The sequence below is a fragment of the Pristiophorus japonicus genome, unplaced genomic scaffold (genome assembly GCF_044704955.1).
Source record: "Pristiophorus japonicus isolate sPriJap1 unplaced genomic scaffold, sPriJap1.hap1 HAP1_SCAFFOLD_372, whole genome shotgun sequence".
Classification (NCBI taxonomy): Eukaryota; Metazoa; Chordata; class Chondrichthyes; family Pristiophoridae; genus Pristiophorus; species Pristiophorus japonicus.
Genome location: NW_027253566.1, coordinates 23,087 through 95,175, shown reverse-complemented (window position 1 = coordinate 95,175; position 72,089 = coordinate 23,087).

The window sequence follows — 72,089 nt, the reverse complement described above, 5'->3', positions numbered from 1 at the left end:
TCAGTGTTACAGTGAAGGGAGTGAGATATATCACTGTTGCAGTGAGTGGTGTGGGGTATATCAGTGTTACAGAGAGAGGTGTGGGGTATATCAGTGTTACAGTGAGGTTTATGGAGTATATCAGTGTTGCACTGAGGGGTGTGGGTTATATCAGTGTTACAGTGAGGTGTGTGGGGTATATCAGTGTTACAGTGAGAGGTGTGGGGTATTTCAGTGTTACAGTAAGAGGTGTGGGGTCGATCAGTGTCAGAGTGAGGGGTGTGGAGTATAGCAGTGTTACTGTGAGTGGTATGGGGTATATCAGTGTTACAGTCAGGGATGTGGGGTATATCAGTGTTACAGTGAGCGGTGTGGTGTATATTAGAGTGTGGCAGTGAGGAGTGCGGGGTATATCAGTGCTGCAGTGAAGGGTGTGGGGTATATCAGTGTTACAGTGAGGGGTGTGGAGTATATCAGTGTTTCGGTGAGGGGTGTGGAGTATATCAGACTTATAGTGTGCTGGTGTGGGGAATATCAGTGTTACAGTGAAGGGTGTGGGGTAGATCAGTGTCAGAGTGAGGGGTGTGGAGTATATCAGTGTTACTGTGAATGGTGTGGGGTATACCAGTGTTAGAGTGAGGGGTGTGAGGTATATCAGTGTTACAGTGAGGGCTGCGGAGTATATCAGTGTTACAGTGAGAGGTATGGGTTACATCAGTGTTACAGTGAGGGATGTGGAGTATATCAGTGTTGCACTGAGGGGTGTGGGCAATATCAGTGTTACAGTGAGGTGTGTGGGGTATATCAGTGTTACAGTGAGGGATGTGAGGTATATCAGTGTTACAGTGAGGGGTGTGGGGTATATCAGTGATACAGTGAGAGATGTGGGATATATCAGTGTTACAGTGAGGGATGTGGAGTATATCAGTGTTGCACTGAGGGGTGTGGGGTATATCAGTGTTACAGTGAGGGGTGTGGGATATATCAGTGTTAGAGTGAGGGGTGTGAGGTATATCAGTGTCACAGTGAGGGGTGTGGAGTATATCAGTGTTACAGTGAGAGGTGTGGGGTACATCAGTGCTACAGTGAGGGGTGTGGCGTATATCAGTGTTACAGTGAGGGGTGCGGAGTATATCAGTGTTACAGTGAGGGGGTGTAAGGTATATCAGTATTACAATAAGTGGCGTGGATTATATCAGTGTTACAGTGAAGGGTGTGAAGTACATCAGTGTTACAGTGAGTTGTGTGGAGTATATCAGTGTTACACTGAGGGGTGTGGGTTATATCAGTGTTACAGTGAGGGGTGTGAGGCATATCAGTGTTCTAGCGAGGGGTGTGGGCTATATCAGTGTTACAATGATGGGTATGGAGAATATCAGTGTTACAGTGAAGGGTGTGGGGTAGATCAGTGTCAGAGTGAGGGGTGTGGAGTATATCAGTGTTACTGTGAATGGTGTGGGGTATACCAGTGTTAGAGTGAGGGGTGTGAGGTATATCAGTGTTACAGTGAGGGGTGCGGAGTATATCACTGTTACAGTGAGAGGTATGGGTTACATCAGTGTTACAGTGAGAGGTGTGGGGTAGATCAGTGTTAGAGTGAGGGGTGTGGAGTATATCAGTGTTACTGTGAGTAGTATGGGGTATATCAGTGTTACAGTCAGGGATGTGGGGTATAACAGTGTTACAGTCAGGAATGTGGAGTATATCAGTGTCAGTGTGAGGGGTGTGGGGTATATCATTGCTACAGTGAGGGATGTGAGGTATATCAGTGTTACAGTGAGGGGTGTGGGGTATATCAGTGTTACAGTGAGGGGTGTGGGTTATATCAGTGATACAGTGAGAGATGTGGGGTATATCAGTGTTACAGTGAGAGGTGTAGGGTATATCAGTGTTACAGTGAGGGGTGTGGGGTATATCAGTGTTACAATGAGGGCTGTGGGGTATATCAGTGTTACAGTGAGGTGTGTGGGCTATATCAGTGTTAAAGTGAGAGGTGTGGGGTATATCAGTGTTACAATGAGGGCTGTGGGGTATATCAGTGTTACAGTGAGGGGTGTGGGCTATATCAGTGTTAAAGTGAGAGGTGTGGGGTATATCAGTGTTACAGTGAGGGGTGTGGGCTATATCAGTGTTAAAGTGAGAGGTGTGAGTTATCTTAGTGTTACAGTGAGTGGTGTGGGGTATTTCAGTGTTACAGTGAGAGGTGTGGGTTAGATCAGTGTCAGAGTGAGGGTGCGGAGTATATCAGTGTTACAGGGAGGGGTGTGGAGTATATCAGTGTTACATTGAGGGGAGTGGGGTATAACAGTGTTACAGTGATGGGTATGGGGTTTCTCATTGTGCATTAAAGGGTGTGGGGAATATCAGTGTTACAGTGGGGGGTGTGGGGTATATCAGTATTACAGTGAGGGGTGTGGGGAATATCGGTGTTACAGTGAGGGTGTGTGTTGTATATCAGTGATGCAGTGAGGGATGTGGGGTATATCAGTGTTTCGGTGAGGGTTGTGCGGTATATCAGAGAGTTTCGGTGAGGGGTATGGAGTATATCAGTGTCAGTGTGAGGGGTGTGGGGTATATCATTGTTACAGCGAGGGATGTGAGGTGTATCAGTGTTACAGTGAGGGGTGTGGGGTATATCAGTGTTACAGTGAGGGATGTGAGGTATATCAGTGTTACAGTGAGGGGTGTGGGGTATATCAGTGATACAGTGAGAGATGTGGGGTATATCAGTGTTACAGTGAGGGATGTGGAGTATATCAGTGTAGCACTGAGGGGTGTGGGCAATATCAGTGTTACAGTGAGGGGTGAAGGGTGTGGGTTATATCAGTGTTACAGTGAGGGATGTGAGGTATATCAGTGTTACAGTGAGGGGTGTGGGGTATATCAGTGATACAGTGAGAGATGTGGGGAATATCAGTGTTACAGTGAGGGATGTGGAGTATATCAGTGTTGCACTGAGGGGTGTGGGGTATATCAGTGTTACAGTGAGGGGTGTGGGATATATCAGTGTTAGAGTGAGGGGTGTGAGGTATATCAGTGTCACAGTGAGGGGTGCGGAGTATGTCAGTGTTACAGTGAGAGGTGTGGGGTACATCAGTGCTACAGTGAGGGGTGTGGGGTATATCAGTATTACATTGAGGGGTGCGGAGTATATCAGTGTTACAGTGAGGGGGTGTAAGGTATATCAGTATTACAATAAGTGGCGTGGATTATATCAGTGTTACAGTGAAGGGTGTGAAGTACATCAGTGTTACAGTGAGTTGTGTGGGGTATATCAGTGTTACACTGAGGGGTGTGGGTTATATCAGTGTTACAGTGAGGGGTGTGAGGCATATCAGTGTTCTAGTGAGGGGTGTGGTCTATATCAGTGTTACAATGATGGGTATGGAGAATATCAGTGTTACAGTGAAGGGTGTGGGGTATATCAGTGTTACAGTGAGGAGTAAGGAGTACATCAGTCTTACAGTAAGGGGTGTGGGATATATCAATGTTACAGTTAGGGGTGTGGCGTATATCAGTGTTACAGTAAAGTGTGGGTTATCTCAGTGTTACAGTGAGAGGTGTGGGGTATTTCACTGTTACAGTGAGAGGTGTGGGGTAGATCAGTGTTAGAGTGAGGGGTGTGGAGTATATCAGTGTTACTGTGAGTAGTATGGGGTATAACAGTGTTACAGTCAGGAATGTGGAGTATATCAGTGTCAGTGTGAGGGGTGTGGGGTATATCATTGCTACAGTGAGGGGTGTGGGTTATATCAGTGATACAGTGAGAGATGTGGGGTATATCAGTGTTACAGTGAGAGGTGTAGGGTATATCAGTGTTACAGTGAGAGTTGTAGGGTATATCAGTGTTACAGTGAGGGGTGTGGGGTATATCAGTGTTACAATGAGGGTTGTGGGGTATATCAGTGTTACAGTGAGGTGTGTGGGGTATATCAGTGTTAAAGTGAGAGGTGTGGGGTATATCAGTGTTACAATGAGGGCTGTGGGGTATATCAGTGTTACAGTGAGGGGTGTGGGCTATATCAGTGTTAAAGTGAGAGGTGTGGGTTAGATCAGTGTTAGAGTGAGGGTGCGGAGTATATCAGTGTTACAGGGAGGGGTGTGGAGTATATCAGTGTTACATTGAGGGGAGTGGGGTATAACAGTGTTACAGTGATGGGTATGGGGTTTCTCATTGTGCATTAAAGGGTGTGGGGAATATCAGAGTTACAGTGGGGGGTGTGGGGTATATCAGTATTACAGTGAGGGGTGTGGGGAATATCGGTGTTACAGTGAGGGTGTGTGTTGTATATCAGTGATGCAGTGAGGGATATGGGGTATATCAGTGTTTCGGTGAGGGGTGTGGGGAATATCGGTGTTACAGTGAGGGGTGTGGTGTATATCAGTGTTGCAGTGAGGGTTGTGGGGTATATCAGTGTTTCGGTGAGGGTTGTGCGGTATATCAGAGTGTTTCGGTGAGGGGTATGGAGTACATCAGTGTCAGTGTGAGGGGTGTGGGGTATATCATTGTTACAGTGAGGGATGTGAGGTGTAACAGTGTTACAGTGAGGGGTGTGGGCTTTCTCAGTGATACAGTGAGAGATGTGAGGTATATCAGTGTTGCAGTGAGGGGTGTGGGGTATATCAGTGTTAAAGTGAGAGGTGTGGGTTATCTTAGTGTTACAGTGAGTGGTGTGGGGTATTTCAGTGTTACAGTGAGAGGTGTGGGTTAGATCAGTGTCAGAGTGAGGGTGCGGAGTATATCAGTGTTACAGGGAGGGGTGTGGAGTATATCAGTGTTACATTGAGGGGAGTGGGGTATAACAGTGTTACAGTGATGGGTATGGGGTTTCTCATTGTGCATTAAAGGGTGTGGGGAATATCGGTGTTACAGTGAGGGTGTGTGTTGTATATCAGTGATGCAGTGAGGGATGTGGGGTATATCAGTGTTTCGGTGAGGGGTGTGGGGAATATCGGTGTTACAGTGAGGGGTGTGGTGTATATCAGTGTTGCAGTGAGGGTTGTGGGGTATATCAGTGTTTCGGTGAGGGTTGTGCGGTATATCAGAGTGTTTCGGTGAGGGGTATGGAGTATATCAGTGTCAGTGTGAGGGGTGTGGGGTATATCATTGTTACAGTGAGGGATGTGAGGTGTATCAGTGTTACAGTGAGGGGTGTGGGCTTTCTCAGTGATACAGTGAGAGATGTGAGGTATATCAGTGTTGCAGTGAGGGGTGTGGGGTATATCAGTGTTAAAGTGAGAGGTGTGGGTTATCTTAGTGTTACAGTGAGTGGTGTGGGGTATTTCAGTGTTACAGTGAGAGGTGTGGGTTAGATCAGTGTCAGAGTGAGGGTGCGGAGTATATCAGTGTTACAGGGAGGGGTGTGGAGTATATCAGTGTTACATTGAGGGGAGTGGGGTATAACAGTGTTACAGTGATGGGTATGGGGTTTCTCATTGTGCATTAAAGGGTGTGGGGAATATCAGTGTTACAGTGGGGGGTGTGGGGTATATCAGTATTACAGTGAGGGGTGTGGGGAATATCGGTGTTACAGTGAGGGTGTGTGTTGTATATCAGTGATGCAGTGAGGGATGTGGGGTATATCAGTGTTTCAGTGAGGGTTGTGCGGTATATCAGAGTGTTTTGGTGAGGGGTATGGAGTATATCAGTGTCAGTGTGAGGGGTGTGGGGTATATCATTGTTACAGTGAGGGATGTGAGGTGTATCAGTGTTACAGTGAGGGGTGTGGGGTATATCAGTGTTACAGTGAGGGATGTGAGGTATATCAGTGTTACAGTGAGGGGTGTGGGGTATATCAGTGATACAGTGAGAGATGTGGGGTATATCAGTGTTACAGTGAGGGATGTGGAGTATATCAGTGTTGCACTGAGGGGTGTGGGCAATATCAGTGTTACAGTGAGGGGTGAGGGGTGTGGGGTATATCAGTGTTACAGTGAGGGATGTGAGGTATATCAGTGTTACAGTGAGGGGTGTGGGGTATATCAGTGATACAGTGAGAGATGTGGGGTATATCAGTGTTACAGTGAGGGATGTGGAGTATATCAGTGTTGCACTGAGGGGTGTGGGGTATATCAGTGTTACAGTGAGGGGTGTGGGATATATCAGTGTTAGAGTGAGGGGTGTGAGGTATATCAGTGTCACAGTGAGAGGTGTGGGGTACATCAGTGCTACAGTGAGGGGTGTGGGGTATATCAGTATTACAGTGAGGGGTGCGGAGTATATCAGTGTTACAGTGAGGGGGTGTAAGGTATATCAGTATTACAATAAGTGGCGTGGATTATATCAGTGTTACAGTGAAGGGTGTGAAGTACATCAGTGTTACAGTGAGTTGTGTGGGGTATATCAGTGTTACACTGAGGGGTGTGGGTTATATCAGTGTTACAGTGAGGGGTGTGAGGCATATCAGTGTTCTAGTGAGGGGTGTGGGCTATATCAGTGTTACAATGATGGGTATGGAGAATATCAGTGTTACAGTGAAGGGTGTGGGGTATATCAGTGTTACAGTGAGGAGTATGGAGTACATCAGTCTTACAGTAAGGGGTGTGGGATATATCAATGTTACAGTTAGGGGTGTGGCGTATATCAGTGTTACAGTAAAGTGTGGGTTATCTCAGTGTTACAGTGAGAGGTGTGGGGTATTTCAGTGTTACAGTGAGAGGTGTGGGGTAGATCAGTGTTAGAGTGAGGGGTGTGTTGTATATCAGCGTTACTGTGAGTTGTATGGGGTATATCAGTGTTACAGTGAGGGATGTGGGGTATAACAGTGTTACAGTCAGGAATGTGGAGTATATCAGTGTCAGTGTGAGGGGTGTGGGGTATATCAGTGTTACAGTGAGGGGTGTGGGTTATATCAGTGATACAGTGAGAGATGTGGGGTATATCAGTGTTACAGTGAGAGGTGTAGGGTATATCAGTGTTACAGTGAGAGTTGTAGGGTATATCAGTGTTACAGTGAGGGGTGTGGGGTATATCAGTGTTACAATGAGGGCTGTGGGGTATATCAGTGTTACAGTGAGGTGTGTGGGGTATATCAGTGTTAAAGTGAGAGGTGTGGGGTATATCAGTGTTACAATGAGGGCTGTGGGGTATATCAGTGTTACAGTGAGAGGTGTGGGCTATATCAGTGTTAAAGTGAGAGGTGTGGGGTATATCAGTGTTACAGTGAGGGGTGTGGGCTATATCAGTGTTAAAGTGAGAGCTGTGGGGTATATCAGTGTTACAGGGAGGGTGTGGAGTATATCAGTGTTACATTGAAGGGTGTGGGGTATATCAGTGTTACAGTGAGGGTTGTGGAGTATATCAGTGTTACACTGAGGGGTGTGGGTTATATCAGTGTTACAGTGAGGGGTGTAGAGTATATCAGTGTTACAGTGAGAGCTGTGGGTTGTATCAGTGTTGCAATGACGGGTATGGAGTAAATCTGTGTCACAGTGAGGGGTGTGGTATATATCAGCATTATAGTGAGGGGTGTGGGCTATATCAGTGTTACAGTGAGAGTTGTGGGGTATATCAGTGTTACAGTGAGGGGTGTGGGGTATATCAGTGTTACAATGAGAGGTGTGGGGTACATCAGTGCTACAGTGAGGGGTGTGGGGTATATCAGTGTTACAGTGAGGGGTGCGGAGTATATCAGTGTTACAGTGAGGGGGTGTAAGGTATATCAGTATTACAATAAGTGGCGTGGATTATATCAGTGTAACAGTGAAGGGTGTGAAGTACATCAGTGTTACAGTGAGTTGTGTGGAGTATATCAGTGTTACACTGAGGGGTGTGGGTTATATCAGTGTTACAGTGAGGGGTGTGAGGCATATCAGTGTTCTAGTGAGGGGTGTGGGCTATATCAGTGTTACAATGATGGGTATGGAGAATATCAGTCTTACAGTAAGGGGTGTGGGATATATCAATGTTACAGTTAGGGGTGTGGCGTATATCAGTGTTAGAGTAAAGTGTGGGTTATCTCAGTGTTACAGTGAGAGGTGTGGGGTATTTCAGTGTTACAGTGAGAGGTGTGGGGTAGATCAGTGTTAGAGTGAGGGGTGTGGAGTATATCAGTGTTACTGTGAGTAGTATGGGGTATATCAGTGTTACAGTCAGGGATGTGGGGTATAACAGTGTTACAGTCAGGAATGTGGAGTATATCAGTGTCAGTGTGAGGGGTGTGGGGTATATCATTGCTACAGTGAGGGATGTGAGGTATATCAGTGTTACAGTGAGGGGTGTGGGGTATATCAGTGTTACAGTGAGGGGTGTGGGTAATATCAGTGATACAGTGAGAGATGTGGGGTATATCAGTGTTGCAGTGAGAGCTGTGGGGTATATCAGTGTTACAGGGAGGGTGTGGAGTATATCAGTGTTACATTGAAGGGTGTGGGGTATATCAGTGTTACAGTGAGGGTTGTGGAGTATATCAGTGTTACACTGAGGGGTGTGGGTTATATCAGTGTTACAGTGAGGGGTGTAGAGTATATCAGTGTTACAGTGAGAGCTGTGGGTTGTATCAGTGTTGCAATGACGGGTATGGAGTAAATCTGTGTCACAGTGAGGGGTGTGGTATATGTCAGCATTATAGTGAGGGGTGTAAGCTATATCAGTGTTACAGTGAGAGATGTAGGGTATATCAGTGTTGCAGTGAGAGGTGTAGGGTATATCAGTGTTACAGTGAGAGTTGTAGGGTATATCAGTGTTACAGTGAGGGGTGTGGGGTATATCAGTGTTACAATGAGGGCTGTGGTGTATATCAGTGTTACAGTGAGGTGTGTGGGCTATATCAGTGTTAAAGTGAGAGGTGTGGGGTATATCAGTGTTACAATGAGGGCTGTGGTGTATATCAGTGTTACAGTGAGGGGTGTGGGCTATATCAGTGTTAAAGTGAGAGGTGTGGGGTATATCAGTGTTACAGTGAGGGGTGTGGGCTATATCAGTGTTAAAGTGAGAGGTGTGAGTTATCTTAGTGTTACAGTGAGTGGTGTGGGGTATTTCAGTGTTACAGTGAGAGGTGTGGGTTAGATCAGTGTCAGAGTGAGGGTGCGGAGTATATCAGTGTTACAGGGAGGGGTTTGGAGTATATCAGTGTTACATTGAGGGGAGTGGGGTATAACAGTGTTACAGTGATGGGTATGGGTTTCTCATTGTGCATTAAAGGGTGTGGGGAATATCAGTGTTACAGTGGGGGGTGTGGGGTATATCAGTATTACAGTGAGGGGTGTGGGGAATATCGGTGTTACAGTGAGGGTGTGTGTTGTATATCAGTGATGCAGTGAGGGATGTGGGGTATATCAGTGTTTCGGTGAGAGTTGTGCGGTATATCATAGTGTTTCGGTGAGGGGTATGGAGTATATCAGTGTCAGTGTGAGGGGTGTGGGGTATATCAGTGTTACAGTGAGGGATGTGAGGTATATCAGTGTTACAGTGAGGGGTGTGGGGTATATCAGTGATACAGTGAGAGATGTGGGGTATATCAGTGTTACAGTGAGGGATGTGGAGTATATCAGTGTTGCACTGAGGGGTGTGGGCAATATCAGTGTTACAGTGAGGGGTGAGGGGTGTGGGGCATATCAGTGTTACAGTGAGGGATGTGAGGTATATCAGTGTTACAGTGAGGGGTGTGGGGTATATCAGTGATACAGTGAGAGATGTGGGGTATATCAGTGTTACAGTGAGGGATGTGGAGTTTATCAGTGTTGCACTGAGGGGTGTGGGGTATATCAGTGTTACAGTGAGGGGTGTGGGATATATCAGTGTTAGAGTGAGGGGTGTGAGGTATATCAGTGTCACAGTGAGGGGTGTGGAGTATATCAGTGTTACAGTGAGAGGTGTGGGGTACATCAGTGCTACAGTGAGGGGTGTGGGGTATATCAGTATTACAGTGAGGGGTGCGGAGTATATCACTGTTACAGTGAGGGGGTGTAAGGTATATCAGTATTACAATAAGTGGCGTGGATTATATCAGTGTTACAGTGAAGGGTGTGAAGTACATCAGTGTTACAGTGAGTTGTGTGGGGTATATCAGTGTTACACTGAGGGGTGTGGGTTATATCAGTGTTACAGTGAGGGGTGTGAGGCATATCAGTGTTCTAGTGAGGGGTGTGGGCTATATCAGTGTTACAATGATGGGTATGTAGAATATCAGTGTTACAGTGAAGGGTGTGGGGTAAATCAGTGTTACAGTGAGGAGTATGGAGTACATCAGTCTTACAGTAAGGGGTGTGGGATATATCAATGTTACAGTTAGGGGTGTGGCGTATATCAGTGTTACAGTAAAGTGTGGTTTATCTCAGTGTTACAGTGAGAGGTGTGGGGTATTTCAGTGTTACAGTGAGAGGTGTGGGGTAGATCAGTGTTAGAGTGAGGGGTGTGGAGTATATCAGTGTTACTGTGAGTAGTATGGGGTATAACAGTGTTACAGTCAGGGATGTGGGGTATAACAGTGTTACAGTCAGGAATGTGGAGTATATCAGTGTCAGTGTGAGGGGTGTGGGGTATATCATTGCTACAGTGAGGGATGTGAGTTTTATCAGTGTTACAGTGAGGGGTGTGGGGTATATCAGTGTTACAGTGAGGGGTGTGGGTTATATCTGTGATACAGTGAGAGATGTGGGGTATATCAGTGTTACAGTGAGAGGTGTAGGGTATATCAGTGTTACAGTGAGAGTTGTAGGGTATATCAGTGTTACAGTGAGGGGTGTGGGGTATATCAGTGTTACAATGAGGGCTGTGGGGTATATCAGTGTTACAGTGAGGTGTGTGGGGTATATCAGTGTTAAAGTGAGAGGTGTGGGGTATATCAGTGTTACAATGAGGGCTGTGGGGTATATCAGTGTTACAGTGAGAGGTGTGGGCTATATCAGTGTTAAAGTGAGAGGTGTGGGGTATATCAGTGTTACAGTGAGGGGTGTGGGCTATATCAGTGTTAAAGTGAGAGCTGTGGGGTATATCAGTGTTACAGGGAGGGTGTGGAGTATATCAGTGTTACATTGAAGGGTGTGGGGTATATCAGTGTTACAGTGAGGGTTGTGGAGTATATCAGTGTTACACTGAGGGGTGTGGGTTATATCAGTGTTACAGTGAGGGGTGTAGAGTATATCAGTGTTACAGTGAGAGCTGTGGGTTGTATCAGTGTTGCAATGACGGGTATGGAGTAAATCTGTGTCACAGTGAGGGGTGTGGTATATATCAGTATTATAGTGAGGGGTGTGGGCTATATCAGTGTTACAGTGAGAGTTGTGGGCTATATCAGTGTTAAAGTGAGAGGTGTGGGGAATATCAGTGTTACAGTGAGGGGTGTGGGTTATATCAGTGTTCGAGTGAGGGGTGTGGTGTATATCAGTGTTACAGTGAGGGATGTGAGGTATATCAGTGTTACAGTGACGGGCGTGGTGTATATCAGTGTTACAGTGAGGGGTGTGGGTTATATCAGTGATACATTGAGAGATGTGGGGTATATCAGTGTTACAGTGAGAGGTGTAGGGTATATCAGTGTTACAGTGAGGGATGTGGTGTATATCAGAGTGTGGCAGTGAGGAGTGTGTGGTATATCAGTGCTACAGTGAAGGGTGTGGGGTATATCAGTTTTACAGTGAGGTGTGTGCGGTAATTCTGTGTTACAGTGAGGGGTGTGGAGTATACAAGTGTTACAGTGAGGGGTGTGAGGTATATCAGTGTTACAGTGAGGGGTGCGGAGCATATCAGTGTTACAGTGAGGGGTGTGGTGTATACCAGTTTTGCAGTGAGGAGTGTGGAGTATATCAGTGTTACAGTGAGAGGTGTGGGGTATATCAGTGTTACAGTGAGGGGTATGGAGTATATCAGTGTTACTGTGAGTGGTGTGGGGTATATCAGTGTTACCGGGAGGGGTGTGGAGTATATCAGTATTACTGTGAGTGGTGTGGGTTATATCAGTGTTAGTGAGGGGTATGGACTATATCAGTATTGCAGTGAGGGGTGGGGGTATATCAGTGTTACAGTGAGAGGTGTGGGGTATTTCAGTGTTACAGTGAGAGGTGTGGGGTAGATCAGTGTCAGAGTGAGGGGTGTGGAGTATATCAGTGTTACTGCGAGTAGTATGGGGTATATCAGTGTTACAGTCAGGGATGTGGGGTATAACAGTGTTACAGTCAGGAATGTGGTGTATATCAGTGTCAGTGTGAGGGGTGTGAGGTATATCAGTGTTACAGTGAGAGGTGTAGGGTATATCAGTGTTGCACTGAGTGGTGTGGGGTATATCAGTGTTACAGTGAGGGATGTGGGATATATCAGTGTTAGAGTGAGGGGTGTGAGGTATATCAGTGTTACAGTGAGGAGTGTGGAGTATATCAGTGTTGCAGTGAGGGGGTGTAAGGTATATCAGTATTACAATAAGTGGTGTGGATTATATCAGTGTTACAGTGAAGGGTGTGAGGTATATCAGTGTTACAGTGAGTGGTGTGGGGTATATCAATGTTACAGTGAGAGGTGTGGAGTATATCAGTGTTACAGTGAGGGATGTGGTGTATATTAGAGTGTGACAGTGAGGAGTGTGAGGTATATCAGTGTTACAGTGAGGGGTGTGGGTTATATCAGTGATACAGTGAGAGATGTGGGGTATATCAGTGTTACAGTGAGAGGTGTAGGATATATCAATGTTACATTGAGAGTTGTAGGGTATATCAGTGTTACAGTGAGGGGTGTGGGGTATATCAGTGTTACAATGAGGGCTGTGGGGTATATCAGTGTTACAGTGAGGGGTGTGGGCTAAATCAGTGTTGAAGTGAGAGGTGTGGGGTATATCAGTGTTACAGGGAGGGGTGTGCGGTATATCAGTGTTACAGTGAGGGGTGTGTGGTATATCAGTATTACAATGAGGGGTGTGAGGTATATCAGTGTTACAGTGAGGGGTGCGGAGTATATCAGTGTTACAGTGAGGGGTGTGGGGTACATCAGTGCTACAGTGAGGGATGTGGGGTATGCCAGTTTTGCAGTGAGGTGTGTGGAGTATATAGAAACATAGAAACATAGAAAATAGGTGCAGGAGTAGGCCATTCGGCCCTTCGAGCCTGCACCGCCATTCAATGAGTTCATGGCTGAACATTCAACTTCAGTACCCCATTCCTGCTTTCTCGCCATACCCCTTGATCCCCCTAGTAGTAAGGACCTCATCTAACTCCTTTTTGAATATATTTAGTGAATTGGCCTCAACAACTTTCTGTGGTAGAGAATTCCACAGGTTCACCACTCTCTGGGTGAAGAAGTTCCTCCGCATCTCGGTCCTAAATGGCTTACCCCTTATCCTTAGACTGTGACCTCTGGTTCTGGACTTCCCCAACATTGGGAACATTCTTCCTGCATCTAACCTGTCGAACCCCGTCAGAATTTTAAATGTTTCTATGAGGTCCCCTCTCATTCTTCTGAACTCCAGTGAAGACAAGCCCAGTTGATCCAGTCAGAGTTACAGTGAGGGGTGTAACGTATATCAGTGTTACAGTGAGGGGGTGTAAAGTATATCAGTATTACAATCAAGTGGCGTGGATTATATCAGTGTTACAGTGAAGGGAGTGAGATATATCACTGTTGCAGTGAGTGGTGTGGGGTATATCAGTGTTACAGAGAGAGGTGTGGGGTATATCAGTGTTACAGTGAGGTTTATGGAGTATATCAGTGTTGCACTGAGGGGTGTGGGTTATATCAGTGTTACAGTGAGGTGTGTGGGGTATATCAGTGTTACAGTGAGAGGTGTGGGGTATTTCAGTGTTACAGTAAGAGGTGTGGGGTCGATCAGTGTCAGAGTGAGGGGTGTGGAGTATACCAGTGTTACTGTGAGTGGTATGGGGTATATCAGTGTTACAGTCAGGGATGTGGGGTATATCAGTGTTACAGTGAGCGGTGTGGTGTATATTAGAGTGTGGCAGTGAGGAGTGCGGGGTATATCAGTGATGCAGTGAAGGGTGTGAAGTACATCAGGTATACAGTGAATTGTGTGGGGTATATCAGTGTTACACTGAGGGGTGTGGGTTATATCAGTGTTACAGTGAGGGGTGTGAGGCATATCAGTGTTCTAGCGAGGGGTGTGGGCTATATCAGTGTTACAATGATGGGTATGGAGAATATCAGTGTTACAGTGAAGGGTGTGGGGTAGATCAGTGTCAGAGTGAGGGGTGTGGAGTATATCAGTGTTACTGTGAATGGTGTGGGGTATACCAGTGTTAGAGTGAGGGGTGTGAGGTATATCAGTGTTACAGTGAGGGGTGCGGAGTATATCAGTGTTACAGTGAGAGGTATGGGTTACATCAGTGTTACAGTGAGGGATGTGGAGTATATCAGTGTTGCACTGAGGGGTGTGGGCAATATCAGTGTTACAGTGAGGGGTGTGGGGTATATCAGTGTTACAGTGAGGGATGTGAGGTATATCAGTGTTACAGTGAGGGGTGTGGGGTATATCAGTGATACAGTGAGAGATGTGGGATATATCAGTGTTACAGTGAGGGATGTGGAGTATATCAGTGTTGCACTGAGGGGTGTGGGGTATATCAGTGTTACAGTGAGGGGTGTGGGATATATCAGTATTACAATAAGTGGCGTGGATTATATCAGTGTTACAGTGAAGGGTGTGAAGTACATCAGTGTTACAGTGAGTTGTGTGGAGTATATCAGTGTTACACTGAGGGGTGTGGGTTATATCAGTGTTACAGTGAGGGGTGTGAGGCATATCAGTGTTCTAGTGAGGGGTGTGGGCTATATCAGTGTTACAATGATGGGTATGGAGAATATCAGTGTTACAGTGAAGGGTGTGGGGTATATCAGTGTTACAGTGAGGAGTACGGAGTACATCAGTCTTACAGTAAGGGGTCTGGGATATATCAATGTTACAGTTAGGGGTGTGGCGTATATCAGTGTTAGAGTAAAGTGTGGGTTATCTCAGTGTTACAGTGAGTGGTGTGGGGTATTTCAGTGTTACAGTGAGAGGTGTGGGTTAGATCAGTGTCAGAGTGAGGGTGCGGAGTATATCAGTGTTACAGGGAGGGGTGTGGAGTATATCAGTGTTACATTGAGGGGAGTGGGGTATAACAGTGTTACAGTGATGGGTATGGGGTTTCTCATTGTGCATTAAAGGGTGTGGGGAATATCGGTGTTACAGTGAGGGTGTGTGTTGTATATCAGTGATGCAGTGAGGGATGTGGGGTATATCAGTGTTTCGGTGAGGGTTGTGCGGTATATCAGAGTGTTTCGGTGAGGGGTATGGAGTATATCAGTGTCAGTGTGAGGGGTGTGGGGTATATCATTGTTACAGTGAGGGATGTGAGGTGTATCAGTGTTACAGTGAGGGGTGTGGGGTATATCAGTGTTACAGTGAGGGATGTGAGGTATATCAGTGTTACAGTGAGGGGTGTGGGGTATATCAGTGATACAGTGAGAGATGTGGGGTATATCAGTGTTACAGTGAGGGATGTGGAGTATATCAGTGTAGCACTGAGGGGTGTGGGCAATATCAGTGTTACAGTGAGGGGTGAGGGGTGTGGGTTATATCAGTGTTACAGTGAGGGATGTGAGGTATATCAGTGTTACAGTGAGGGGTGTGGGGTATATCAGTGATACAGTGAGAGATGTGGGGAATATCAGTGTTACAGTGAGGGATGTGGAGTATATCAGTGTTGCACTGAGGGGTGTGGGGTATATCAGTGTTACAGTGAGGGGTGTGGGATATATCAGTGTTAGAGTGAGGGGTGTGAGGTATATCAGTGTCACAGTGAGGGGTGCGGAGTATATCAGTGTTACAGTGAGAGGTGTGGGGTACATCAGTGCTACAGTGAGGGGTGTGGGGTATATCAGTATTACAGTGAGGGGTGCGGAGTATATCAGTGTTACAGTGAGGGGGTGTAAGGTATATCAGTATTACAATAAGTGGCGTGGATTATATCAGTGTTACAGTGAAGGGTGTGAAGTACATCAGTGTTACAGTGAGTTGTGTGGGGTATATCAGTGTTACACTGAGGGGTGTGGGTTATATCAGTGTTACAGTGAGGGGTGTGAGGCATATCAGTGTTCTAGTGAGGGGTGTGGTCTATATCAGTGTTACAATGATGGGTATGGAGAATATCAGTGTTACAGTGAAGGGTGTGGGGTATATCAGTGTTACAGTGAGGAGTAAGGAGTACATCAGTCTTACAGTAAGGGGTGTGGGATATATCAATGTTACAGTTAGGGGTGTGGCGTATATCAGTGTTACAGTAAAGTGTGGGTTATCTCAGTGTTACAGTGAGAGGTGTGGGGTATTTCAGTGTTACAGTGAGAGGTGTGGGGTAGATCAGTGTTAGAGTGAGGGGTGTGGAGTATATCAGTGTTAGAGTGAGGGGTGTGGAGTATATCAGTGTTACTGTGAGTAGTATGGGGTATATCAGTGTTACAGTCAGGGATGTGGGGTATAACAGTGTTACATTCAGGAATGTGGAGTATATCAGTGTCAGTGTGAGGGGTGTGGGGTATATCATTGCTACAGTGAGGGGTGTGGGTTATATCAGTGTTACAGTGAGAGTTGTAGGGTATATCAGTGTTACAGTGAGGGGTGTGGGGTATATCAGTGTTACAATGAGGGTTGTGGGGTATATCAGTGTTACAGTGAGGTGTGTGGGGTATATCAGTGTTAAAGTGAGAGGTGTGGGGTATATCAGTGTTACAATGAGGGTTGTGGGGTATATCAGTGTTACAGTGAGGGGTGTGGGCTATATCAGTGTTAAAGTGAGAGGTGTGGGTTAGATCAGTGTTAGAGTGAGGGTGCGGAGTATATCAGTGTTACAGGGAGGGGTGTGGAGTATATCAGTGTTACATTGAGGGGAGTGGGGTATAACAGTGTTACAGTGATGGGTATGGGGTTTCTCATTGTGCATTAAAGGGTGTGGGGAATATCAGAGTTACAGTGGGGGGTGTGGGGTATATCAGTATTACAGTGAGGGGTGTGGGGAATATCGGTGTTACAGTGAGGGTGTGTGTTGTATATCAGTGATGCAGTGAGGGATATGGGGTATATCAGTGTTTCGGTGAGGGGTGTGGGGAATATCGGTGTTACAGTGAGGGGTGTGGTGTATATCAGTGTTGCAGTGAGGGTTGTGGGGTATATCAGTGTTTCGGTGAGGGTTGTGCGGTATATCAGAGTGTTTCGGTGAGGGGTATGGAGTATATCAGTGTCAGTGTGAGGGGTGTGGGGTATATCATTGTTACAGTGAGGGATGTGAGGTGTATCAGTGTCACAGTGAGGGGTGTGGGCTTTCTCAGTGATACAGTGAGAGATGTGAGGTATATCAGTGTTGCAGTGAGGGGTGTGGGGTATATCAGTGTTAAAGTGAGAGGTGTGGGTTATCTTAGTGTTACAGTGAGTGGTGTGGGGTATTTCAGTGTTACAGTGAGAGGTGTGGGTTAGATCAGTGTCAGAGTGAGGGTGCGGAGTATATCAGTGTTACAGGGAGGGGTGTGGAGTATATCAGTGTTACATTGAGGGGAGTGGGGTATAACAGTGTTACAGTGATGGGTATGGGGTTTCTCATTGTGCATTAAAGGGTGTGGGGAATATCGGTGTTACAGTGAGGGTGTGTGTTGTATATCAGTGATGCAGTGAGGGATGTGGGGTATATCAGTGTTTCGGTGAGGGGTGTGGGGAATATCGGTGTTACAGTGAGGGGTGTGGTGTATATCAGTGTTGCAGTGAGGGTTGTGGGGTATATCAGTGTTTCGGTGAGGGTTGTGCGGTATATCAGAGTGTTTCGGTGAGGGGTATGGAGTATATCAGTGTCAGTGTGAGGGGTGTGAGGTATATCAGTGTTACAGTGAGAGGTGTAGGGTATATCAGTGTTGCACTGAGTGGTGTGGGGTATATCAGTGTTACAGTGAGGGATGTGGGATATATCAGTGTTAGAGTGAGGGGTGTGAGGTATATCAGTGTTACAGTGAGGAGTGTGGAGTATATCAGTGTTGCAGTGAGGGGGTGTAAGGTATATCAGTATTACAATAAGTGGTGTGGATTATATCAGTGTTACAGTGAAGGGTGTGAGGTATATCAGTGTTACAGTGAGTGGTGTGGGGTATATCAATGTTACAGTGAGAGGTGTGGAGTATATCAGTGTTACAGTGAGGGATGTGGTGTATATTAGAGTGTGACAGTGAGGAGTGTGAGGTTTCTCAGTGTTACAGTGAGGGGTGTGGGTTATATCAGTGATACAGTGAGAGATGTGGGGTATATCAGTGTTACAGTGAGAGGTGTAGGATATATCAATGTTACATTGAGAGTTGTAGGGTATATCAGTGTTACAGTGAGGGGTGTGGGGTATATCAGTGTTACAATGAGGGCTGTGGGGTATATCAGTGTTACAGTGAGGGGTGTGGGCTAAATCAGTGTTGAAGTGAGAGGTGTGGGGTATATCAGTGTTACAGGGAGGGGTGTGCGGTATATCAGTGTTACAGTGAGGGGTGTGTGGTATATCAGTATTACAATGAGGGGTGTGAGGTATATCAGTGTTACAGTGAGGGGTGCGGAGTATATCAGTGTTACAGTGAGGGGTGTGGGGTACATCAGTGCTACAGTGAGGGATGTGGGGTATGCCAGTTTTGCAGTGAGGTGTGTGGAGTATATAGAAACATAGAAACATAGAAAATAGGTGCAGGAGTAGGCCATTCGGCCCTTCGAGCCTGCACCGCCATTCAATGAGTTCATGGCTGAACATTCAACTTCAGTACCCCATTCCTGCTTTCTCGCCATACCCCTTGATCCCCCTAGTAGTAAGGACCTCATCTAACTCCTTTTTGAATATATTTAGTGAATTGGCCTCAACAACTTTCTGTGGTAGAGAATTCCACAGGTTCACCACTCTCTGGGTGAAGAAGTTCCTCCGCATCTCGGTCCTAAATGGCTTACCCCTTATCCTTAGACTGTGACCTCTGGTTCTGGACTTCCCCAACATTGGGAACATTCTTCCTGCATCTAACCTGTCGAACCCCGTCAGAATTTTAAATGTTTCTATGAGGTCCCCTCTCATTCTTCTGAACTCCAGTGAAGACAAGCCCAGTTGATCCAGTCAGAGTTACAGTGAGGGGTGTAACGTATATCAGTGTTACAGTGAGGGGGTGTAAAGTATATCAGTATTACAATCAAGTGGCGTGGATTATATCAGTGTTACAGTGAAGGGAGTGAGATATATCACTGTTGCAGTGAGTGGTGTGGGGTATATCAGTGTTACAGAGAGAGGTGTGGGGTATATCAGTGTTACAGTGAGGTTTATGGAGTATATCAGTGTTGCACTGAGGGGTGTGGGTTATATCAGTGTTACAGTGAGGTGTGTGGGGTATATCAGTGTTACAGTGAGAGGTGTGGGGTATTTCAGTGTTACAGTAAGAGGTGTGGGGTCGATCAGTGTCAGAGTGAGGGGTGTGGAGTATACCAGTGTTACTGTGAGTGGTATGGGGTATATCAGTGTTACAGTCAGGGATGTGGGGTATATCAGTGTTACAGTGAGCGGTGTGGTGTATATTAGAGTGTGGCAGTGAGGAGTGCGGGGTATATCAGTGATGCAGTGAAGGGTGTGAAGTACATCAGGTATACAGTGAATTGTGTGGGGTATATCAGTGTTACACTGAGGGGTGTGGGTTATATCAGTGTTACAGTGAGGGGTGTGAGGCATATCAGTGTTCTAGCGAGGGGTGTGGGCTATATCAGTGTTACAATGATGGGTATGGAGAATATCAGTGTTACAGTGAAGGGTGTGGGGTAGATCAGTGTCAGAGTGAGGGGTGTGGAGTATATCAGTGTTACTGTGAATGGTGTGGGGTATACCAGTGTTAGAGTGAGGGGTGTGAGGTATATCAGTGTTACAGTGAGGGGTGCGGAGTATATCAGTGTTACAGTGAGAGGTATGGGTTACATCAGTGTTACAGTGAGGGATGTGGAGTATATCAGTGTTGCACTGAGGGGTGTGGGCAATATCAGTGTTACAGTGAGGGGTGTGGGGTATATCAGTGTTACAGTGAGGGATGTGAGGTATATCAGTGTTACAGTGAGGGGTGTGGGGTATATCAGTGATACAGTGAGAGATGTGGGATATATCAGTGTTACAGTGAGGGATGTGGAGTATATCAGTGTTGCACTGAGGGGTGTGGGGTATATCAGTGTTACAGTGAGGGGTGTGGGATATATCAGTGTTAGAGTGAGGGGTGTGAGGTATATCAGTGTCACAGTGAGGAGTGTGGAGTATATCAGTGTTACAGTGAGAGGTGTGGGGTACATCAGTGCTACAGTGAGGGGTGTGGGGTATATCAGTGTTACAGTGAGGGGTGCGGAGTATATCAGTGTTACAGTGAGGGGGTGTAAGGTATATCAGTATTACAATAAGTGGCGTGGATTATATCAGTGTTACAGTGAAGGGTGTGAAGTACATCAGTGTTACAGTGAGTTGTGTGGAGTATATCAGTGTTACACTGAGGGGTGTGGGTTATATCAGTGTTACAGTGAGGGGTGTGAGGCATATCAGTGTTCTAGTGAGGGGTGTGGGCTATATCAGTGTTACAATGATGGGTATGGAGAATATCAGTGTTACAGTGAAGGGTGTGGGGTATATCAGTGTTACAGTGAGGAGTACGGAGTACATCAGTCTTACAGTAAGGGGTCTGGGATATATCAATGTTACAGTTAGGGGTGTGGCGTATATCAGTGTTAGAGTAAAGTGTGGGTTATCTCAGTGTTACAGTGAGTGGTGTGGGGTATTTCAGTGTTACAGTGAGAGGTGTGGGTTAGATCAGTGTCAGAGTGAGGGTGCGGAGTATATCAGTGTTACAGGGAGGGGTGTGGAGTATATCAGTGTTACATTGAGGGGAGTGGGGTATAACAGTGTTACAGTGATGGGTATGGGGTTTCTCATTGTGCATTAAAGGGTGTGGGGAATATCGGTGTTACAGTGAGGGTGTGTGTTGTATATCAGTGATGCAGTGAGGGATGTGGGGTATATCAGTGTTTCGGTGAGGGTTGTGCGGTATATCAGAGTGTTTCGGTGAGGGGTATGGAGTATATCAGTGTCAGTGTGAGGGGTGTGGGGTATATCATTGTTACAGTGAGGGATGTGAGGTGTATCAGTGTTACAGTGAGGGGTGTGGGGTATATCAGTGTTACAGTGAGGGATGTGAGGTATATCAGTGTTACAGTGAGGGGTGTGGGGTATATCAGTGATACAGTGAGAGATGTGGGGTATATCAGTGTTACAGTGAGGGATGTGGAGTATATCAGTGTAGCACTGAGGGGTGTGGGCAATATCAGTGTTACAGTGAGGGGTGAGGGGTGTGGGTTATATCAGTGTTACAGTGAGGGATGTGAGGTATATCAGTGTTACAGTGAGGGGTGTGGGGTATATCAGTGATACAGTGAGAGATGTGGGGAATATCAGTGTTACAGTGAGGGATGTGGAGTATATCAGTGTTGCACTGAGGGGTGTGGGGTATATCAGTGTTACAGTGAGGGGTGTGGGATATATCAGTGTTAGAGTGAGGGGTGTGGGGTATATCAGTATTACAGTGAGGGGTGCGGAGTATATCAGTGTTACAGTGAGGGGGTGTAAGGTATATCAGTATTACAATAAGTGGCGTGGATTATATCAGTGTTACAGTGAAGGGTGTGAAGTACATCAGTGTTACAGTGAGTTGTGTGGGGTATATCAGTGTTACACTGAGGGGTGTGGGTTATATCAGTGTTACAGTGAGGGGTGTGAGGCATATCAGTGTTCTAGTGAGGAGTGTGGTCTATATCAGTGTTACAATGATGGGTATGGAGAATATCAGTGTTACAGTGAAGGGTGTGGGGTATATCAGTGTTACAGTGAGGAGTAAGGAGTACATCAGTCTTACAGTAAGGGGTGTGGGATATATCAATGTTACAGTTAGGGGTGTGGCGTATATCAGTGTTACAGTAAAGTGTGGGTTATCTCAGTGTTACAGTGAGAGGTGTGGGGTATTTCAGTGTTACAGTGAGAGGTGTGGGGTAGATCAGTGTTAGAGTGAGGGGTGTGGAGTATATCAGTGTTAGAGTGAGGGGTGTGGAGTATATCAGTGTTACTGTGAGTAGTATGGGGTATATCAGTGTTACAGTCAGGGATGTGGGGTATAACAGTGTTACATTCAGGAATGTGGAGTATATCAGTGTCAGTGTGAGGGGTGTGGGGTATATCATTGCTACAGTGAGGGGTGTGGGTTATATCAGTGTTACAGTGAGAGTTGTAGGGTATATCAGTGTTACAGTGAGGGGTGTGGGGTATATCAGTGTTACAATGAGGGTTGTGGGGTATATCAGTGTTACAGTGAGGTGTGTGGGGTATATCAGTGTTAAAGTGAGAGGTGTGGGGTATATCAGTGTTACAATGAGGGCTGTGGGGTATATCAGTGTTACAGTGAGGGGTGTGGGCTATATAAGTGTTAAAGTGAGAGGTGTGGGTTAGATCAGTGTTAGAGTGAGGGTGCGGAGTATATCAGTGTTACAGGGAGGGGTGTGGAGTATATCAGTGTTACATTGAGGGGAGTGGGGTATAACAGTGTTACAGTGATGGGTATGGGGTTTCTCATTGTGCATTAAAGGGTGTGGGGAATATCAGAGTTACAGTGGGGGGTGTGGGGTATATCAGTATTACAGTGAGGGGTGTGGGGAATATCGGTGTTACAGTGAGGGTGTGTGTTGTATATCAGTGATGCAGTGAGGGATATGGGGTATATCAGTGTTTCGGTGAGGGGTGTGGGGAATATCGGTGTTACAGTGAGGGGTGTGGTGTATATCAGTGTTGCAGTGAGGGTTGTGGGGTATATCAGTGTTTCGGTGAGGGTTGTGCGGTATATCAGAGTGTTTCGGTGAGGGGTATGGAGTATATCAGTGTCAGTGTGAGGGGTGTGGGGTATATCATTGTTACAGTGAGGGATGTGAGGTGTATCAGTGTCACAGTGAGGGGTGTGGGCTTTCTCAGTGATACAGTGAGAGATGTGAGGTATATCAGTGTTGCAGTGAGGGGTGTGGGGTATATCAGTGTTAAAGTGAGAGGTGTGGGTTATCTTAGTGTTACAGTGAGTGGTGTGGGGTATTTCAGTGTTACAGTGAGAGGTGTGGGTTAGATCAGTGTCAGAGTGAGGGTGCGGAGTATATCAGTGTTACAGGGAGGGGTGTGGAGTATATCAGTGTTACATTGAGGGGAGTGGGGTATAACAGTGTTACAGTGATGGGTATGGGGTTTCTCATTGTGCATTAAAGGGTGTGGGGAATATCGGTGTTACAGTGAGGGTGTGTGTTGTATATCAGTGATGCAGTGAGGGATGTGGGGTATATCAGTGTTTCGGTGAGGGGTGTGGGGAATATCGGTGTTACAGTGAGGGGTGTGGTGTATATCAGTGTTGCAGTGAGGGTTGTGGGGTATATCAGTGTTTCGGTGAGGGTTGTGCGGTATATCAGAGTGTTTCGGTGAGGGGTATGGAGTATATCAGTGTCAGTGTGAGGGGTGTGGGGTATATCATTGTTACAGTGAGGGATGTGAGGTGTATCAGTGTTACAGTGAGGGGTGTGGGCTTTCTCAGTGATACAGTGAGAGATGTGAGGTATATCAGTGTTGCAGTGAGGGGTGTGGGGTATATCAGTGTTAAAGTGAGAGGTGTGGGTTATCTTAGTGTTACAGTGAGTGGTGTGGGGTATTTCAGTGTTACAGTGAGAGGTGTGGGTTAGATCAGTGTCAGAGTGAGGGTGCGGAGTATATCAGTGTTACAGGGAGGGGTGTGGAGTATATCAGTGTTACATTGAGGGGAGTGGGGTATAACAGTGTTACAGTGATGGGTATGGGGTTTCTCATTGTGCATTAAAGGGTGTGGGGAATATCAGTGTTACAGTGGGGGGTGTGGGGTATATCAGTATTACAGTGAGGGGTGTGGGGAATATCGGTGTTACAGTGAGGGTGTGTGTTATATATCAGTGATGCAGTGAGGGATGTGGGGTATATCAGTGTTTCGGTGACGGGTGTGGGGAATATCGGTGTTACAGTGAGGGGTGTGGTGTATATCAGTGTTGCAGTGAGGGTTGTGGGGTATATCAGTGTTTCGGTGAGGGTTGTGCGGTATATCAGAGTGTTTCGGTGAGGGGTATGGAGTATATCAGTGTCAGTGTGAGGGGTGTGGGGTATATCATTGTTACAGTGAGGGATGTGAGGTGTATCAGTGTTACAGTGAGGGGTGTGGGCTATATCAGTGATACAGTGAGAGATGTGAGGTATATCAGTGTTGCAGTGAGGGGTGTGGGGTATATCACTGTTACAGTGAGGTGTTTGGGTTATATCAGTGTTACAGTGAGGGGTGTGGGGTATATCAGCGTTACAGTGAGGGGTATGACGTTTATCAGTGTTACAATGAGGGGTATGGGGTATATCAGTGTTACAGTGAGGTTGTGCGGTATATCAGTGTAACAGTGAGGGGTGTGCGGTATATCAGTGTTACACTGAGGGGTGTGTGGTATATCAGTATTACAATGAGGGGTGTGGGGAATATCAGTGTTACAGTGAGGGGTGTGGGGTATATCAGTGTTACAGTGACGGGTGTGGGGTATATCAGTTTTACAGTGAGGGGCGTGCGGTAAATCAGTGTTACAGTGAGGGGTGTGGAGTATACCAGTGTTACAGTGAGGGGTGTGGGATATATCGGTGTTATAGTGAGGGTTGTGGGGTATATCAGTGTTTCGGTGAGGGTTGTGCGGTATATCAGAGTGTTTCGGTGACGGGTATGGAGTATATCAGTGTCAGTGTGAGGGGTGTGGGGTATATCATTGTTACAGTGAGGGATGTGAGGTGTATCAGTGTTACAGTGAGGGTTGTGGGGTATATCAGTGTTACAGTGACGTGTGTGGGGTATATCAGTGTTGCAGTGAGGGGTGTGGGGTATATCAGTGTTACAATGAGGGCTGTGGGGTATATCAGTGTTACAGTGAGTGGTGTGGGGTATTTCAGTGTTACAGTGAGAGGTGTGGGTTAGATCAGTGTCAGAGTGAGGGTGCGGAGTATATCAGTGTTACAGGGAGGGGTGTGGAGTATATCAGTGTTACATTGAGGGTAGTGGGGTATAACAGTGTTACAGTGATGGGTATGGGGTTTCTCATTGTGCATTAAAGGGTGTGGGGAATATCAGAGTTACAGTGGGGGGTGTGGGGTATATCAGTATTACAGTGAGGGGTGTGGGGAATATCGGTGTTACAGTGAGGGTGTGTGTTGTATATCAGTGATGCAGTGAGGGATATGGGGTATATCAGTGTTTCGGTGAGGGGTGTGGGGAATATCGGTGTTACAGTGAGGGGTGTGGTGTATATCAGTGTTGCAGTGATGGTTGTGGGGTATATCAGTGTTTCGGTGAGGGTTGTGCGGTATATCAGAGTGTTTCGGTGAGGGGTATGGAGTATATCAGTGTCAGTGTGAGGGGTGTGGGGTATATCATTGTTACAGTGAGGGATGTGAGGTGTATCAGTGTTACAGTGAGGGGTGTGGGCTTTCTCAGTGATACAGTGAGAGATGTGAGGTATATCAGTGTTGCAGTGAGGGGTGTGGGGTATATCAGTGTTAAAGTGAGAGGTGTGGGTTATCTTAGTGTTACAGTGAGTGGTGTGGGGTATTTCAGTGTTACAGTGAGAGGTGTGGGTTAGATCAGTGTCAGAGTGAGGGTGCGGAGTATATCAGTGTTACAGGGAGGGGTGTGGAGTATATCAGTGTTACATTGAGGGGAGTGGGGTATAACAGTGTTACAGTGATGGGTATGGGGTTTCTCATTGTGCATTAAAGGGTGTGGGGAATATCGGTGTTACAGTGAGGGTGTGTGTTGTATATCAGTGATGCAGTGAGGGATGTGGGGTATATCAGTGTTTCGGTGAGGGGTGTGGGGAATATCGGTGTTACAGTGAGGGGTGTGGTGTATATCAGTGTTGCAGTGAGGGTTGTGGGGTATATCAGTGTTTCGGTGAGGGTTGTGCGGTATATCAGAGTGTTTCGGTGAGGGGTATGGAGTATATCAGTGTCAGTGTGAGGGGTGTGGGGTATATCATTGTTACAGTGAGGGATGTGAGGTGTATCAGTGTTACAGTGAGGGGTGTGGGCTTTCTCAGTGATACAGTGAGAGATGTGAGGTATATCAGTGTTGCAGTGAGGGGTGTGGGGTATATCAGTGTTAAAGTGAGAGGTGTGGGTTATCTTAGTGTTACAGTGAGTGGTGTGGGGTATTTCAGTGTTACAGTGAGAGGTGTGGGTTAGATCAGTGTCAGAGTGAGGGTGCGGAGTATATCAGTGTTACAGGGAGGGGTGTGGAGTATATCAGTGTTACATTGAGGGGAGTGGGGTATAACAGTGTTACAGTGATGGGTATGGGGTTTCTCATTGTGCATTAAAGGGTGTGGGGAATATCAGTGTTACAGTGGGGGGTGTGGGGTATATCAGTATTACAGTGAGGGGTGTGGGGAATATCGGTGTTACAGTGAGGGTGTGTGTTGTATATCAGTGATGCAGTGAGGGATGTGGGGTATATCAGTGTTTCGGTGACGGGTGTGGGGAATATCGGTGTTACAGTGAGGGGTGTGGTGTATATCAGTGTTGCAGTGAGGGTTGTGGGGTATATCAGTGTTTCGGTGAGGGTTGTGCGGTATATCAGAGTGTTTAGGTGAGGGGTATGGAGTATATCAGTGTCAGTGTGAGGGGTGTGGGGTATATCATTGTTACAGTGAGGGATGTGAGGTGTATCAGTGTTACAGTGAGGGGTGTGGGCTATATCAGTGATACAGTGAGAGATGTGAGGTATATCAGTGTTGCAGTGAGGGGTGTGGGGTATATCACTGTTACAGTGAGTGGTGTGGGGTATACCAGTGTTACAATCAGGAATGTGGAGTATATCAGTGTCAGTGTGAGGGGTGTGGGGTATATCATTGTTACAGTGAGGGGTGTGAGGTGTATCAGTGTTACAGTGAGGGGTGTGGGCTATATCAGTAATACAGTGAGAGGTGTGGGGTAGATCAGTGTCAGAGTGAGGGGTGTGGAGCATATCAGTGTTACTGTGAGTGGTGTGGGGTATACCAGTGTTACAATCAGGAATGTGGAGTATATCAGTGTCAGTGTGAGGGGTGTGGGGTATATCATTGTTACAGTGAGGGGTGTGGGGTATATCAGTGATACAGTGAGAGATGTGGGGTATATCAGTGTTACATTGAAGGGTGTGGGGTATATCAGTGTAACAGTGAGGGGTGTGGGGTATATCAGTGTTACAGTGAGGGGTGTGGGGTATATCAGTGTTACAGTGAGGTGTGTGGGGTATATCTGTGTTAAAGTGAGAGGTGTGAGGTATATCAGTGTTACAGGGAGGGTGTGGGGTATATCAGTGTTACATTGAGGTGTGTGGGGTATAACAGTGTAACAGTGAGGGGTGTGTGGTACATCAGTGCTACAGTGAGGGATGTGTGGTATTCCAGTTTTGCAGTGAGGAGTGTGGAGTATATCAGTGTTACAGTGAGGGAGTGTAAGGTATATCAGTGTTACAGTGAGAGTTGTGGGGTATATCAGTGTTACAGTGAGGGTTGTGGGGTATATCAGTGTTACAGTGAGGGTTGTGCGGTATATCAGAGTGTTTCGGTGAGGTGTGTGGGGTATATCAGTGTTAAAGTGAGAGGTGTGGGGTATATCAGTGTTACAATGAGGGCTGTGGGGTATATCAGTGTTACAGTGAGGGGTGTGGGCTATATCAGTGTTAAAGTGAGAGGTGTGAGGTATATCAGTGTTACAGTGAGGGGTGTGGGCTATATCAGTGTTAAAGTGAGAGGTGTGGGTTATCTTAGTGTTGCAGTGAGTGGTGTAGGGTATTTCAGTGTTACAGTGAGAGGTGTGGGTTAGATCAGTGTCAGAGTGAGGGTGCGGAGTATATCAGTGTTACAGGGAGGGGTGTGGAGTATATCAGTGTTACATTGAGGGGAGTGGGGTATAACAGTGTTACAGTGATGGGTATGGGGTTTCTCATTGTGCATTAAAGGGTGTGGGGAATATCAGAGTTACAGTGGGGGGTGTGGGGTATATCAGTATTACAGTGAGGTGTGTGGGGAATATCGGTGTTACAGTGAGGGGTGTGGTGTATATCAGTGTTGCAGTGAGGGTTGTGGGGTATATCAGTGTTTCGGTGAGGGTTGTGCGGTATATCAGAGTGTTTCGGTGAGGGGTATGGAGTATATCAGTGTCAGTGTGAGGGGTGTGGGGTATATCATTGTTACAGTGAGGGATGTGAGGTGTATCAGTGTTACAGTGAGGGGTGTGGGCTTTCTCAGTGATACAGTGAGAGATGTGAGGTATATCAGTGTTGCAGTGAGGGGTGTGGGGTATATCAGTGTTAAAGTGAGAGGTGTGGGTTATCTTAGTGTTACAGTGAGTGGTGTGGGGTATTTCAGTGTTACAGTGAGAGGTGTGGGTTAGATCAGTGTCAGAGTGAGGGTGCAGAGTATATCAGTGTTACAGGGAGGGGTGTGGAGTATATCAGTGTTACATTGAGGGGAGTGGGGTATAACAGTGTTACAGTGATGGGTATGGGGTTTCTCATTGTGCATTAAAGGGTGTGGGGAATATCAGTGTTACAGTGGGGGGTGTGGGGTATATCAGTATTACAGTGAGGGGTGTGGGGAATATCGGTGTTACAGTGAGGGTGTGTGTTGTATATCAGTGATGCAGTGAGGGATGTGGGGTATATCAGTGTTTCGGTGACGGGTGTGGGGAATATCGGTGTTACAGTGAGGGGTGTGGTGTATATCAGTGTTGCAGTGAGGGTTGTGGGGTATATCAGTGTTTCGGTGAGGGTTGTGCGGTATATCAGAGTGTTTCGGTGAGGGGTATGGAGTATATCAGTGTCAGTGTGAGGGGTGTGGGGTATATCATTGTTACAGTGAGGGATGTGAGGTGTATCAGTGTTACAGTGAGGTTGTGCGGTATATCAGTATAACAGTGAGGGGTGTGCGGTATATCAGTGTTACACTGAGGGGTGTGTGGTATATCAGTATTACAATGAGGGGTGTGGGGTATATCAGTGTTACAGTGAGGGGTGTGGGGTATATCAGTGTTACAGTGACGGGTGTGGGGTATATCAGTTTTACAGTGAGGGGTGTGCGGTAAATCAGTGTTACAGTGAGGGGTGTGGAGTATACCAGTGTTACAGTGAGGGGTGTGGGATATATCAGTGTTATAGTGAGGGGTGTGAGGTATATCAGTGTTACAGTGAGGGTGCGGAGTATATCAGTGTTACAGTGAGAGGTGTGGGGTATATCAGTGTTACATTAATGGGTGTGGGGTATATCAGTGTTACAGTGAAGGGTGTGGGGTATATCAGTGTTACAGTGAGGGGTATGGAGTATATCAGTGTTACAGTGAGGGGTGTGGGTATATCAGTGTTACAGTGAGAGGTGTGGGGTATATCAGTGTTACATTAATGGGTGTGGGGGTATATCAGTGTTACAGTGAAGGGTGTGGGGTATATCAGTGTTACAGTGAGGGGTGTGGGCTATATCAGTGATACAGTGAGAGATGTGAGGTATATCAGTGTTGCAGTGAGGGGTGTGGGGTATATCAGTGTTAAAGTGAGAGGTGTGGGTTATCTTAGTGTTACAGTGAGTGGTGTGGGGTATTTCAGTGTTACAGTGAGAGGTGTGGGTTAGATCAGTGTCAGAGTGAGGGTGCGGAGTATATCAGTGTTACAGGGAGGGGTGTGGAGTATATCAGTGTTACATTGAGGGGAGTGGGGTATAACAGTGTTACAGTGATGGGTATGGGGTTTCTCATTGTGCATTAAAGGGTGTGGGGAATATCGGTGTTACAGTGAGGGTGTGTGTTGTATATCAGTGATGCAGTGAGGGATGTGGGGTATATCAGTGTTTCGGTGAGGGGTGTGGGGAATATCGGTGTTACAGTGAGGGGTGTGGTGTATATCAGTGTTGCAGTGAGGGTTGTGGGGTATATCAGTGTTTCGGTGAGGGTTGTGCGGTATATCAGAGTGTTTCGGTGAGGGGTATGGAGTATATCAGTGTCAGTGTGAGGGGTGTGGGGTATATCATTGTTACAGTGAGGGATGTGAGGTGTATCAGTGTTACAGTGAGGGGTGTGGGCTATATCAGTGATACAGTGAGAGATGTGAGGTATATCAGTGTTGCAGTGAGGGGTGTGGGGTATATCACTGTTACAGTGAGGGGTTTGGGTTATATCAGTGTTACAGTGAGGGGTGTGGGGTATATCAGCGTTACAGTGAGGGGTATGACGTATATCAGTGTTACAATGAGGGGTATGGGGTATATCAGTGTTACAGTGAGGTTGTGCGGTATATCAGTGTAACAGTGAGGGGTGTGCGGTATATCAGTGTTACACTGAGGGGTGTGTGGTATATCAGTATTACAATGAGGGGTGTGGGGTATATCAGTGTTACAGTGAGGGGTGTGGGGTATATCAGTGTTACAGTGACGGGTGTGGGGTATATCAGTTTTACAGTGAGGGGTGTGCGGTAAATCAGTGTTACAGTGAGGGGTGTGGAGTATACCAGTGTTACAGTGAGGGGTGTGGGATATATCAGTGTTATAGTGAGGGGTGTGAGGTATATCAGTGTTACAGTGAGGGTGCGGAGTATATCAGTGTTACAGTGAGAGGTGTGGGGTATATCAGTGTTACATTAATGGGTGTGGGGTATATCAGTGTTACAGTGAAGGGTGTGGGGTATATCAGTGTTACAGTGAGGGGTATGGAGTATATCAGTGTTACAGTGAGGGGTGTGGGTATATCAGTGTTACAGTGAGAGGTGTGGGTTGTATCAGTGTTACAATGATGGGTATGGAGTATATCAGTGTCACAGTGAGGGGTGTGGGTTATATCAGTGTTACAGTGAGGGGTGTGAAGTACATCAGTGTTACAGTGAGTTGTGTGGGGTATATCAGTGTTACACTGAGGGGTGTGGGTTATATCAGTGTTACAGTGAGGGGTGTGAGGCATATCAGTGTTCTAGTGAGGGGTGTGGGCTATATCAGTGTTACAATGATGGGTATGGAGAATATCAGTGTTACAGTGAAGGGTGTGGGGTATATCAGTGTTACAGTGAGGAGTATGGAGTACATCAGTCTTACAGTAAGGGGTGTGGGATATATCAATGTTACAGTTAGGGGTGTGGCGTATATCAGTGTTACAGTAAAGTGTGGGTTTTCTCAGTGTTACAGTGAGAGGTGTGGGGTATTTCAGTGTTACAGTGAGAGGTGTGGGGTAGATCAGTGTTAGAGTGAGGGGTGTGGAGTATATCAGTGTTACTGTGAGTAGTATGGGGTATATCAGTGTTACAGTCAGGGATGTGGGGTATAACAGTGTTACAGTCAGGAATGTGGAGTATATCAGTGTCAGTGTGAGGGGTGTGGGGTATATCATTGCTACAGTGAGGGATGTGAGGTATATCAGTGTTACAGTGAGGGGTGTGGGGTATATCAGTGTTACAGTGAGGGGTGTGGGTTATATCAGTGATACAGTGAGAGATGTGGGGTATATCAGTGTTACAGTGAGAGGTGTAGGGTATATCAGTGTTACAGTGAGAGTTGTAGGGTATATCAGTGTTACAGTGAGGTGTGTGGGGTATATCAGTGTTAAAGTGAGAGGTGTGGGGTATATCAGTGTTACAATGAGGGCTGTGGGGTATATCAGTGTTACAGTGAGGGGTGTGGGCTATATCAGTGTTAAAGTGAGAGGTGTGGGGTATATCAGTGTTACAGTGAGGGGTGTCGGCTATATCAGTGTTAAAGTGAGAGGTGTGGGTTATCTTAGTGTTACAGTGAGTGGTGTAGGGTATTTCAGTGTTACAGTGAGAGGTGTGGGTTAGATCAGTGTCAGAGTGAGGGTGCGGAGTATATCAGTGTTACAGGGAGGGGTGTGGAGTATATCAGTGTTACATTGAGGGGAGTGGGGTATAACAGTGTTACAGTGATGGGTATGGGGTTTCTCATTGTGCATTAAAGGGTGTGGGGAATATCAGAGTTACAGTGGGGGGTGTGGGGTATATCAGTATTACAGTGAGGGGTGTGGGGAATATCGGTGTTACAGTGAGGGTGTGTGTTGTATATCAGTGATGCAGTGAGGGATGTGGGGTATATCAGTGTTTCAGTGACGGGTGTGGGGAATATCGGTGTTACAGTGAGGGGTGTGGTGTATATCAGTGTTGCAGTGAGGGTTGTGGGGTATATCAGTGTTTCGGTGAGGGTTGTGCGGTATATCAGAGTGTTTCGGTGAGGGGTATGGAGTATATCAGTGTCAGTGTGAGGGGTGTGGGGTATATCATTGTTACAGTGAGGGATGTGAGGTGTATCAGTGTTACAGTGAGGTTGTGCGGTATATCAGTATAACAGTGAGGGGTGTGCGGTATATCAGTGTTACACTGAGGGGTGTGTGGTATATCAGTATTACAATGAGGGGTGTGGGGTATATCAGTGTTACAGTGAGGGGTGTGGGGTATATCAGTGTTACAGTGACGGGTGTGGGGTATATCAGTTTTACAGTGAGGGGTGTGCGGTAAATCAGTGTTACAGTGAGGGGTGTGGAGTATACCAGTGTTACAGTGAGGGGTGTGGGATATATCAGTGTTATAGTGAGGGGTGTGAGGTATATCAGTGTTACAGTGAGGGTGCGGAGTATATCAGTGTTACAGTGAGAGGTGTGGGGTATATCAGTGTTACATTAATGGGTGTGGGGTATATCAGTGTTACAGTGAAGGGTGTGGGGTATATCAGTGTTACAGTGAGGGGTATGGAGTATATCAGTGTTACAGTGAGGGGTGTGGGTATATCAGTGTTACAGTGAGAGGTGTGGGGTATATCAGTGTTACATTAATGGGTGTGGGGGTATATCAGTGTTACAGTGAAGGGTGTGGGGTATATCAGTGTTACAGTGAGGGGTGTGGGCTATATCAGTGATACAGTGAGAGATGTGAGGTATATCAGTGTTGCAGTGAGGGGTGTGGGGTATATCAGTGTTAAAGTGAGAGGTGTGGGTTATCTTAGTGTTACAGTGAGTGGTGTGGGGTATTTCAGTGTTACAGTGAGAGGTGTGGGTTAGATCAGTGTCAGAGTGAGGGTGCGGAGTATATCAGTGTTACAGGGAGGGGTGTGGAGTATATCAGTGTTACATTGAGGGGAGTGGGGTATAACAGTGTTACAGTGATGGGTATGGGGTTTCTCATTGTGCATTAAAGGGTGTGGGGAATATCGGTGTTACAGTGAGGGTGTGTGTTGTATATCAGTGATGCAGTGAGGGATGTGGGGTATATCAGTGTTTCGGTGAGGGGTGTGGGGAATATCGGTGTTACAGTGAGGGGTGTGGTGTATATCAGTGTTGCAGTGAGGGTTGTGGGGTATATCAGTGTTTCGGTGAGGGTTGTGCGGTATATCAGAGTGTTTCGGTGAGGGGTATGGAGTATATCAGTGTCAGTGTGAGGGGTGTGGGGTATATCATTGTTACAGTGAGGGATGTGAGGTGTATCAGTGTTACAGTGAGGGGTGTGGGCTATATCAGTGATACAGTGAGAGATGTGAGGTATATCAGTGTTGCAGTGAGGGGTGTGGGGTATATCACTGTTACAGTGAGGGGTTTGGGTTATATCAGTGTTACAGTGAGGGGTGTGGGGTATATCAGCGTTACAGTGAGGGGTATGACGTATATCAGTGTTACAATGAGGGGTATGGGGTATATCAGTGTTACAGTGAGGTTGTGCGGTATATCAGTGTAACAGTGAGGGGTGTGCGGTATATCAGTGTTACACTGAGGGGTGTGTGGTATATCAGTATTACAATGAGGGGTGTGGGGTATATCAGTGTTACAGTGAGGGGTGTGGGGTATATCAGTGTTACAGTGACGGGTGTGGGGTATATCAGTTTTACAGTGAGGGGTGTGCGGTAAATCAGTGTTACAGTGAGGGGTGTGGAGTATACCAGTGTTACAGTGAGGGGTGTGGGATATATCAGTGTTATAGTGAGGGGTGTGAGGTATATCAGTGTTACAGTGAGGGTGCGGAGTATATCAGTGTTACAGTGAGAGGTGTGGGGTATATCAGTGTTACATTAATGGGTGTGGGGTATATCAGTGTTACAGTGAAGGGTGTGGGGTATATCAGTGTTACAGTGAGGGGTATGGAGTATATCAGTGTTACAGTGAGGGGTGTGGGTATATCAGTGTTACAGTGAGAGGTGTGGGTTGTATCAGTGTTACAATGATGGGTATGGAGTATATCAGTGTCACAGTGAGGGGTGTGGGTTATATCAGTGTTACAGTGAGGGGTGTGAAGTACATCAGTGTTACAGTGAGTTGTGTGGGGTATATCAGTGTTACACTGAGGGGTGTGGGTTATATCAGTGTTACAGTGAGGGGTGTGAGGCATATCAGTGTTCTAGTGAGGGGTGTGGGCTATATCAGTGTTACAATGATGGGTATGGAGAATATCAGTGTTACAGTGAAGGGTGTGGGGTATATCAGTGTTACAGTGAGGAGTATGGAGTACATCAGTCTTACAGTAAGGGGTGTGGGATATATCAATGTTACAGTTAGGGGTGTGGCGTATATCAGTGTTACAGTAAAGTGTGGGTTTTCTCAGTGTTACAGTGAGAGGTGTGGGGTATTTCAGTGTTACAGTGAGAGGTGTGGGGTAGATCAGTGTTAGAGTGAGGGGTGTGGAGTATATCAGTGTTACTGTGAGTAGTATGGGGTATATCAGTGTTACAGTCAGGGATGTGGGGTATAACAGTGTTACAGTCAGGAATGTGGAGTATATCAGTGTCAGTGTGAGGGGTGTGGGGTATATCATTGCTACAGTGAGGGATGTGAGGTATATCAGTGTTACAGTGAGGGGTGTGGGGTATATCAGTGTTACAGTGAGGGGTGTGGGTTATATCAGTGATACAGTGAGAGATGTGGGGTATATCAGTGTTACAGTGAGAGGTGTAGGGTATATCAGTGTTACAGTGAGAGTTGTAGGGTATATCAGTGTTACAGTGAGGTGTGTGGGGTATATCAGTGTTAAAGTGAGAGGTGTGGGGTATATCAGTGTTACAATGAGGGCTGTGGGGTATATCAGTGTTACAGTGAGGGGTGTGGGCTATATCAGTGTTAAAGTGAGAGGTGTGGGGTATATCAGTGTTACAGTGAGGGGTGTCGGCTATATCAGTGTTAAAGTGAGAGGTGTGGGTTATCTTAGTGTTACAGTGAGTGGTGTAGGGTATTTCAGTGTTACAGTGAGAGGTGTGGGTTAGATCAGTGTCAGAGTGAGGGTGCGGAGTATATCAGTGTTACAGGGAGGGGTGTGGAGTATATCAGTGTTACATTGAGGGGAGTGGGGTATAACAGTGTTACAGTGATGGGTATGGGGTTTCTCATTGTGCATTAAAGGGTGTGGGGAATATCAGAGTTACAGTGGGGGGTGTGGGGTATATCAGTATTACAGTGAGGGGTGTGGGGAATATCGGTGTTACAGTGAGGGTGTGTGTTGTATATCAGTGATGCAGTGAGGGATGTGGGGTATATCAGTGTTTCAGTGACGGGTGTGGGGAATATCGGTGTTACAGTGAGGGGTGTGGTGTATATCAGTGTTGCAGTGAGGGTTGTGGGGTATATCAGTGTTTCGGTGAGGGTTGTGCGGTATATCAGAGTGTTTCGGTGAGGGGTATGGAGTATATCAGTGTCAGTGTGAGGGGTGTGGGGTATATCATTGTTACAGTGAGGGATGTGAGGTGTATCAGTGTTACAGTGAATGGTGTGGGCTTTCTCAGTGATACAGTGAGAGATGTGAGGTATATCAGTGTTGCAGTGAGGGGTGTGGGGTATATCAGTGTTAAAGTGAGAGGTGTGGGTTATCTTAGTGTTACAGTGAGTGGTGTGGGGTATTTCAGTGTTACAGTGAGAGGTGTGGGTTAGATCAGTGTCAGAGTGAGGGTGCGGAGTATATCAGTGTTACAGGGAGGGGTGTGGAGTATATCAGTGTTACATTGAGGGGAGTGGGGTATAACAGTGTTACAGTGATGGGTATGGGGTTTCTCATTGTGCATTAAAGGGTGTGGGGAATATCAGTGTTACAGTGGGGGGTGTGGGATATATCAGTATGACAGTGAGGGGTGTGGGGAATATCGGTGTTACAGTGAGGGTGTGTGTTGTATATCAGTGATGCAGTGAGGGATGTGGGGTATATCAGTGTTTCGGTGAGGGGTGTGGGGAATATCGGTGTTACAGTGAGGGGTGTGGTGTATATCAGTGTTACAGTGAGAGTTGTGGGGTATATCAGTGTTACAGTGAGGGGTGTGGGGTATAACAGTGTTACAGTCAGGAATGTGGAGTATATCAGTGTCAGTGTGAGGGGTGTGGGGTATATCAATGTTACAATGAGGGATGTGAGGTATATCAGTGTTACAGTGAGGGGTGTGGGGTATATCAGTGAATACAGTGAGGGGTGTGGAGTATATCAGTGTTGTAGTGAGGGGTGTGGGCTATATCAGTGTTACAATGATGGGTATGGAGTATATCAGTGTTACAGTGAGGGATGTGGAGTGTATCAGTGTTACACTGAGGGGTGTGGGGTATATCAGTGTTACAGTGAGGGATGTGGGATATATCAGTGTGAGAGTGAGGGGTGTGAGGTATATCAGTGTCACAGTGAGGGGTGCGGAGTATATCAGTGTTACAGTGAGGGATGTGGGGTAACCCGTGTTTTGCAGTGAGGAGTGTGGAGTATATCAGTGTTACAGTGAGGGGGTGTAACGTATATCAGTATTACAATAAGTGGTAGGATTATATCAGTGTTACAGTGAAGGGTGTGAGGTACATCAGTGTTACAGTGAGTTGTGTGGGGTATATCAGTGTTACATTGAGGGGTGTGGAGTATATCAGTGTTGTAGTGATGGGTGTGGGCTATATCAGTGTTACAATGATGGGTATGGAGTATATCAGTGTTACAGTGAAGGGTGTGGGGTATATCAGTGTCACAGTGAGGGGTGTGGAGTATATCAGTCTTACAGGAAAGGGGTGTGGGATATATCAATGTTACAGTTAGGGGTGTGGCGTATATCAGTGCTACAGTAGGTGTGGGGTATATCACTGTTACAGTGAGGGGTATGGACCCTATCAGTGTTACACTGAGGGGTGTGGGTTATCTCAGTGTTACAGTAAGGGGTGTGGGGTATTTCAGTGTTACAGTGAGAGGTGTAGGGTAGATCAGTGTCAGAGTGAGGGGTGTGGAGCATATCAGTGTTACTGTGAGTGGTGTGGGGTATACCAGTGTTACAATCAGGAATGTGGAGTATATCAGTGTCAGTGTGAGGGGTGTGGGGTATATCATTGTTACAGTGAGGGGTGTGGGGTATATCAGTGATACAGTGAGAGATGTGGGGTATATCAGTGTTACAGTGAGGGCTGTGGAGTATATCAGTGTTACACTGAGGGGTGTGGGATATATCAGTGTTACAGGGAGGGTGTGGAGTATATCAGTATTACATTGAAGGGTGTGGGGTATATCAGTGTAACAGTGAGGGGTGTGGGGTATATCAGTGTTACAGTGAGGGGTGTGGGGTATATCAGTGTTAAAGTGAGAGGTGTGAGGTATATCAGTGTTACAGGGAGGGTGTGGGGTATATCAGTGTTACATTGAGGTGTGTGGGGTATAACAGTGTAACAGTGAGGGGTGTGTGGTACATCAGTGCTACAGTGAGGGATGTGTGGTATTCCAGTTTTGCAGTGAGTAGTGTGGAGTATATCAGTGTTACAGTGAGGGAGTGTAAGGTATATCAGTGTTACAGTGAGAGGTGTGGGGGATATCAGTGTTACAGTTACCGGTATGGAGTATATCAGTGTTACAGTGAGGGTTGTGGGGTATATCAGTGTTACAATGAGGGCTGTGGGGTATATCAGTGTTACAGTGAGGGGTGTGGGATATATCAGTGTTACAGTGAGGGGTGCGGAGTATATCATTATTACAGTAAGGGGTGTGTGATATATAAATGTTACAGTTAGGGGTGTGGCGTATATCAGTGTTGCAGTGAGGGGTGTGAGGTATATCAGTGTTGCAGAGAGGGGTGTTTGGAATATCAGTGTTACAGTTAGGGGTGTGGGGTCTATCAGTGTTACAGTGACAGGTGTGGGTATATCAGTATTACAGTGAGGGGTGTGCGGTAAATCAGTGTTACAGTGAGGGGTGTGGAGTATACCAGTGTTACACTGAGGGGTGTGGGTTATATCAGTGTTACAGTGCGAGATGTAGGATATATCAGTGTTACAGTGAGAGTAGTCGGGTATATCAGTGTTACAGTGAGGGGCGTGGGGTATATCAGTGTTACAATGAGGATTGTGGGGTATATCAGTGTTACAGTGAGAGGTGTGGGGTATATCAGTGTTACACTGAGGGGTGTGAGGTATATCAGTGTCACAGTGAGGTGTGCGGAATATATCAGTGTTACAGTGAGAGGTGTGGGGTACATCAGTGCTGCAGTGAGGGATGTGGGGTATACCAGTTTTGCAGTGAGGAGTGTGGAGTATATCAGTGTTACAGTGAGGGGTGTGGGTTATATCAGTGATACAGTGAGAGATGTGGGGTATATCAGTGTTACAGTGAGAGGTGTGGGTTATATCAGTGATACAGTGAGAGATGTGGGGTATATCAGTGTTACAGTGAGAGGTGTAGGGTATATCAGTGTTACAGTGAGAGTTGTAGGGTATTTCAGTGTTTCGGTGAGGTGTGTGGGGTATATCAGTGTTAAAGTGAGAGGTGTGGGCTATATCAGTGTTACAATGAGGGCTGTGGGGTATATCAGTGTTACAGTGAGGGGTGTGGGCTATATCAGTGTTAAAGTGAGAGGTGTGGGGTATATCAGTGTTACAGTGAGGGGTGTGGGCTATATCAGTGTTAAAGTGAGAGGTGTGGGTTATCTTAGTGTTACAGTGAGTGGTGTGGGGTATTTCAGTGTTACAGTGAGAGGTGTGGGTTAGATCAGTGTCAGAGTGAGGGTGCGGAGTATATCAGTGTTACAGGGAGGGGTGTGGAGTATATCAGTGTTACATTGAGGGGAGTGGGGTATAACAGTGTTACAGTGATGGGTATGGGGTTTCTCATTGTGCATTAAAGGGTGTGGGGAATATCAGAGTTACAGTGGGGGGTGGGGGGTATATCAGTATTACAGTGAGGGGTGTGGGGAATATCGGTGTTACAGTGAGGGTGTGTGTTGTATATCAGTGATGCAGTGAGGGATGTGGGGTATATCAGTGTTTCGGTGAGGGGTGTGGGGAATATCGGTGTTACAGTGAGAGGTGTGGAGTATACCAGTGTTACAGTGAGGGGTGTGGGATATATCAGTGTTATAGTGAGGGGTGTGAGGTATATCAGTGTTACAGTGAGGGTGCGGAGTATATCAGTGTTACAGTGAGAGGTGTGGGGTATATCAGTGTTACATTAATGGGTGTGGGGTATATCAGTGTTACAGTGAGGGGTGTGGGCTATATCAGTGATACAGTGAGAGATGTGAGGTATATCAGTGTTGCAGTGAGGGGTGTGGGGTATATCAGTGTTAAAGTGAGAGGTGTGGTTTATCTTAGTGTTACAGTGAGTGGTGTGGGGTATTTCAGTGTTACAGTGAGAGGTGTGGGTTAGATCAGTGTCAGAGTGAGGGTGCGGAGTATATCAGTGTTACAGGGAGGGGTGTGGAGTATATCAGTGTTACATTGAGGGGAGTGGGGTATAACAGTGTTACAGTGATGGGTATGGGGTTTCTCATTGTGCATTAAAGGGTGTGTTGTATATCAGTGATGCAGTGAGGGATGTGGGGTATATCAGTGTTTCGGTGAGGGGTGTGGGGAATATCGGTGTTACAGTGAGGGGTGTGGTGTATATCAGTGTTGCAGTGAGGGTTGTGGGGTATATCAGTGTTTCGGTGAGGGTTGTGCGGTATATCAGAGTGTTTCGGTGAGGGGTATGGAGTATATCAGTGTCAGTGTGAGGGGTGTGGGGTATATCATTGTTACAGTGAGGGATGTGAGGTGTATCAGTGTTACAGTGAGGGGTGTGGGCTATATCAGTGATACAGTGAGAGATGTGAGGTATATCAGTGTTGCAGTGAGGGGTGTGGGGTATATCACTGTTACAGTGAGGGGTTTGGGTTATATCAGTGTTACAGTGAGGGGTGTGGGGTATATCAGCGTTACAGTGAGGGGTATGACGTATATCAGTGTTACAATGAGGGGTATGGGGTATATCAGTGTTACAGTGAGGTTGTGCGGTATATCAGTGTAACAGTGAGGGGTGTGCGGTATATCAGTGTTACAGTGAGAGGTGTGGGGTATATCAGTGTTACATTAATGGGTGTGGGGTATATCAGTGTTACAGTGAAGGGTGTGGGGTATATCAGTGTTACAGTGAGGGGTGTGGGGTATATCAGTGTTACAGTGAGGGATGTGAGGTATATCAGTGTTACAGTGAGGGGTGTGGGGTATATCAGTGATACAGTGAGAGATGTGGGGTATATCAGTGTTACAGTGCGGGATGTGGAGTATATCAGTGTTGCACTGAGGGGTGTGGGCAATATCAGTGTTACAGTGAGGGGTGAGGGGTGTGGGGTATATCAGTGTTACAGTGAGGGATGTGAGGTATATCAGTGTTACAGTGAGGGGTGTGGGGTATATCAGTGATACAGTGAGAGATATGGGGTATATCAGTCTTACAGTGAGGGATGTGGAGTATATCAGTGTTGCACTGAGGGGTGTGGGGTATATCAGTGTTACAGTGAGGGGTGTGGGATATATCAGTGTTAGAGTGAGGGGTGTGAGGTATATCAGTGTCACAGTGAGGGGTGTGGAGTATATCAGTGTTACAGTGAGAGGTGTGGGGTACATCAGTGCTACAGTGAGGGGTGTGGGGTATATCAGTATTACAGTGAGGGGTGCGGAGTATATCAGTGTTACAGTGAGGGGGTGTAAGGTATATCAGTATTACAATAAGTGGCGTGGATTATATCAGTGTTACAGTGAAGGGTGTGAAGTACATCAGTGTTACAGTGAGTTGTGTGGGGTATATCAGTGTTACACTGAGGGGTGTGGGTTATATCAGTGTTACAGTGAGGGGTGTGAGGCATATCAGTGTTCTAGTGAGTGGTGTGGGCTATATCAGTGTTACAATGATGGGTATGGAGAATATCAGTGTTACAGTGAAGGGTGTGGGGTAAATCAGTGTTACAGTGAGGAGTATGGAGTACATCAGTCTTACAGTAAGGGGTGTGGGATATATCAATGTTACAGTTAGGGGTGTGGCGTATATCAGTGTTACAGTAAAGTGTGGGTTATCTCAGTGTTACAGTGAGAGGTGTGGGGTATTTCAGTGTTACAGTGAGAGGTGTGGGGTAGATCAGTGTTAGAGTGAGGGGTGTGGAGTATATCAGTGTTACTGTGAGTAGTATGGGGTATATCAGTGTTACAGTCAGGGATGTGGGGTATAACAGTGTTACAGTCAGGAATGTGGAGTATATCAGTGTCAGTGTGAGGGGTGTGGGGTATATCATTGCTACAGTGAGGGATGTGAGTTTTATCAGTGTTACAGTGAGGGGTGTGGGGTATATCAGTGTTACAGTGAGGGGTGTGGGTTATATCAGTGATACAGTGAGAGATGTGGGGTATATCAGTGTTACAGTGAGAGGTGTAGGGTATATCAGTGTTACAGTGAGAGTTGTAGGGTATATCAGTGTTACAGTGAGGGGTGTGGGGTATATCAGTGTTACAATGAGGGCTGTGGGGTATATCAGTGTTACAGTGAGGTGTGTGGGGTATATCAGTGTTAAAGTGAGAGGTGTGGGGTATATCAGTGTTACAATGAGGGCTGTGGGGTATATCAGTGTTACAGTGAGAGGTGTGGGCTATATCAGTGTTAAAGTGAGAGGTGTGGGGTATATCAGTGTTACAGTGAGGGGTGTGGGCTATATCAGTGTTAAAGTGAGAGCTGTGGGGTATATCAGTGTTACAGGGAGGGTGTGGAGTATATCAGTGTTACATTGAAGGGTGTGGGGTATATCAGTGTTACAGTGAGGGTTGTGGAGTATATCAGTGTTACACTGAGGGGTGTGGGTTATATCAGTGTTACAGTGAGGGGTGTAGAGTATATCAGTGTTACAGTGAGAGCTGTGGGTTGTATCAGTGTTGCAATGACGGGTATGGAGTAAATCTGTGTCACAGTGAGGGGTGTGGTATATATCAGCATTATAGTGAGGGGTGTGGGCTATATCAGTGTTACAGTGAGAGTTGTGGGCTATATCAGTGTTAAAGTGAGAGGTGTGGGGTATATCAGTGTTACAGTGAGGGGTGTGAGCTATATCACTGTTACAGTGATGGGTGTTTGGAATATCAGTGTTACAGTGAGGGGTGTGGGTTATATCAGTGTTCGAGTGAGGGGTGTGGTGCATATCAGTGTTACAGTGAGGGATGTGGTGTATATCAGTGTTACAGTGAGGGGTGTGGGTTATATCAGTGATACATTGAGAGATGTGGGGTATATCAGTGTTACAGTGAGAGGTGTAGGGTATATCAGTGTTACAGTGAGGGATGTGGTGTATATCAGAGTGTGGCAGTGAGGAGTGTGTGGTATATCAGTGCTACAGTGAAGGGTGTGGGGTATATCAGTTTTACAGTGAGGTGTGTGCGGTAATTCTGTGTTACAGTGAGGGGTGTGGAGTATACAAGTGTTACAGTGAGGGGTGTGAGGTATATCAGTGTTACAGTGAGGGGTGCGGAGCATATCAGTGTTACAGTGAGGGGTGTGGTGTATACCAGTTTTGCAGTGAGGAGTGTGGAGTATATCAGTGTTACAGTGAGAGGTGTGGGGTATATCAGTGTTACAGTGAGGGGTATGGAGTATATCAGTGTTACTGTGAGTGGTGTGGGGTATATCAGTGTTACACTGAGGGGTGTGGGTTTTTTCAGTGTTACAGTGATGATGTGGGGTATATCAGTGTTACCGGGAGGGGTGTGGAGTATATCAGTGTTACTGTGAGTGGTGTGGGTTATATCAGTGTTAGTGAGGGGTATGGACTATATCAGTATTGCAGTGAGGGGTGGGGGTATATCAGTGTTACAGTGAGAGGTGTGGGGTATTTCAGTGTTACAGTGAGAGGTGTGGGGTAGATCAGTGTCAGAGTGAGGGGTGTGGAGTATATCAGTGTTACTGCGAGTAGTATGGGGTATATCAGTGTTACAGTCAGGGATGTGGGGTATAACAGTGTTACAGTCAGGAATGTGGTGTATATCAGTGTCAGTGTGAGGGGTGTGGGGTATATCATTGTTACAGTGAGAGATGTGAGGTATATCAGTGTTACAGTGAGGGGTGTGGGGTATATCAGTGATACAGTGAGAGATGTGGGGTATATCAGTGTTACAGTGAGAGGTGTAGGGTATATCAGTGTTGCACTGAGTGGTGTGGGGTATATCAGTGTTACAGTGAGGGATGTGGGATATATCAGTGTTAGAGTGAGGGGTGTGAGGTATATCAGTGTTACAGTGAGGAGTGTGGAGTATATCAGTGTTGCAGTGAGGGGGTGTAAGGTATATCAGTATTACAATAAGTGGTGTGGATTATATCAGTGTTACAGTGAAGGGTGTGAGGTATATCAGTGTTACAGTGAGTGGTGTGGGGTATATCAATGTTACAGTGAGAGGTGTGGAGTATATCAGTGTTACAGTGAGGGATGTGGTGTATATTAGAGTGTGACAGTGAGGAGTGTGAGGTATATCAGTGTTACAGTGAGGGGTGTGGGTTATATCAGTGATACAGTGAGAGATGTGGGGTATATCAGTGTTACAGTGAGAGGTGTAGGATATATCAATGTTACATTGAGAGTTGTAGGGTATATCAGTGTTACAGTGAGGGGTGTGGGGTATATCAGTGTTACAATGAGGGCTGTGGGGTATATCAGTGTTACAGTGAGGGGTGTGGGCTAAATCAGTGTTGAAGTGAGAGGTGTGGGGTATATCAGTGTTACAGGGAGGGGTGTGCGGTATATCAGTGTTACAGTGAGGGGTGTGTGGTATATCAGTATTACAATGAGGGGTGTGAGGTATATCAGTGTTACAGTGAGGGGTGCGGAGTATATCAGTGTTACAGTGAGGGGTGTGGGGTACATCAGTGCTACAGTGAGGGATGTGGGGTATGCCAGTTTTGCAGTGAGGTGTGTGGAGTATATAGAAACATAGAAACATAGAAAATAGGTGCAGGAGTAGGCCATTCGGCCCTTCGAGCCTGCACCGCCATTCAATGAGTTCATGGCTGAACATTCAACTTCAGTACCCCATTCCTGCTTTCTCGCCATACCCCTTGATCCCCCTAGTAGTAAGGACCTCATCTAACTCTTTTTTGAATATATTTAGTGAATTGGCCTCAACAACTTTCTGTGGTAGAGAATTCCACAGGTTCACCACTCTCTGGGTGAAGAAGTTCCTCCGCATCTCGGTCCTAAATGGCTTACCCCTTATCCTTAGACTGTGACCTCTGGTTCTGGACTTCCCCAACATTGGGAACATTCTTCCTGCATCTAACCTGTCGAACCCCGTCAGAATTTTAAATGTTTCTATGAGGTCCCCTCTCATTCTTCTGAACTCCAGTGAAGACAAGCCCAGTTGATCCAGTCAGAGTTACAGTGAGGGGTGTAACGTATATCAGTGTTACAGTGAGGGGGTGTAAAGTATATCAGTATTACAATCAAGTGGCGTGGATTATATCAGTGTTACAGTGAAGGGAGTGAGATATATCACTGTTGCAGTGAGTGGTGTGGGGTATATCAGTGTTACAGAGAGAGGTGTGGGGTATATCAGTGTTACAGTGAGGTTTATGGAGTATATCAGTGTTGCACTGAGGGGTGTGGGTTATATCAGTGTTACAGTGAGGTGTGTGGGGTATATCAGTGTTACAGTGAGAGGTGTGGGGTATTTCAGTGTTACAGTAAGAGGTGTGGGGTCGATCAGTGTCAGAGTGAGGGGTGTGGAGTATTCCAGTGTTACTGTGAGTGGTATGGGGTATATCAGTGTTACAGTCAGGGATGTGGGGTATATCAGTGTTACAGTGAGCGGTGTGGTGTATATTAGAGTGTGGCAGTGAGGAGTGCGGGGTATATCAGTGCTGCAGTGAAGGGTGTGGGGTATATCAGTGTTACAGTGAGGGGTGTGGAGTATATCAGTGTTTCGGTGAGGGGTGTGGAGTATATCAGACTTATAGTGTGCTGGTGTGGGGAATATCAGTGTTACAGTGAAGGGTGTGGGGTAGATCAGTGTCAGAATGAGGGGTGTGGAGTATATCAGTGTTAATGTGAATGGTGTGGGGTATACCAGTGTTAGAGTGAGGGGTGTGAGGTATATCAGTGTTACAGTGAGGGCTGCGGAGTATATCAGTGTTACAGTGAGAGGTATGGGTTACATCAGTGTTACAGTGAGGGATGTGGAGTATATCAGTGTTGCACTGAGGGGTGTGGGCAATATCAGTGTTACAGTGAGGGGTGTGGGGTATATCAGTGTTACAGTGAGGGATGTGAGGTATATCAGTGTTACAGTGAGGGGTGTGGGGTATATCAGTGATACAGTGAGAGATGTGGGATATATCAGTGTTACAGTGAGGGATGTGGAGTATATCAGTGTTGCACTGAGGGGTGTGGGGTATATCAGTGTTACAGTGAGGGGTGTGGGATATATCAGTGTTAGAGTGAGGGGTGTGAGGTATATCAGTGTCACAGTGAGGGGTGCGGAGTATATCAGTGTTACAGTGAGAGGTGTGGGGTACATCAGTGCGACAGTGAGGGGTGTGGGGTATATCAGTGTTACAGTGAGGGGTGCGGAGTATATCAGTGTTACAGTGAGGGGGTGTAAGGTATATCAGTATTACAATAAGTGGCGTGGATTATATCAGTGTTATAGTGAAGGGTGTGAAGTACATCAGGTATACAGTGAATTGTGTGGGGTATATCAGTGTTACACTGAGGGGTGTGGGTTATATCAGTGTTACAGTGAGGGGTGTGAGGCATATCAGTGTTCTAGCGAGGGGTGTGGGCTATATCAGTGTTACAATGATGGGTATGGAGAATATCAGTGTTACAGTGAAGGGTGTGGGGTAGATCAGTGTCAGAGTGAGGGGTGTGGAGTATATCAGTGTTATTGTGAATGGTGTGGGGTATACCAGTGTTCGAGTGAGGGGTGTGAGGTATATCAGTGTTACAGTGAGGGGTGCGGAGTATATCAGTGTTACAGTGAGAGGTATGGGTTACATCAGTGTTACAGTGAGGGATGTGGAGTATATCAGTGTTGCACTGAGGGGTGTGGGCAATATCAGTGTTACAGTGAGGGGTGTGGGGTATATCAGTGTTACAGTGAGGGATGTGAGGTATATCAGTGTTACAGTGAGGGGTGTGGGGTATATCAGTGATACAGTGAGAGATGTGGGATATATCAGTGTTACAGTGAGGGATGTGGAGTATATCAGTGTTGCACTGAGGGGTGTGGGGTATATCAGTGTTACAGTGAGGGGTGTGGGATATATCAGTGTTAGAGTGAGGGGTGTGAGGTATATCAGTGTCACAGTGAGGGGTGTGGAGTATATCAGTGTTACAGTGAGAGGTGTGGGGTACATCAGTGCTACAGTGAGGGGTGTGGGGTATATCAGTGTTACAGTGAGGGGTGCGGAGTATATCAGTGTTACAGTGAGGGGGTGTAAGGTATATCAGTATTACAATAAGTGGCGTGGATTATATCAGTGTTACAGTGAAGGGTGTGAAGTACATCAGTGTTACAGTGAGTTGTGTGGAGTATATCAGTGTTACACTGAGGGGTGTGGGTTATATCAGTGTTACAGTGAGGGGTGTGAGGCATATCAGTGTTCTAGTGAGGGGTGTGGGCTATATCAGTGTTACAATGATGGGTATGGAGAATATCAGTGTTACAGTGAAGGGTGTGGGGTATATCAGTGTCACAGTGAGGAGTACGGAGTACATCAGTCTTACAGTAAGGGGTGTGGGATATATCAATGTTACAGTTAGGGGTGTGGCGTATATCAGTGTTAGAGTAAAGTGTGGGTTATCTCAGTGTTACAGTGAGAGGTGTGGGGTATTTCAGTGTTACAGTGAGAGGTGTGGGGTAGATCAGTGTTAGAGTGAGGGGTGTGGAGTATATCAGTGTTACTGTGAGTAGTATGGGGTATATCAGTGTTACAGTCAGGGATGTGGGGTATAACAGTGTTACAGTCAGGAATGTGGAGTATATCAGTGTCAGTGTGAGGGGTGTGGGGTATATCATTGCTACAGTGAGGGATGTGAGGTATATCAGTGTTACAGTGAGGGGTGTGGGGTATATCAGTGTTACAGTGAGGGGTGTGGGTAATATCAGTGATACAGTGAGAGATGTGGGGTATATCAGTGTTGCAGTGAGAGCTGTGGGGTATATCAGTGTTACAGGGAGGGTGTGGAGTATATCAGTGTTACATTGAAGGGTGTGGGGTATATCAGTGTTACAGTGAGGGTTGTGGAGTATATCAGTGTTACACTGAGGGGTGTGGGTTATATCAGTGTTACAGTGAGGGGTGTAGAGTATATCAGTGTTACAGTGAGGGGTGTGGGCTATATCAGTGTTAAAGTGAGAGGTGTGGGTTATATCAGTGATACAGTGAGAGATGTGGGGTATATCAGTGTTACAGTGAGAGGTGTAGGGTATATCAGTGTTACAGTGAGGGGTGTGGGGTATTTCAGTGTTACAGTGAGGGGTGTGGGGTATATCAGTGTTACAGTGAGGGGTGTGGGTTATATCAGTGATACAGTGAGAGATGTGGGGTATATCAGTGTTACAGTGAGAGGTGTAGGGTATATCAGTGTTACAGTGAGGGGTGTGGGGTATATCAGTGTTACAATGAGGGCTGTGGGGTATATCAGTGTTACAGTGAGGTGTGTGGGCTATATCAGTGTTAAAGTGAGAGGTGTGGGGTATATCAGTGTTACAATGAGGGCTGTGGGGTAGATCAGTGTTAGAGTGAGGGGTGTGGAGTATATCAGTGTTACTGTGAGTAGTATGGGGTATATCAGTGTTACAGTCAGGGATGTGGGGTATAACAGTGTTACAGTCAGGAATGTGGAGTATATCAGTGTCAGTGTGAGGGGTGTGGGGTATATCATTGCTACAGTGAGGGATGTGAGGTATATCAGTGTTACAGTGAGGGGTGTGGGGTATATCAGTGTTACAGTGAGGGGTGTGGGTTATATCAGTGATACAGTGAGAGATGTGGGGTATATCAGTGTTACAGTGAGAGGTGTAGGGTATATCAGTGTTACAGTGAGGGGTGTGGGGTATATCAGTGTTACAATGAGGGCTGTGGGGTATATCAGTGTTACAGTGAGGTGTGTGGGCTATATCAGTGTTAAAGTGAGAGGTGTGGGGTATATCAGTGTTACAATGAGGGCTGTGGGGTATATCAGTGTTACAGTGAGGGGTGTGGGCTATATCAGTGTTAAAGTGAGAGGTGTGGGGTATATCAGTGTTACAGTGAGGGGTGTGGGCTATATCAGTGTTAAAGTGAGAGGTGTGAGTTATCTTAGTGTTACAGTGAGTGGTGTGGGGTATTTCAGTGTTACAGTGAGAGGTGTGGGTTAGATCAGTGTCAGAGTGAGGGTGCGGAGTATATCAGTGTTACAGGGAGGGGTGTGGAGTATATCAGTGTTACATTGAGGGGAGTGGGGTATAACAGTGTTACAGTGATGGGTATGGGGTTTCTCATTGTGCATTAAAGGGTGTGGGGAATATCAGTGTTACAGTGGGGGGTGTGGGGTATATCAGTATTACAGTGAGGGGTGTGGGGAATATCGGTGTTACAGTGAGGGTGTGTGTTGTATATCAGTGATGCAGTGAGGGATGTGGGGTATATCAGTGTTTCGGTGAGGGTTGTGCGGTATATCAGAGTGTTTCGGTGAGGGGTATGGAGTATATCAGTGTCAGTGTGAGGGGTGTGGGGTATATCATTGTTACAGTGAGGGATGTGAGGTGTATCAGTGTTACAGTGAGGGGTGTGGGGTATATCAGTGTTACAGTGAGGGATGTGAGGTATATCAGTGTTACAGTGAGGGGTGTGGGGTATATCAGTGATACAGTGAGAGATGTGGGGTATATCAGTGTTACAGTGAGGGATGTGGAGTATATCAGTGTAGCACTGAGGGGTGTGGGCAATATCAGTGTTACAGTGAGGGGTGAGGGGTGTGGGTTATATCAGTGTTACAGTGAGGGATGTGAGGTATATCAGTGTTACAGTGAGGGGTGTGGGGTATATCAGTGATACAGTGAGAGATGTGGGGAATATCAGTGTTACAGTGAGGGATGTGGAGTATATCAGTGTTGCACTGAGGGGTGTGGGGTATATCAGTGTTACAGTGAGGGGTGTGGGATATATCAGTGTTAGAGTGAGGGGTGTGAGGTATATCAGTGTCACAGTGAGGGGTGCGGAGTATATCAGTGTTACAGTGAGAGGTGTGGGGTACATCAGTGCTACAGTGAGGGGTGTGGGGTATATCAGTATTACAGTGAGGGGTGCGGAGTATATCAGTGTTACAGTGAGGGGGTGTAAGGTATATCAGTATTACAATAAGTGGCGTGGATTATATCAGTGTTACAGTGAAGGGTGTGAAGTACATCAGTGTTACAGTGAGTTGTGTGGGGTATATCAGTGTTACACTGAGGGGTGTGGGTTATATCAGTGTTACAGTGAGGGGTGTGAGGCATATCAGTGTTCTAGTGAGGGGTGTGGTCTATATCAGTGTTACAATGATGGGTATGGAGAATATCAGTGTTACAGTGAAGGGTGTGGGGTATATCAGTGTTACAGTGAGGAGTAAGGAGTACATCAGTCTTACAGTAAGGGGTGTGGGATATATCAATGTTACAGTTAGGGGTGTGGCGTATATCAGTGTTACAGTAAAGTGTGGGTTATCTCAGTGTTACAGTGAGAGGTGTGGGGTATTTCAGTGTTACAGTGAGAGGTGTGGGGTAGATCAGTGTTAGAGTGAGGGGTGTGGAGTATATCAGTGTTACTGTGAGTAGTATGGGGTATATCAGTGTTACAGTCAGGGATGTGGGGTATAACAGTGTTACAGTCAGGAATGTGGAGTATATCAGTGTCAGTGTGAGGGGTGTGGGGTATATCATTGCTACAGTGAGGGGTGTGGGTTATATCAGTGATACAGTGAGAGATGTGGGGTATATCAGTGTTACAGTGAGAGGTGTAGGGTATATCAGTGTTACAGTGAGAGTTGTAGGGTATATCAGTGTTACAGTGAGGGGTGTGGGGTATATCAGTGTTACAATGAGGGTTGTGGGGTATATCAGTGTTACAGTGAGGTGTGTGGGGTATATCAGTGTTAAAGTGAGAGGTGTGGGGTATATCAGTGTTACAATGAGGGCTGTGGGGTATATCAGTGTTACAGTGAGGGGTGTGGGCTATATCAGTGTTAAAGTGAGAGGTGTGGGTTAGATCAGTGTTAGAGTGAGGGTGCGGAGTATATCAGTGTTACAGGGAGGGGTGTGGAGTATATCAGTGTTACATTGAGGGGAGTGGGGTATAACAGTGTTACAGTGATGGGTATGGGGTTTCTCATTGTGCATTAAAGGGTGTGGGGAATATCAGAGTTACAGTGGGGGGTGTGGGGTATATCAGTATTACAGTGAGGGGTGTGGGGAATATCGGTGTTACAGTGAGGGTGTGTGTTGTATATCAGTGATGCAGTGAGGGATATGGGGTATATCGGTGTTTCGGTGAGGGGTGTGGGGAATATCGGTGTTACAGTGAGGGGTGTGGTGTATATCAGTGTTGCAGTGAGGGTTGTGGGGTATATCAGTGTTTCGGTGAGGGTTGTGCGGTATATCAGAGTGTTTCGGTGAGGGGTATGGAGTATATCAGTGTCAGTGTGAGGGGTGTGGGGTATATCATTGTTACAGTGAGGGATGTGAGGTGTATCAGTGTTGCAGTGAGGGGTGTGGGGTATATCAGTGTTAAAGTGAGAGGTGTGGGTTATCTTAGTGTTACAGTGAGTGGTGTGGGGTATTTCAGTGTTACAGTGAGAGGTGTGGGTTAGATCAGTGTCAGAGTGAGGGTGCGGAGTATATCAGTGTTACAGGGAGGGGTGTGGAGTATATCAGTGTTACATTGAGGGGAGTGGGGTATAACAGTGTTACAGTGATGGGTATGGGGTTTCTCATTGTGCATTAAAGGGTGTGGGGAATATCGGTGTTACAGTGAGGGTGTGTGTTGTATATCAGTGATGCAGTGAGGGATGTGGGGTATATCAGTGTTTCGGTGAGGGGTGTGGGGAATATCGGTGTTACAGTGAGGGGTGTGGTGTATATCAGTGTTGCAGTGAGGGTTGTGGGGTATATCAGTGTTTCGGTGAGGGTTGTGCGGTATATCAGAGTGTTTCGGTGAGGGGTATGGAGTATATCAGTGTCAGTGTGAGGGGTGTGGGGTATATCATTGTTACAGTGAGGGATGTGAGGTGTATCAGTGTTACAGTGAGGGGTGTGGGCTATATCAGTGATACAGTGAGAGATGTGAGGTATATCAGTGTTGCAGTGAGGGGTGTGGGGTATATCACTGTTACAGTGAGGTGTTTGGGTTATATCAGTGTTACAGTGAGGGGTGTGGGGTATATCAGCGTTACAGTGAGGGGTATGACGTATATCAGTGTTACAATGAGGGGTATGGGGTATATCAGTGTTACAGTGAGGTTGTGCGGTATATCAGTGTAACAGTGAGGGGTGTGCGGTATATCAGTGTTACACTGAGGGGTGTGTGGTATATCAGTATTACAATGAGGGGTGTGGGGAATATCAGTGTTACAGTGAGGGGTGTGGGGTATATCAGTGTTACAGTGACGGGTGTGGGGTATATCAGTTTTACAGTGAGGGGTGTGCGGTAAATCAGTGTTACAGTGAGGGGTGTGGAGTATACCAGTGTTACAGTGAGGGGTGTGGGATATATCGGTGTTATAGTGAGGGTTGTGGGGTATATCAGTGTTTCGGTGAGGGTTGTGCGGTATATCAGAGTGTTTCGGTGACGGGTATGGAGTATATCAGTGTCAGTGTGAGGGGTGTGGGGTATATCATTGTTACAGTGAGGGATGTGAGGTGTATCAGTGTTACAGTGAGGGGTGTGGGCTATATCAGTGATACAGTGAGAGATGTGAGGTATATCAGTGTTGCAGTGAGGGGTGTGGGGTATATCAGTGTTAAAGTGAGAGGTGTGGGTTAGATCAGTGTCAGAGTGAGGGTGCGGAGTATATCAGTGTTACAGGGAGGGGTGTGGAGTATATTAGTGTTACATTGAGGGGAGTGGGGTATAATAGTGTTACAGTGATGGGTATGGGGTTTCTCATTGTGCATTAAAGGGTGTGGGGAATATCAGTGTTACAGTGGGGGGTGTGGGGTATATCAGTATTACAGTGAGGGGTGTGGGGAATATCGGTGTTACAGTGAGGGTGTGTGTTGTATATCAGTGATGCAGTGAGGGATGTGGGGTATATCAGTGTTTCGGTGAGGGGTGTGGGGAATATCGGTGTTACAGTGAGGGGTGTGGTGTATATCAGTGTTGCAGTGAGGGTTGTGGGGTATATCAGTGTTTCGGTGAGGGTTGTGCGGTATATCAGAGTGTTTAGGTGAGGGGTATGGAGTATATCAGTGTCAGTGTGAGGGGTGTGGGGTATATCATTGTTACAGTGAGGGATGTGAGGTGTATCAGTGTTACAGTGAGGGGTGTGGGCTATATCAGTGATACAGTGAGAGATGTGAGGTATATCAGTGTTGCAGTGAGGGGTGTGGGGTATATCACTGTTACAGTGAGTGGTGTGGGGTATACCAGTGTTACAATCAGGAATGTGGAGTATATCAGTGTCAGTGTGAGGGGTGTGGGGTATATCATTGTTACAGTGAGGGGTGTGAGGTGTATCAGTGTTACAGTGAGGGGTGTGGGCTATATCAGTAATACAGTGAGAGGTGTGGGGTAGATCAGTGTCAGAGTGAGGGGTGTGGAGCATATCAGTGTTACTGTGAGTGGTGTGGGGTATACCAGTGTTACTATCAGGAATGTGGAGTATATCAGTGTCAGTGTGAGGGGTGTGGGGTATATCATTGTTACAGTGAGGGGTGTGGGGTATATCAGTGATACAGTGAGAGATGTGGGGTATATCAGTGTTACATTGAAGGGTGTGGGGTATATCAGTGTAACAGTGAGGGGTGTGGGGTATATCAGTGTTACAGTGAGGGGTGTGGGGTATATCAGTGTTACAGTGAGGTGTGTGGGGTATATCAGTGTTAAAGTGAGAGGTGTGAGGTATATCAGTGTTACAGGGAAGGTGTGGGGTATATCAGTGTTACATTGAGGTGTGTGGGGTATAACAGTGTAACAGTGAGGGGTGTGTATTACATCAGTGCTACAGTGAGGGATGTGTGGTATTCCAGTTTTGCAGTGAGGAGTGTGGAGTATATCAGTGTTACAGTGAGGGAGTGTAAGGTATATCAGTGTTACAGTGAGAGTTGTGGGGTATATCAGTGTTACAGTGAGGGTTGTGGGGTATATCAGTGTTACAATGAGGGTTGTGCGGTATATCAGAGTGTTTCGGTGAGGTGTGTGGGGTATATCAGTGTTAAAGTGAGAGGTGTGGGGTATATCAGTGTTACAATGAGGGCTGTGGGGTATATCAGTGTTACAGTGAGGGGTGTGGGCTATATCAGTGTTAAAGTGAGAGGTGTGAGGTATATCAGTGTTACAGGGAGGGTGTGGGGTATATCAGTGTTACATTGAGGTGTGTGGGGTATAACAGTGTAACAGTGAGGGGTGTGTGGTACATCAGTGCTACAGTGAGGGATGTGTGGTATTCCAGTTTTGCAGTGAGGAGTGTGGAGTATATCAGTGTTACAGTGAGGGAGTGTAAGGTATATCAGTGTTACAGTGAGAGGTGTGGAGGATATCAGTGTTACAGTTACCGGTATGGAGTATATCAGTGTTACAGTGAGGGTTGTGGGGTATATCAGTGTTACAATGAGGGCTGTGGGGTATATCAGTGTTACAGTGAGGGGTGTGGGATATATCAGTGTTACAGTGAGGGGTGCGGAGTATATCATTATTACAGTAAGGGGTGTGTGATATATAAATGTTACAGTTAGGGGTGTGGCGTATATCAGTGTTGCAGTGAGGGGTGTGAGGTATATCAGTGTTACAGAGAGGGGTGTTTGGAATATCAGTGTTACAGTTAGGGGTGTGGGGTCGATCAGTGTTACAGTGACAGGTGTGGGTATATCAGTATTACAGTGAGGGGTGTGCGGTAAATCAGTGTTACAGTGAGGGGTGTGGAGTATACCAGTGTTACACTGAGGGGTGTGGGATATATCAGTGTTACAGGGAGGGTGTGGAGTATATCAGTATTACATTGAAGGGTGTGGGGTATATCAGTGTAACAGTGAGGGGTGTGGGGTATATCAGTGTTACAGTGAGTGGTGTGGGGTATACCAGTGTTACAATCAGGAATGTGGAGTATATCAGTGTCAGTGTGAGGGGTGTGGGGTATATCATTGTTACAGTGAGGGGTGTGGGGTATATCAGTGATACAGTGAGAGATGTGGGGTATATCAGTGTTACAGTGAGGGCTGTGGAGTATATCAGTGTTACACTGAGGGGTGTGGGATATATCAGTGTTACAGGGAGGGTGTGGAGTATATCAGTATTACATTGAAGGGTGTGGGGTATATCAGTGTAACAGTGAGGGGTGTGGGGTATATCAGTGTTACAGTGAGGGGTGTGGGGTATATCAGTGTTAAAGTGAGAGGTGTGAGGTATATCAGTGTTACAGGGAGGGTGTGGGGTATATCAGTGTTACATTGAGGTGTGTGGGGTATAACAGTGTAACAGTGAGGGGTGTGTGGTACATCAGTGCTACAGTGAGGGATGTGTGGTATTCCAGTTTTGCAGTGAGTAGTGTGGAGTATATCAGTGTTACAGTGAGGGAGTGTAAGGTATATCAGTGTTACAGTGAGAGGTGTGGGGGATATCAGTGTTACAGTTACCGGTATGGAGTATATCAGTGTTACAGTGAGGGTTGTGGGGTATATCAGTGTTACAATGAGGGCTGTGGGGTATATCAGTGTTACAGTGAGGGGTGTGGGATATATCAGTGTTACAGTGAGGGGTGCGGAGTATATCATTATTACAGTAAGGGGTGTGTGATATATAAATGTTACAGTTAGGGGTGTGGCGTATATCAGTGTTGCAGTGAGGGGTGTGAGGTATATCAGTGTTACAGTGAGGGGTGTTTGGAATATCAGTGTTACAGTTAGGGGTGTGGGGTCTATCAGTGTTACAGTGACAGGTGTGGGTATATCAGTATTACAGTGAGGGGTGTGCGGTAAATCAGTGTTACAGTGAGGGGTGTGGAGTATACCAGTGTTACACTGAGGGGTGTGGGTTATATCAGTGTTACAGTGAGAGATGTAGGATATATCAGTGTTACAGTGAGAGTAGTCGGGTATATCAGTGTTACAGTGAGGGGCGTGGGGTATATCAGTGTTACAATGAGGGCTGTGGGGTATATCAGTGTTACAGTGAGAGGTGTGGGGTAGATCAGTGTTGAAGTGAGAGCTGTGGGTTATATCAGTGTTACAGGGAGGGTGTGAAGTATATCAGTGTTACATTGAAGGGTGTGGGGTATATCAGTGTTACAGTGAGGGGTGTGGAGTATATCAGTGTTACACTGAGGGGTGTGGGTTATATCAGTGTTACAGTGAGGGGTGTAGAGTATATCAGTGTTACAGTGAGAGCTGTGGGTTGTATCAGTGTTGCAATGACGGGTATGGAGTATATCTGTGTCACAGTTAGGGGTGTGGGATAAATCAGCATTATAGTGAGGGGTGTGGGCTATATCAGTGTTACAGTGAGAGTTGTGGGGTATATCAGTGTTACAGTGAGGGGTGTGGGGTATATCAGTGTTACAATGAGGGCTGTGGGGTATATCAGTGTTACAGTGAGGGGTGTGAGCTATATCACTGTTACAGTGATGGGTGTTTGGAATATCAGTCTTACAGTGACGGGCGTGGTGTATATCAGTGTTACAGTGAGGGGTGTGGGTTATTTCAGTGATACATTGAGAGGTGTGGGATATATCAGTGTTACGGTGAGAGGTGTAGGGTATATCAGTGTTACAGTGAGGGATGTGTATATCAGAGTGTGGCAGTGAGGAGTGCTTGGTATATCAGTGCTACAGTGAAGGGATTGAAGTATATCAGTGTTACAGTGAGTGGTGTGGGGTATATCAGTTTTACAGTGAGGTGTGTGCAGTAAATCAGTGTTACAGTGAGGGGTGTGGAGTATACCAGTGTTACAGTGAGGGGTGTGAGGTATATCAGTGTTACAGTGAGAGGTGTGGGGTATATCAGTGTTACAGTGAGGGGTATGGAGTATATCAGTGTTACTGTGAGTGGTGTGGGGTATATCAGTGTTACACTGAGGGGTGTGGGTTTTTTCAGTGTTACAATGAGGGGTGTGGGGTATATCAGTGTTACAGTTAGGGGTGTGGGGTATATCAGTGTTACATGTGACGCGTGTGGGGTAAATCAGTGTTAAGAGTGAGGGGTGTGAGGTATATCAGTGTCACAGTGAGGTGTGCGGAATATATCAGTGTTACAGTGAGAGGTGTGGGGTACATCAGTGCTGCAGTGAGGGATGTGGGGTATACCAGTTTTGCAGTGAGGAGTGTGGAGTATATCAGTGTTACAGTGAGGGGTGTGGGTTATATCAGTGATACAGTGAGAGATGTGGGGTATATCAGTGTTACAGTGAGAGGTGTAGGGTATATCAGTGTTGCAGTGAGAGTTGTAGGGTATTTCAGTGTTACAGTGAGGGTTGTGGGGTATATCAGTGTTACAATGAGGGTTGTGCGGTATATCAGAGTGTTTCGGTGAGGTGTGTGGGGTATATCAGTGTTAAAGTGAGAGGTGTGGGCTATATCAGTGTTACAATGAGGGCTGTGGGGTATATCAGTGTTACAGTGAGGGGTGTGGGCTATATCACTGTTAAAGTGAGAGGTGTGGGGTATATCAGTGTTACAGTGAGGGGTGTGGGCTATATCAGTGTTAAAGTGAGAGGTGTGGGTTATCTTAGTGTTACAGTGAGTGGTGTGGGGTATTTCAGTGTTACAGTGAGAGGTGTGGGTTAGATCAGTGTCAGCGTGAGGGTGCGGAGTATATCAGTGTTACAGGGAGGGGTGTGGAGTATATCAGTGTTACATTGAGGGGAGTGGGGTATAACAGTGTTACAGTGATGGGTATGGGGTTTCTCATTGTGCATTAAAGGGTGTGGGGAATATCAGAGTTACAGTGGGGGGTGTGGGGTATATCAGTATTACAGTGAGGGGTGTGGGGAATATCGGTGTTACAGTGAGGGTGTGTGTTGTATATCAGTGATGCAGTGAGGGATGTGGGGTATATCAGTGTTTCGGTGAGGGGTGTGGGGAATATCGGTGTTACAGTGAGGGGTGTGGTGTATGTATATCAGTGTTGCAGTGAGGGTTGTGGGGTATATCAGTGTTTCGGTGAGGGTTGTGCGGTATATCAGAGTGTTTCGGTGAGGGGTATGGAGTATATCAGTGTCAGTGTGAGGGGTGTGGGGTATATCATTGTTACAGTGAGGGATGTGAGGTGTATCAGTGTTACAGTGAGGGGTGTGGGCTATATCAGTGATACAGTGAGAGATGTGAGGTATATCAGTGTTGCAGTGAGGGGTGTGGGGTATATCAGTGTTAAAGTGAGAGGTGTGGGTTATCTTAGTGTTACAGTGAGTGGTGTGGGGTATTTCAGTGTTACAGTGAGAGGTGTGGGTTAGATCAGTGTCAGAGTGAGGGTGCGGAGTATATCAGTGTTACAGGGAGGGGTGTGGAGTATATCAGTGTTACATTGAGGGGAGTGGGGTATAACAGTGTTACAGTGATGGGTATGGGGTTTCTCATTGTGCATTAAAGGCTGTGGGGAATATCGGTGTTACAGTGAGGGTGTGTGTTGTATATCAGTGATGCAGTGAGGGATGTGGGGTATATCAGTGTTTCGGTGAGGGGTGTGGGGAATATCGGTGTTACAGTGAGGGGTGTGGTGTATATCAGTGTTGCAGTGAGGGTTGTGGGGTATATCAGTGTTTCGGTGAGGGTTGTGCGGTATATCAGAGTGTTTCGGTGAGGGGTATGGAGTATATCAGTGTCAGTGTGAGGGGTGTGGGGTATATCATTGTTACAGTGAGGGATGTGAGGTGTATCAGTGTTACAGTGAGGGGTGTGGGCTTTCTCAGTGATACAGTGAGAGATGTGAGGTATATCAGTGTTGCAGTGAGGGGTGTGGGGTATATCAGTGTTAAAGTGAGAGGTGTGGGTTATCTTAGTGTTACAGTGAGTGGTGTGGGGTATTTCAGTGTTACAGTGAGAGGTGTGGGTTAGATCAGTGTCAGAGTGAGGGTGCGGAGTATATCAGTGTTACAGGGAGGGGTGTGGAGTATATCAGTGTTACATTGAGGGGAGTGGGGTATAACAGTGTTACAGTGATGGGTATGGGGTTTCTCATTGTGCATTAAAGGGTGTGGGGAATATCAGTGTTACAGTGGGGGGTGTGGGGTATATCAGTATTACAGTGAGGGGTGTGGGGAATATCGGTGTTACAGTGAGGGTGTGTGTTGTATATCAGTGATGCAGTGAGGGATGTGGGGTATATCAGTGTTTCAGTGAGGGTTGTGCGGTATATCAGAGTGTTTTGGTGAGGGGTATGGAGTATATCAGTGTCAGTGTGAGGGGTGTGGGGTATATCATTGTTACAGTGAGGGATGTGAGGTGTATCAGTGTTACAGTGAGGGGTGTGGGGTATATCAGTGTTACAGTGAGGGATGTGAGGTATATCAGTGTTACAGTGAGGGGTGTGGGGTATATCAGTGATACAGTGAGAGATGTGGGGTATATCAGTGTTACAGTGAGGGATGTGGAGTATATCAGTGTTGCACTGAGGGGTGTGGGGTATATCAGTATTACAGTGAGGGGTGTGGGGAATATCGGTGTTACAGTGAGGGTGTGTGTTGTATATCAGTGATGCAGTGAGAGATGTGAGGTATATCAGTGTTGCAGTGAGGGGTGTGGGGTATATCACTGTTACAGTGAGGGGTTTGGGTTATATCAGTGTTACAGTGAGGGGTGTGGGGTATATCAGCGTTACAGTGAGGGGTATGACGTATATCAGTGTTACAATGAGGGGTATGGGGTATATCAGTGTTACAGTGAGGTTGTGCGGTATATCAGTGTAACAGTGAGGGGTGTGCGGTATATCAGTGTTACACTGAGGGGTGTGTGGTATATCAGTATTACAATGAGGGGTGTGGGGTATATCAGTGTTACAGTGAGGGGTGTGGGGTATATCAGTGTTACAGTGACGGGTGTGGGGTATATCAGTTTTACAGTGAGGGGTGTGCGGTAAATCAGTGTTACAGTGAGGGGTGTGGAGTATACCAGTGTTACAGTGAGGGGTGTGGGATATATCAGTGTTATAGTGAGGGGTGTGAGGTATATCAGTGTTACAGTGAGGGTGCGGAGTATATCAGTGTTACAGTGAGAGGTGTGGGGTATATCAGTGTTACATTAATGGGTGTGGGGTATATCAGTGTTACAGTGAAGGGTGTGGGGTATATCAGTGTTACAGTGAGGGGTATGGAGTATATCAGTGTTACAGTGAGGGGTGTGGGTATATCAGTGTTACAGTGAGAGGTGTGGGTTGTATCAGTGTTACAATGATGGGTATGGAGTATATCAGTGTCACAGTGAGGGGTGTGGGTTATATCAGTGTTACAGTGAGGGGTGTGAAGTACATCAGTGTTACAGTGAGTTGTGTGGGGTATATCAGTGTTACACTGAGGGGTGTGGGTTATATCAGTGTTACAGTGAGGGGTGTGAGGCATATCAGTGTTCTAGTGAGGGGTGTGGGCTATATCAGTGTTACAATGATGGGTATGGAGAATATCAGTGTTACAGTGAAGGGTGTGGGGTATATCAGTGTTACAGTGAGGAGTATGGAGTACATCAGTCTTACAGTAAGGGGTGTGGGATATATCAATGTTACAGTTAGGGGTGTGGCGTATATCAGTGTTACAGTAAAGTGTGGGTTTTCTCAGTGTTACAGTGAGAGGTGTGGGGTATTTCAGTGTTACAGTGAGAGGTGTGGGGTAGATCAGTGTTAGAGTGAGGGGTGTGGAGTATATCAGTGTTACTGTGAGTAGTATGGGGTATATCAGTGTTACAGTCAGGGATGTGGGGTATAACAGTGTTACAGTCAGGAATGTGGAGTATATCAGTGTCAGTGTGAGGGGTGTGGGGTATATCATTGCTACAGTGAGGGATGTGAGGTATATCAGTGTTACAGTGAGGGGTGTGGGGTATATCAGTGTTACAGTGAGGGGTGTGGGTTATATCAGTGATACAGTGAGAGATGTGGGGTATATCAGTGTTACAGTGAGAGGTGTAGGGTATATCAGTGTTACAGTGAGAGTTGTAGGGTATATCAGTGTTACAGTGAGGTGTGTGGGGTATATCAGTGTTAAAGTGAGAGGTGTGGGGTATATCAGTGTTACAATGAGGGCTGTGGGGTATATCAGTGTTACAGTGAGGGGTGTGGGCTATATCAGTGTTAAAGTGAGAGGTGTGGGGTATATCAGTGTTACAGTGAGGGGTGTCGGCTATATCAGTGTTAAAGTGAGAGGTGTGGGTTATCTTAGTGTTACAGTGAGTGGTGTAGGGTATTTCAGTGTTACAGTGAGAGGTGTGGGTTAGATCAGTGTCAGAGTGAGGGTGCGGAGTATATCAGTGTTACAGGGAGGGGTGTGGAGTATATCAGTGTTACATTGAGGGGAGTGGGGTATAACAGTGTTACAGTGATGGGTATGGGGTTTCTCATTGTGCATTAAAGGGTGTGGGGAATATCAGAGTTACAGTGGGGGGTGTGGGGTATATCAGTATTACAGTGAGGGGTGTGGGGAATATCGGTGTTACAGTGAGGGTGTGTGTTGTATATCAGTGATGCAGTGAGGGATGTGGGGTATATCAGTGTTTCGGTGAGGGGTGTGGGGAATATCGGTGTTACAGTGAGGGGTGTGGTGTATATCAGTGTTGCAGTGAGGGTTGTGGGGTATATCAGTGTTTCGGTGAGGGTTGTGCGGTATATCAGAGTGTTTCGGTGAGGGGTATGGAGTATATCAGTGTCAGTGTGAGGGGTGTGGGGTATATCATTGTTACAGTGAGAGGTGTGGGTTAGATCAGTGTCAGAGTGAGGGTGCGGAGTATATCAGTGTTACAGTGAGGGGTGTGGGCTTTCTCAGTGATACAGTGAGAGATGTGAGGTATATCAGTGTTGCAGTGAGGGGTGTGGGGTATATCAGTGTTAAAGTGAGAGGTGTGGGTTATCTTAGTGTTACAGTGAGTGGTGTGGGGTATTTCAGTGTTACAGTGAGAGGTGTGGGTTAGATCAGTGTCAGAGTGAGGGTGCGGAGTATATCAGTGTTACAGGGAGGGGTGTGGAGTATATCAGTGTTACATTGAGGGGAGTGGGGTATAACAGTGTTACAGTGATGGGTATGGGGTTTCTCATTGTGCATTAAAGGGTGTGGGGAATATCAGTGTTACAGTGGGGGGTGTGGGATATATCAGTATGACAGTGAGGGGTGTGGGGAATATCGGTGTTACAGTGAGGGTGTGTGTTGTATATCAGTGATGCAGTGAGGGATGTGGGGTATATCAGTGTTTCGGTGAGGGGTGTGGGGAATATCGGTGTTACAGTGAGGGGTGTGGTGTATATCAGTGTTACAGTGAGAGTTGTGGAGTATATCAGTGTTACAGTGAGGGGTGTGGGGTATAACAGTGTTACAGTCAGGAATGTGGAGTATATCAGTGTCAGTGTGAGGGGTGTGGGGTATATCAATGTTACAATGAGGGATGTGAGGTATATCAGTGTTACAGTGAGGGGTGTGGGGTATATCAGTGAATACAGTGAGGGGTGTGGAGTATATCAGTGTTGTAGTGAGGGGTATGGGCTATATCAGTGTTACAATGATGGGTATGGAGTATATCAGTGTTACAGTGAGGGATGTGGAGTGTATCAGTGTTACACTGAGGGGTGTGGGGTATATCAGTGTTACAGTGAGGGATGTGGGATATATCAGTGTGAGAGTGAGGGGTGTGAGGTATATCAGTGTCACAGTGAGGGGTGCGGAGTATATCAGTGTTACAGTGAGGGATGTGGGGTAACCCGTGTTTTGCAGTGAGGAGTGTGGAGTATATCAGTGTTACAGTGAGGGGGTGTAACGTATATCAGTATTACAATAAGTGGTAGGATTATATCAGTGTTACAGTGAAGGGTGTGAGGTACATCAGTGTTACAGTGAGTTGTGTGGGGTATATCAGTGTTACATTGAGGGGTGTGGAGTATATCAGTGTTGTAGTGAGGGGTGTGGGCTATATCAGTGTTACAATGATGGGTATGGAGTATATCAGTGTTACAGTGAAGGGTGTGGGGTATATCAGTGTCACAGTGAGGGGTGTGGAGTATATCAGTCTTACAGGAAAGGGGTGTGGGATATATCAATGTTACAGTTAGGGGTGTGGCGTATATCAGTGCTACAGTAGGTGTGGGGTATATCACTGTTACAGTGAGGGGTATGGACCCTATCAGTGTTACACTGAGGGGTGTGGGTTATCTCAGTGTTACAGTAAGGGGTGTGGGGTATTTCAGTGTTACAGTGAGAGGTGTAGGGTAGATCAGTGTCAGAGTGAGGGGTGTGGAGCATATCAGTGTTACTGTGAGTGGTGTGGGGTATACCAGTGTTACAATCAGGAATGTGGAGTATATCAGTGTCAGTGTGAGGGGTGTGGGGTATATCATTGTTACAGTGAGGGGTGTGGGGTATATCAGTGATACAGTGAGAGATGTGGGGTATATCAGTGTTACAGTGAGGGCTGTGGAGTATATCAGTGTTACACTGAGGGGTGTGGGATATATCAGTGTTACAGGGAGGGTGTGGAGTATATCAGTATTACATTGAAGGGTGTGGGGTATATCAGTGTAACAGTGAGGGGTGTGGGATATATCAGTGTTACAGTGAGGGGTGTGGGGTATATCAGTGTTAAAGTGAGAGGTGTGAGGTATATCAGTGTTACAGGGAGGGTGTGGGGTATATCAGTGTTACATTGAGGTGTGTGGGGTATAACAGTGTAACAGTGAGGGGTGTGTGGTACATCAGTGCTACAGTGAGAGATGTGTGGTATTCCAGTTTTGCAGTGAGTAGTGTGGAGTATATCAGTGTTACAGTGAGGGAGTGTAAGGTATATCAGTGTTACAGTGAGAGGTGTGGGGGATATCAGTGTTACAGTTACCGGTATGGAGTATATCAGTGTTACAGTGAGGGTTGTGGGGTATATCAGTGTTACAATGAGGGCTGTGGGGTATATCAGTGTTACAGTGAGGGGTGTGGGATATATCAGTGTTACAGTGAGGGGTGCGGAGTATATCATTATTACAGTAAGGGGTGTGTGATATATAAATGTTACAGTTAGGGGTGTGGCGTATATCAGTGTTGCAGTGAGGGGTGTGAGGTATATCAGTGTTACAGAGAGGGGTGTTTGGAATATCAGTGTTACAGTTAGGGGTGTGGGGTCTATCAGTGTTACAGTGACAGGTGTGGGTATATCAGTATTACAGTGAGGGGTGTGCGGTAAATCAGTGTTACAGTGAGGGGTGTGGAGTATACCAGTGTTACACTGAGGGGTGTGGGTTATATCAGTGTTACAGTGAGAGATGTAGGATATATCAGTGTTACAGTGAGAGTAGTCGGGTATATCAGTGTTACAGTGAGGGGCGTGGGGTATATCAGTGTTACAATGAGGGCTGTGGGGTATATCAGTGTTACAGTGAGAGGTGTGGGGTATATCAGTGTTGAAGTGAGAGCTGTGGGTTATATCAGTGTTACAGGGAGGGTGTGAAGTATATCAGTGTTACATTGAAGGGTGTGGGGTATATCAGTGTTACAGTGAGGGGTGTGGAGTATATCAGTGTTACACTGAGGGGTGTGGGTTATATCAGTGTTACAGTGAGGGGTGTAGAGTATATCAGTGTTACAGTGAGAGCTGTGGGTTGTATCAGTGTTGCAATGACGGGTATGGAGTATATCTGTGTCACAGTGAGGGGTGTGGGATATATCAGCATTATAGTGAGGGGTGTGGGCTATATCAGTGTTACAGTGAGAGTTGTGGGGTATATCAGTGTTACAGTGAGGGGTGTGGGGTATATCAGTGTTACAATGAGGGCTGTGGGGTATATCAGTGTTACAGTGAGGGGTGTGAGCTATATCACTGTTACAGTGATGGGTGTTTGGAATATCAGTCTTACAGTGACGGGCGTGGTCTATATCAGTGTTACAGTGAGGGGTGTGGGTTATTTCAGTGATACATTGAGAGGTGTGGGATATATCAGTGTTACGGTGAGAGGTGTAGGGTATATCAGTGTTACAGTGAGGGATGTGTATATCAGAGTGTGGCAGTGAGGAGTGCTTGGTATATCAGTGCTACAGTGAAGGGATTGAAGTATATCAGTGTTACAGTGAGGGGTGTGGGGTATATCAGTTTTACAGTGAGGTGTGTGCAGTAAATCAGTGTTACAGTGAGGGGTGTGGAGTATACCAGTGTTACAGTGAGGGGTGTGAGGTATATCAGTGTTACAGTGAGAGGTGTGGGGTATATCAGTGTTACAGTGAGGGGTATGGAGTATATCAGTGTTACTGTGAGTGGTGTGGGGTATATCAGTGTTACACTGAGGGGTGTGGGTTTTTTCAGTGTTACAATGAGGGGTGTGGGGTATATCAGTGTTACAGTTAGGGATGTGGGGTATATCAGTGTTACATGTGACGCGTGTGGGGTAAATCAGTGTTAAGAGTGAGGGGTGTGAGGTATATCAGTGTCAAAGTGAGGTGTGCGGAATATATCAGTGTTACAGTGAGAGGTGTGGGGTACATCAGTGCTGCAGTGAGGGATGTGGGGTATACCAGTTTTGCAGTGAGGAGTGTGGAGTATATCAGTGTTACAGTGAGGAGTTATAAGGTATATCAGTATTACAATAAGTGGCGTGGATTATATCAGTGTTACAGTGAAGGGTGTGAGGTATATCAGTGTTACAGTGAGTGGTGTGGGGTATATCAATGTTACAGTGAGAGCTGTGGGTTGTATCAGTGTTACAATGAGGGGTATGGAGTATATCAGTGTTGCACTGAGGGGTGTGGGTTATATCAGTGTTATAGTGAGGGGTGTGAGGTATATCAGTGTTGCAGTGAGGGGTGTTTGGAATATCAATGTTACAGTGAGGGGTGTGGTGTATATCAGAGTGTGATATTGAGGAGTGTGGGGTATATCAGTGTGACAGTGAGGAGTGTGAGGTATATCAGTGTTACAGTGAGGGGTGTGGGTTATATCAGTGTTACAGTGAAGGGTGTGAGGTATATCAGTGTTACAGTGAGTGGTGTGGGGTATATCAATGTTACAGTGAGAGCTGTGGGTTGTATCAGTGTTACAATGAGGGGTATGGAGTATATCAGTGTTGCACTGAGGGGTGTGGGTTATATCAGTGTTATAGTGAGGGGTGTGAGGTATATCAGTGTTGCAGTGAGGGGTGTTTGGAATATCAATGTTACAGTGAGTGGTGTGGTGTATATCAGAGTGTGATATTGAGGAGTGTGGGGTAAATCAGTGTTACAGTGAGGGGCATGGAGTATATCAGTGTTACTGTGAGTGGTGTGGGGTATATCAGTGTTACACTGAGGGGTGTGGGTTTTTTCAGTGTTACAATGAGGGGTGTGGGGTATATCAGTGTTACAGTTAGGGGTGTGGGGTATATCAGTGTTACATGTGACGGGTGTGGGGTATATCAGTGTCACAGTGAGGGGTGTGGAGTATATCAGTGTTACAGTGAGGGGTGTGGGGTACATCAGTGCTGCAGTGAGGGATGTGGGGTATACCAGTTTTGCAGTGAGGAGTGTGGAGTATATCAGTGTTACAGTGAGGAGTTATAAGGTATATCAGTATTACAATAAGTGGCGTGGATTATATCAGTGTTACAGTGAAGGGTGTGAGGTATATCAGTGTTACAGTGAGTGGTGTGGGGTATATCAATGTTACAGTGAGAGGTGTGGGTTGTATCAGTGTTACAATGAGGGGTATGGAGTATATCAGTGTTGCACTGAGGGGTGTGGGTTATATCAGAGTTGCACTGAGGGGTGTGGGTTATATCAGTGTTATAGTGAGGGGTGTGAGCTATATCAGTGTTGCAGTGAGGGGTGTTTGGAATATCAGTGTTACAGTGAGGGGTGTGGTGTATATCAGAGTGTGATATTGAGGAGTGTGGGGTATATCAGTGTTACAGTGGGGTGGGGTGGAGTACATCAGTGTTACAGTGAGGGGTGTTTGGAATATCAGTGTTACAGTGAGGGATGTGGTGTATATTAGATTGTGACAGTGAGGAGTGTGAGGTATATCAGTGTTACAGTGAGGGGTGTGGGTTATATCAGTGATACAGTGAGAGATGTGGGGTATATCAGTGTTACAGTGAGAAGCGTAGGATATATCAGTGTTACAGTGTGAGGTGTGGGGTATATCAGTGTTACAGGGAGGGTGCGGAGTATATCAGTGTTACATTGAAGGGTGTGGGGTATATCAGTGTTACAATGAGGGCTGTGGGGTATATCAGTGTTACAGTGAGGGGTGTGGGGTATATCAGTGTTAAAGTGTGAGGTGTGGGGTATATCGGTGTTACAGGGAGGGTGTGGAGTATATCAGTATTACAGTGAAGGGTGTGGGGTATATCAGTGTTACAGTGAGGGGTGTGGGGTATATCAGTGTTACAGTGAGGGGTGTGGTGTATATCAGTGTTACAGGGAGGGTGTGGAGTATATCAGTGTTACATTGAGGTTTGTGGGGTATATCAGTATTACAGTGAAGGGTGTGGGGTTTCTCATTCTTACATTAAAGGATGTGGGGTATATCAGTGTTACAGTGAGGGGTGTGGAGTACATCAGTCTTACAGGAAAGCGGTGTGGGATATATCAATGTTGCAGTTAGAGGTGTGGCGTATATCAGTGTTACAGTGAGGTGTGGGGTATATCACTGTTACAATGACAAGTGTGAGTTATCTCAGTGTTAAATTAAGGGGTGTGGGGTATTTCAGTGTTACAGTGAGAGGTGTGGGGTAGATCAGTGTCAGAGTGAGGGATGTGGAGTATATCAGTGTCACTGTGAGTGGTGTGGGGTATACCAGTGTTACAGTCAGGGATGTGGGGTATAACAGTGTTACAGTGAGCGGTGTCGCGTATATCAGTGTTACAGTGAGGTGTGGGGTATATCACTGTTACAGTGACGGGTATGGACTATATCAGTGTTACACTGAGGGGTGTGGGGTATATCAGTGATACAGTGAGAGATGTGGGGTATATCAGTGTTACCGTGAGGGATGTGGAGTATATCAGTGTTACACTGAGGGGTGTGGGGTATATCAGTGTTACAGTGAGGGGTGTGGGATATATCAGTGTTACAGTGAAGGGTGTGGCGTATATCAGTGTTACAGTGAGGGGTGTGTGGTATATCACTGTTACAGTGAGGGGTTTGGGTTATATCAGTGCTACAGTGAAGGATGTGGGGTATATCAGTGTTACAGTGAGGGGTGTGGGGTATGTCAGTGTTAAAGTGAGAGGTGTGGGGTATATCAGTGTTACAGGGAGGGGTGTGGAGTATATCAGTGTTACATTGAGGGGTGTGGGGTATAACAGTGTTACAGTGATGGGTATGGGGTTTCTCATTGTGCATTAAAGGGTGTGGGGAATATCAGTGTTACAGTGGGGGGTGTGGGGTATATCAGTATTACAGTGAGGGGTGTGGGGAATATCGGTGTTACAGTGAGGGTGTGTGTTGTATATCAGTGTTGCAGTGAGGGATGTGGGGTAGATCAGTGTTTCGGTGAGGGGTGTGGGGAATATCGGTGTTACAGTGAGGGGTGTGGTGTATATCAGTGTTGCAGTGAGGGTTGTGGGGTATATCAGTGTTTCGGTGAGGGTTGTGCGGTATATCAGAGTGTTTCGGTGAGGGGTATGGAGTATATCAGTGTTTCGGTGAGGGGTATGGAGTACATCAGTGTTTTGGTGAGGGGTGTGGGATATACCAGTGTTTCGGTGAGGGTTGTGCGGTATATCAGAGTGTTACAGTGAGAGGTATGGAGTATATCAGTGTTACAGTGAGGGGTGTGGAGTATATCAGAGTGTTTCAGTGAGGGCTGTGGGGTATATCAGAGTGTTTCGGTGAGGGGTGTGGTGTATATCAGTGTTTGGGTGAGGGGTGTGTTGTATATCAGTGTTGCAGTGAGGGATGTGTGGTATATCAGTGTTTCGGTGAGGGGTGTGGGGAATATCGGTGTTACAGTGAGGGGTGTGGTGTATATCAGTGTTGCAGTGAGGGTTGTGGGGTATATCAGTGTTTCGGTGAGGGTTGTGCGGTATATCAGTGTTAAAGTGTGAGGTGTGGGGTATATCAGTGTTACAGGGAGGGTGTGAAGTATATCAGTGTTACATTGAAGGGTGTGGGGTATATCAGTGTTACAGTGAGGGGTGTGGGGTATATCAGTGTTACAATGAGGGCTGTGGGGTATATCAGTGTTACAGTGAGGGGTGTGGGGTATATCAGTGTTTCGGTGAGGGGTGTGTTGTATATCAGTGTTGCAGTGAGGGGTGTTTGGTATATCAGTGTTACAATGAGGGCTGTGGGGTATATCAGTGTTACAGTGAGGGGTGTGGGGTATATCAGTGTTAAAGTGAGAGCTGTGGGGTATATCAGTGTTACAGGGAGGTTGTGGAGTACATCAGTGTTACATTAAAGGGTGTGGGGTATATCAGTGTTACAGTGAGGGGTGTGGAGTATATCAGTGTTACACTGAGGGATGTGGGTTATATCAGTGTTACAGTGAGGGGTGTGGGATATATCAGCATTATAGTGAGGGGTGTGGGCTATATCAGTGTTACAGTGAGAGTTGTGGGGTATATCAGTGTTACAGTGAGGGGTGTGGGGTATATCAGTGTTACAATGAGGGCTGTGGGGTATATCAGTGTTACAGTGAGGGGTGTGAGCTATATCACTGTTACAGTGATGGGTGTTTGGAATATCAGTCTTACAGTGACGGGCGTGGTGTATATCAGTTTTACAGTGAGGGGTGTGGGTTATATCAGTGATACATTGAGAGATGTGGGGTATATCAGTGTTACAGTGAGAGGTGTAGGGTATATCAGTGTTACAGTGAGGGATGTGGTGTATATCAGAGTGTGGCAGTGAGGAGTGCGTGGTATATCAGTGCTGCAGTGAAGGGATTGAAGTATATCAGTGTTACAGTGAGGGGTGTGGGGTATATCAGTTTTACAGTGAGGTGTGTGCAGTAAATCAGTGTTACAGTGAGGGGTGTGGAGTATACCAGTGTTACAGTGAGGGGTGTGAGGTATATCAATGTTACAGTGAGAGGTGTGGGGTATATCAGTGTTACAGTGAGGGGCATGGAGTATATCAGTGTTACTGTGAGTGGTGTGGGGTATATCAGTGTTACACTGAGGGGTGTGGGTTTTTTCAGTGTTACAATGAGGGGTGTGGGGTATATCAGTGTTACAGTTAGGGGTGTGGGGTATATCAGTGTTACATGTGACGGGTGTGGGGTATATCAGCTTTACAGTGATGGGTGTGCGGTAAATCAGTGTTACAGTGAGGGGTGTGGAGTATACCAGTGTTGCAGTGAGGGGTGTGGGATATATCAGTGTTAGAGTGAGGGGTGTGAGGTATATCAGTGTCACAGTGAGGGGTGCGGAGTATATCAGTGTTACAGTGAGGGGTGTGGGGTACATCAGTGCTGCAGTGAGGGATGTGGGGTATACCAGTTTTGCAGTGAGGAGTGTGGAGTATATCAGTGTTACAGTGAGGAGTTATAAGGTATATCAGTATTACAATAAGTGGCGTGGATTATATCAGTGTTACAGTGAAGGGTGTGAGGTATATCAGTGTTACAGTGAGTGGTGTGGGGTATATCAATGTTGCACTGAGGGGTGTGGGTTATATCAGAGTTGCACTGAGGGGTGTGGGTTATATCAGTGTTATAGTGAGGGGTGTGAGCTATATCAGTGTTGCAGTGAGGGGTGTTTGGAATATCAGTGTTGCAGTGAGGGGTGTGGTGTATATCAGAGTGTGATATTGAGGAGTGTGGGGTATATCAGTGTTACAGTGGGGGGGGGGTGGAGTACATCAGTGTTACAGTGAGGGGTGTTTGGAATATCAGTGTTACAGTGAGGGATGTGGTGTATATTAGATTGTGACAGTGAGGAGTGTGAGGTATATCAGTGTTACAGTGAGGGGTGTGGGTTATATCAGTGATACAGTGAGAGATGTGGGGTATATCAGTGTTACAGTGAGAAGTGTAGGATATATCAGTGTTACAGTGTGAGGTGTGGGGTATATCAGTGTTACAGGGAGGGTGTTGAGTATATCAGTGTTACATTGAAGGGTGTGGGGTATATCAGTGTTACAATGAGGGCTGTGGGGTATATCAGTGTTACAGTGAGGGGTGTGGGGTATATCAGTGTTAAAGTGTGAGGTGTGGGGTATATCGGTGTTACAGGGAGGGTGTGGAGTATATCAGTATTACAGTGAAGGGTGTGGGGTATATCAGTGTTACAGTGAGGGGTGTGGGGTATATCAGTGTTACAGTGAGGGGTGTGGTGTATATCAGTGTTACAGGGAGGGTGTGGAGTATATCAGTGTTACATTGAGGTTTGTGGGGTATATCAGTATTACAGTGAAGGGTGTGGGGTTTCTCATTCTTACATTAAAGGATGTGGGGTATATCAGTGTTACAGTGAGGGGTGTGGAGTACATCAGTCTTACAGGAAAGCGGTGTGGGATATATCAATGTTGCAGTTAGGGGTGTGGCGTATATCAGTGTTACAGTGAGGTGTGGGGTATATCACTGTTACAATGACAAGTGTGAGTTATCTCAGTGTTAAATTAAGGGGTGTGGGGTATTTCAGTGTTACAGTGAGAGGTGTGGGGTAGATCAGTGTCAGAGTGAGGGATGTGGAGTATATCAGTGTCACTGTGAGTGGTGTGGGGTATACCAGTGTTACAGTCAGGGATGTGGGGTATAACAGTGTTACAGTGAGCGGTGTCGCGTATATCAGTGTTACAGTGAGGTGTGGGGTATATCACTGTTACAGTGACGGGTATGGACTATATCAGTGTTACACTGAGGGGTGTGGGGTATATCAGTGATACAGTGAGAGATGTGGGGTATATCAGTGTTACCGTGAGGGATGTGGAGTATATCAGTGTTACACTGAGGGGTGTGGGGTATATCAGTGTTACAGTGAGGGGTGTGGGATATATCAGTGTTACAGTGAAGGGTGTGGCGTATATCAGTGTTACAGTGAGGGGTGTGTGGTATATCACTGTTACAGTGAGGGGTTTGGGTTATATCAGTGCTACAGTGAAGGATGTGGGGTATATCAGTGTTACAGTGAGGGGTGTGGGGTATATCAGTGTTAAAGTGAGAGGTGTGGGGTATATCAGTGTTACAGGGAGGGGTGTGGAGTATATCAGTGTTACATTGAGGGGTGTGGGGTATAACAGTGTTACAGTGATGGGTATGGGGTTTCTCATTGTGCATTAAAGGGTGTGGGGAATATCAGTGTTACAGTGGGGGGTGTGGGGTATATCAGTATTACAGTGAGGGGTGTGGGGAATATCGGTGTTACAGTGAGGGTGTGTGTTGTATATCAGTGTTGCAGTGAGGGATGTGGGGTAGATCAGTGTTTCGGTGAGGGGTGTGGGGAATATCGGTGTTACAGTGAGGGGTGTGGTGTATATCAGTGTTGCAGTGAGGGTTGTGGGGTATATCAGTGTTTCGGTGAGGGTTGTGCGGTATATCAGAGTGTTTCGGTGAGGGGTATGGAGTAT